Source organism: Lolium perenne, chromosome 2, assembly GCF_019359855.2.
Source record: "Lolium perenne isolate Kyuss_39 chromosome 2, Kyuss_2.0, whole genome shotgun sequence".
Taxonomy (NCBI): Eukaryota; Viridiplantae; Streptophyta; class Magnoliopsida; order Poales; family Poaceae; genus Lolium; species Lolium perenne.
This window is the reverse complement of record NC_067245.2, coordinates 286,564,511-286,636,388: the sequence shown is the minus strand read 5'-3', so window position 1 is coordinate 286,636,388 and position 71,878 is coordinate 286,564,511. Positions and strand designations below refer to the sequence as shown.

The 71,878-nt window shown below is 46.4% G+C and overlaps 3 protein-coding genes across 3 annotated transcripts; all 3 read left to right on the top strand.

Annotated features, from left to right (window-relative positions):
* Positions 1-32,432: 32,432 nt before the first annotated feature.
* On the top strand, positions 32,433-36,664 carry LOC127336349 (uncharacterized). Its single transcript, XM_051363157.1, has 13 exons — positions 32,433-32,478; positions 32,625-32,711; positions 32,808-33,847; positions 34,016-34,243; positions 34,973-35,080; positions 35,176-35,220; positions 35,305-35,400; positions 35,475-35,567; positions 35,692-35,805; positions 35,892-35,924; positions 36,006-36,056; positions 36,153-36,230; positions 36,341-36,664. Exons 3-13 carry the CDS (start codon positions 32,819-32,821, stop codon positions 36,347-36,349), a joined length of 1,884 nt encoding a protein of 627 aa, XP_051219117.1. The 5' UTR covers positions 32,433-32,478; positions 32,625-32,711; positions 32,808-32,818; the 3' UTR covers positions 36,350-36,664.
* A 3,977-nt stretch (positions 36,665-40,641) lies between these two features.
* LOC127336351 (ubiquinol oxidase 1a, mitochondrial) lies at positions 40,642-43,052 on the top strand. Its single transcript, XM_051363160.2, has 4 exons — positions 40,642-41,062; positions 41,221-41,349; positions 42,122-42,610; positions 42,729-43,052. Exons 1-4 carry the CDS (start codon positions 40,745-40,747, stop codon positions 42,786-42,788), a joined length of 996 nt encoding a protein of 331 aa, XP_051219120.1. The 5' UTR covers positions 40,642-40,744; the 3' UTR covers positions 42,789-43,052.
* A 684-nt stretch (positions 43,053-43,736) lies between these two features.
* Positions 43,737-46,114, top strand: LOC127336350 (glucan endo-1,3-beta-glucosidase). The gene is made up of 2 exons (XM_051363159.2): positions 43,737-45,218; positions 45,319-46,114. The coding sequence occupies exons 1-2, from the start codon at positions 43,847-43,849 to the stop codon at positions 45,342-45,344; spliced, it is 1,398 nt and encodes a 465-aa protein (XP_051219119.1). The 5' UTR covers positions 43,737-43,846; the 3' UTR covers positions 45,345-46,114.
* Positions 46,115-71,878: the final 25,764 nt, after the last annotated feature.

Here is a 71,878-nt window from a genome sequence, read left to right as displayed (position 1 = left end):
GTCTCTTGTGTCCCCAACACACCTAATAGGTGTACTAGTTCGGCGAAGAGATAGTGAAATACAGGTGGTATAAATAAGTAGTAGCAACAGCACCAGAAAAGTGCTTTGCCCAGGACAGTAAACAAGCAGTAGTAACATAGGAGTAGTAACGCAGTAAAACAATAAACAAGCAGCGATAGCAGTATTTAGGAACAAGGCCTAGGGATTAGACTTTCACTAGTGGACACTCTCAACATTGATCACATAACAGAATAGATAAATGCATACTCTACACTCTTGTTGGATGATGAACACATTGCGTAGGATTACACGAACCCTCGGTCTTAGGAGTTAACAAGCTCCACAATTCAATGTTCATATTTAAATAACCTTAGAGTGCATGAAAGATCAATTCGACTAAACCAAGTACTAACATAGTATGCACACTGTCACCTTCACACTATGTAGGAGGAATAGATCTCATCAATACCATCATAGCAATAGTTAACTTCATAATCTACAAGAGATCATAATCATAGCCTACGCCAAGTACTAACACGGATGCACACACTGTCACCATTACACCGTGCAGGAGGAATAAAACTACTTTAATAACATTGCTAGAGTAGCACATAGATAAATTGTGATACAAAACATATTGCAATCATAAAGAGATATAAATAAGCACTTCACTATGCCATTCATAACAGTGAATAAGTATTCTGTGAAATATAGCCTAAGAGACCCACACGGTGCACACACTGTCACCTTTACACACGTGGGACAAGGAGTCTCCGGAGATCACATAAGTAAAATTCACTTGACTAGCATAACGACATCTAGATTACAAGCATCATCATATGAATCTCAATCATGTAAGGCAGCTCATGAGATTATTGTATTGAAGTACATAGGAGAGAGATGAACCACATAGCTACCGGTACAGCCCCGAGCCTCGATGGAGAACTACTCCCTCCTCATGGGAGACAGCAGCGGTGATGAAGATGGCGGTGGTGTCGATGGAGGAGCCTTCCGGGGGCACTTCCCCGTCCCGGCGGCGTGCCAGAACAGAGACTCCTATCCCCCAGATCTTGGCTTCGCGATGGCGGCGGCTCTGGATGGTTTCTCGTACCGTGGCTTTTTTCGTCTCGAGGTTTTAGGTCTGGGACCTTTATATAGGCGAAGAGGCGGCGTCAGAAGGTCGAAGGGGCGACGACACCATAGGGCCGCGCGGCCAGGGGGTGGGCCGCGCCACCCTATCATCTGGGGGCCCTGTGGCCCCCCTCTGGCCTCTCTCGTGTGTTCTGGATGCTTCCGGGGATTCTAAGATCTTCGGCGTTGATTTCGTCCGATTCCGAGAATATTTCTTTACTAGGATTTCTGAAACCAAAAACAGCAGAAAACAGCAACTGGCCCTTCGGCATCTTGTTAATAGGTTAGTTCCAGAAAATGCACGAATATGACATAAAGTGTGCATAAAACATGTAGATATCATCAATAATGTGGCATGGAACATAAGAAATTATCAATACGTCGGAGACGTATCAACCCTCCTGCAGAAACTGAAACCGATGAAGTAAAGAATGTTTACGTGACTCGGAAAACTCGGTACTCTCAAGTTCAGTGTGCCATCCTATGCAGTCTGGAAGCCGATCTTCAAAAACGTTTTGAGCACCATGATGCGTGCAGTTGACACGTCCGTTGGGAACCCAAGAGGAAGGTGTGATGCGCACAGCGGCAAGTTTCCCTCAGTAAGAAACCAAGGTTTAATCGAACCAGTAGGAGTCAAGAAGCATGTTGAAGGTTGATGGCGGCGGGATGTAGTGCGGCGCAACACCAGAGATTCCGGCGCCAACGTGGAACCTGCACAACACAACCAAAGTACTTTGCCCCAACGAAACAGTGAGGTTGTCAATCTCACCGGCTTGCTGTAACAAAGGATTAACCGTATTGTGTGGAAGATGATTGTTTGCAGAAAAACAGTAGAACAGTATTGTAGTAGATTGTATTTCAGTATAGAGAATTGGACCGGGGTCCACAGTTCACTAGAGGTGTCTCTCCCATAAGATAAACAACATGTTGGGTGAACAAATTACAGTTGGGAAATTGACAAATAAAGAGGGCATGACCATGCACATACATATTATGATAAGTATAGTGAGATTTAATTGGGCATTACGACAAAGTACAATAGACCGCCATCCAGCATGCATCTATGCCTAAAAAGTCCACCTTCAGGTTATCATCCGAACCCCCTCCAGTATTAAGTTGCTAACAACAGACAATTGCATTAAGTATTGCGCGTAATGTAATCAGTAACTACATCCTCGAACATAGCACCAATGTTTTATCCCTAGTGGCAACAACACATCCATAATCTTAGAGGTTTCTGTCACTCCCCCAGATTCACGGAGACATGAAGCCACTATCGAGCATAAATACTCCCTCTTGGAGTTACAAGCATCTACTTGGCCAGAGCATCTACTAGTAACGGAGAGCATGCAAGATCATAAACAACACATAGACATGAATTGATAATCAACATAACATAGTATTCTCTATTCATCGGATCCCAACAAACGCAACATATAGAATTACAGATAGATGATCTTGATCATGTTAGGCAGCTCACAAGACCCGACAATTAAGCACAATGAGGAGAAGACAACCATCTAGCTACTGCTATGGACCCATAGTCCAGGGGTGAACTACTCACTCATCACTCCGGAGGCGACCATGGCGGCGTAGAGTCCTCCGGGAGATGATTCCCCTCTCCGGCAGGGTACCGGAGGCGATCTCCTGAATCCCCCGAGATGGGATTGGCGGCGGCGGCGTCTCTGGAAGGTTTTCCGTCTCGTGGCTCTCGGTACTGGGGGTTTCGCGATGGAGGCTTTAAGTAGGCGGAAGGGCAGGTCAAGGGGCGTCACGAGGGGCCCACACTACAGGCCGGCGCGGCCAGGGCTTGGGCCGCGCCGCCCTGTAGTCTGGCCACCTCGTGGCCCCACTTCGTCTCCTCTTCGGTCTTCTGGAAGCTTCGTGGCAAAATAGGACCCTGGGTGTTGATTTCGTCCAATTCCGAGAATATTTCGTTACTAGGATTTCTGAAACCAAAAACAGCAGAAAACAGCAACTGGCTCTTCGGCATCTTGTTAATAGGTTAGTTCCAGAAAATGCACGAATATGACATAAAGTGTGCATAAAACATGTAGATATCATCAATAATGTGGCATGGAACACAAGAAATTATCGATACGTCGGAGACGTATCACACCACGATCCTCATGAGTTGGTCAATGAGCTGAAATCTATCTTTGAAGCTCATGCGGCCGTGGAATGCTATGAAGCATCGAAACACTTCTTCAGCTGCATGATGGAAGAATGCAGCTCCGTTAGTGAGCACATGCTCGCCATGACCGGGCATGTGAAGAAACTCAGTGACTTGGGAATAGTGATTCCTAACAGACTGGGGATTAATTGTGTCCTTCAATCACTGCCACCTAGTTACAAGAACTTTGTGATGAACTACAATATGCAGAACATGAACAAAGAGTTACCTGAACTCTTCGCCATGCTAAAATCTGCTGAGATTGAGATCAAGAAAGAGCACCAAGTGTTGATGGTCAACAAGACCACCAGTTTCAAAAAACAGGGCAAGTCCAAAGGCAAATTCAAGAAGGGTGGCAAGAAAGCTGCCACACCTCCTGTGAAACCTAAGACTGGCCCTAAGCCTGATGTTGATTGCTATTACTGCAAGGAGAAGGGACACTGGAAGCGTAATTGCTCCAAGTATTTGGCTGATCTGAAGAGCGGCCTTGTCAAGAAGAAGAAAGAAGGTATATTTGATATACATGTTAGAGATGTTTATCTTACTGGTTATCGTACTAGTACCTGGGTATTTGATACTGGTTCGGTTGCTCATATTTGTAACTCGAAACAGGAACTAAAGAATAAACGAAGACTATTAAAGGATGAAGTGACGATGCGCGTTGGAAATGGATCCAAAGTCGATGTGATCGCTGTCGGCACACTTCCTCTACATCTACCTTAGGGATTAGTTTTAAACCTCAATAATTGTTATTTTGTACCCGCGTTGAGCATGAACATTATATCTGGATCTTGTTTAATGCAAGACGGTTATTCATTCAAGTCTGAGAATAATGGTTGTTCTATTTTTATGAATAATATCTTTTATGGTCGAGCACCTGATAAGAATGGTTTATTTCTATTAGATCTCGATAGTAGTGATACACATATACATAACATTGATGCTAAACGAATTAAATTGAATGATAATTCTACTTATATGTGGCACTGTCGTCTTGGTCATATTGGAGTGAAACGCATGAAGAAACTCCATACCGATGGATTACTTGAATCACTTGACTTTGAGTCACTTGATAAATGCGAAGCATGTCTGATGGAAAAAATGACTAAGACTCCATTCTCTGGTATTATGGAGCGAGCTACTGACTTATTGGAAATTATACATACCGATGTGTGCGGACCAATGAGTGTAGCATCGCACGGTGGTTATCGTTATGTTCTAACCTTCACAGATGATCTGAGTAGATATGGGTATATCTATTTCATGAAACATAAATCCGAAACTTTCGAGAAGTTTAAGGAATTCCAAAGTGAAGTAGAAAATCAACGTAACACGAAGATTACATTTTTACGATCTGATCGTGGAGGTGAATATCTGAGTTATGAGTTTGGCATGCATTTGAAGAAATGCGGACTACTTTCACAATTGACACCACCGGGAACACCACAACGAAACGGTGTGCCCGAACGTCGTAATCGAACTCTCTTAGATATGGTTTGTTCTATGATGTCTCTTACTGATTTGCCGTTATCATTTTGGAGTTATGCATTAGAGACAGCCACATTCACTTTAAATAGAGCACCATCAAAATCCGTTGAAACGGCACCGTATGAATTATTGTTTAATAAGAAACCTAAGCTATCGTTCCTTAAAGTTTGGGGTTGCGAAGCCTATGTAAAAAAGTTACAACCGGACAAGCTAGAATCCAAAGCGGAGAAATGCGTATTCATAGGATACCCTAAGGAAACTATAGGGTACACTTTCTATCACAGATCCGAAGGCAAAATCTTTGTTGCTGAAAACGGATCCTTTCTTGAGAAAGAATTTCTCACTAAAGAAGTGACTGGAAGAAAAGTAGAACTCGACGAGATTACTGAATCTTCACTCGTTGATCAGAGTAGCGCAGTAGCAGAAGTTGTTCCTGTGCCGCCTGCACCGACAACAGAGGAAGCTAATGATAATGATCATGAAACTTCGAACGAGATAGCTACTGAACCTCGCAGATCGACAAGGGAACGTGCCACTCCTGATTGGTATGATCCTTGTCTAAATGGTTTGATTGTGGACAACAATGATGAAGACCCTGCGATGTATGAAGAAGCGATGATGAGCCCAGATTCCAACAAATGGCAAGAAGCCATGAAATCCGAAATGGGATCCATGTATGATAACAAAGTATGGACTTTGGTAGACTTACCTGATAGCCGCAAGGCAGTCGAGAATAAATGGATCTTCAGGAGAAAAACAGATGCTGATGGTAATATTACTGTCTATAAAGCTCGACTTGTCGCAAAGGGTTTCCGACAAATTCAAGGTGTTGACTACGATGAGACTTTCTCACCTGTAGCGAAGCTAAAATCTGTGAGGATTTTGTTAGCAATAGCTGCATTTTTCGATTATGAGATTTGGCAGATGGATGTCAAAACGGCGTTCCTTAATGGAGACATTGAGGAAGAGTTGTATATGGTACAACCCAAAGGTTTTGTCGATCCTAAAAATGCTGACAAAGTATGCAAACTTCAGCGTTCAATCTATGGACTGAAGCAAGCATCAAGAAGTTGGAACCGACGCTTTGATAAGGTGATCAAAGACTTCGGGTTTATACAGTGTCATGGAGAGGCCTGTATTTACAAGAAAGTGAGTGGGAGCTCTGTAGCATTCCTGATATTATATGTAGATGACATATTATTGATCGGGAATGATATAGAACTATTAAGCTTGATGTTAAGGGTTATTTGAATAATAGTTTTTCAATGAAAGACCTTGGTGAAGCATCGTATATATTAGGCATCAAGATTTATAGAGATAGATCAAGACGCCTAATAGGGCTATCACAGAGTACATATCTGGACAAGATTCTAAAGAAGTTTAGAATGGACGAAAGTAAGAAAGGGTTCTTACCTATGTTACCAGGCAAGGTATTGAGTAAGACTCAAGGACCGGCTACGGCAGAAGAAAGAGAAAGGATGAGTAATATCCCCTATGCCTCGGCAGTAGGATCTATCATGTATGCCATGCTATGTACTATACCGGATATAGCACATGTTGTTAGTTTGACTAGCGGATATCAAAGTGATCCGGGAATGGAACACTGGACAGCGATCAAGAATATCACGAAGTACTTGAAAAGAACTAAGGATATGTTTCTTTGTTATGGAGGTGACCAAGAGCTCGTTGTAAACGGTTACACTGATGCAAGTTGGAACACTGATCCTGATGACTCTAAGTCACAATCTGGGTACGTGTTTATATTGAATGGTGCTGCGATGGCTGGGCAAGCTCGAAGCGGTGCACGGTGGCAAAGTCTTCAACAGAATCGAGTACATAAGCGGCGTCAGAGGCTTCATCAGAAGCGGTATGTATGAAGAGGTTCATTGTAGAGCTCGGTGTGGTTCCTAGTGCATTGGACCCATTAATCATTTACTGTGATAACATGGGTGCCATCGCCAATGCACAAGAGCCAAGGTCACACAAGAGGCTGAAGCATATCAAGCTGCGTTACCACTCGATTCGCGAGTACATCGAAGATGGAGAAGTAAAGATTTGCAAAGTACACACTGATCTGAATGTAGCAGATCCGTTGACTAAAGCTCTCCCTAGGGCAAAGCATGACAAACACCGTAATGCCATGGGTGTTAGGTATATTACAATGTAATCTAGATTATTGACTCTAGTGCAAGTGGGAGATCAAGGAGATATGCCCTAGAGGCAATAATAAAGTGGTTATTATTTATATCTTTATGTTTATGATAAATGTTTATATATCATGCTAGAATTGTATTAACCGAAACATTAGTACATGTGTGATATGTAGACAAACAAGAAGTCCCTAGTATGCCTCTTAAACTAGCTTGTTGATTAATGGATGATTAGTTTCATAATCATGAACATTGGATGTTATTAATAACAAGGTTATGTCATTGTGTGAATGATGTAATGGACACACCCAATTAAGCGTAGCATAAGATCTCGTCATTAAGTTATTTGCTATAAGCTTTCGATACATAGTTACCTAGTCCTTATGACCATGAGATCATGTAAATCACTTATACCGGAAAGGTACTTTGATTACACCAAACACCACTGCGTAAATGGGTGGCTATAAAGGTGGGATTAAGTATCCAGGAAAGTATGAGTTGAGGCATATGGATCAACAGTGGGATTTGTCCATCCCGATGACGGATAGATATACTCTGGGCCCTCTCGGTGGAATGTCGTCTGATGTCTTGCAAGCATATGAATGAGTTCATAAGAGACCACATACCACGGTACGAGTAAAGAGTACTTGTCAGGAGACGAGGTTGAACAAGGTATAGAGTGATACCGAAGATCAAACCTCGGACAAGTAAAATATCGCGAGACAAAGGGAATTGGTAATGTATGTGAATGGTTCATTCGATCACTAAAGTCATCGTTGAATATGTGGGAGCCATTATGGATCTCCAGATCCCGCTATTGGTTATTGGTCGGAGTGAGTACTCAACCATGTCCGCATAGTTCTCGAACCGTAGGGTGACACACTTAAAGTTGGATGTTGAAATGGTAGTACTTGAATATGGAATGGAGTTCGAATATTTGTTCGGAGTCCCGGATGAGATCCCGGACATCACGAGGAGTTCCGGAATGGTCCGGAGAATAAGATTCATATATAGGATGTCATTTTATGTGAAATAAAATGTCGCGGAAGGTTCTATGGAAGGTTCTAGAAAAGTCCGGAAGAAACCACCAAGGAAGGTGGAGTCCACATGGGACTCCACCTCCATGGCCGGCCAGCCCTAGGTGGGGAGGAGTCCCAAGTGGACTCCCCCATAGGGGGCCGGCCACCCCACATGGGAGGTGGAAATCCCACCTTTGGGTGGGAGTCCTAGTTGGGCTAGGTTTCCCCCTCTTATGGAAGGTTTTTTGTTCGGGTCTTATTCGAAGACTTGGACACCAACACTTGGGGATCCACCTATATAATGAGGGGCCAAGGGAGGGGGCCGGCCACCCCAAGACCACAAGCTGGCCGCCCCCCTTGAGTGGCCGGCCACCCCCTCCCAAACCCTAGCCGCCCCCCTCTCCTCCATATAGCCCGCGTAGCTTAGCGAAGCTCTGCCGGACTTCTTCACCGCCACCGACACCACGCCGTCGTGCTATCGGATTCAAGAGGAGCTACTACTTCCGCTGCCCGCTGGAACGGGGAGGTGGACGTCGTCTTCATCAACAACCGAACGTGTGACCGAGTACGGAGGTGCTGCCCGTTCGTGGCGCCGGAACCGATCGTGATCAAGATCTTCTACGCGCTTTTGCAAGCGGCAAGTGATCGTCTACCGCAGCAACAAGAGCCTCATCTTGTAGGCTTTGGAATCTCTTCAAGGGTGAGACTCGATACCCCCTCGTTGCTACCGTCTTCTAGATTGCATCTTGGCTTGGATTGCGTGTTCGCCGTAGGAAATTTTTTGTTTTCTATGCAACGTTATCCTGCAGTGGTATCAGAGCCGTGTCTATGCATAGATGGTTGCACGAGTAGAACACAATGGTTTGTGGGCGTTGATGCTCTTGTTATCTTTAGTTTGAGTACTTTGCATCTTTATGGCATAGTGGGATGAAGCGGCTCGGACTAAGTTTACATGACCGCGTTCATGAGACTTGTTCCTCGTTCGACATGCAACTTGTATTGCATAAGAGGCTTTGCGGGTGTCTGTCTCTCCTACTATAGTAAAGATTCAATTTACTCTTCTATTGAAAACATTAGTATCAACATTGTGGTTCATGTTCGTAGGTAGATTAGATCTCTCTCGAAAACCCTAAACCACGTAAAATATGCAAACCAAATTAGAGACGTCTAACTTGTTTTTGCAGGGTTTGGTGATGTGATATGGCCATAATGTGATGATGAATATGTATGAGATGATCATTATTGTATTGTGGCAACCGGCAGGAGCCTTATGGTTGTCTTTAAATTTCATGTTGAGTAGTATTTCAAAGTAGTTGTAATAGTTGCTACATGGAAGGCAATCATGAAGACTGCGCCATTGACCTTGACGCTACGCCGACGATGATGGAGATCATGCCCGAAGATGATGGAGATCATGTCCGTGCTTTGAAGATGAAGATCAAAGGCGCAAAGACAAAAGGGCCATATCATATCACATATGAACTGCATGTGATGTTAATCCTTTTTATGCATCTTATTTTGCTTAGATCGCGACGGTAGCATTATAAGATGATCCCTCACTAAAATCTCAAGATAATAAAGTGTTCATCCTTAGTAGCACCGTTGCCAAGACTTGTCGTTTCGAAGCATCTCGTGATGATCGGGTGTGATAGAATCAACAAGTGCATACAACGGGTGCAAGACAGTTTTGCACATGCGGATACTAAGGTGGCCTTGACGAGCCTAGCATGTACATACATGGTCTCGGAACACGTGATACCGAAAGGTAGAGCATGAATCATATGGTTGATATGATGAACACTTTGAGTGTTCGCCATTGAAGTCACACCTTTTCTCGTGATGATCGGGCTTAGGTGCGGTGGATTTGGTTCGTGTGATCACTAAGACAATGCGAGGGATATTGTTTTGAGTGGGAGTTCACCTAGATTTTTAATTATGTTGAATTAAAATTTGAACTCAATTTGTCATAAACTTAGTCTAAACTATTGCAAATATATGTTGTAGAGATGGCGTCCCCAATCAATTTTAATCAGTTCCTAGAGAAAGAGAAACTTAAGAGCAACGGTAGCAACTTCACCGACTGGTTCCGTCATGTGAGGATTTTCCTCTCTGGCGGAAATCTGCAATTTGTGCTTGATGCACCGCTAGGTGACCCTCCTGCAGAAGATGAAACCGATGAAGTAAAAGCTGTTTACGCGACTCGGAAAACTCGGTATTCTCAAGTTCAGTGTGCCATCCTGTGCAGTCTGGAATCCGATCTTCAAAAACGTTTTGAGCACCATGATCCTCATGAGTTGATGAATGAGCTGAAAGCTATATTCGAGACTCATGCGGCCGTGGAATGCTATGAAGCATCGAAACATTTCTTCAGCTGTATGATGGAAGAAGGCAGCTCCGTTAGTGAGCACATGCTCGCCATGACCGGGCATGCGAAGAAACTCAGTGACTTGGGAATAGTGATTCCTAATAGACTGGGGATTAATCGTGTCCTTTAATCACTGCCACCAAGTTACAAGAACTTTGTGATGAACTACAATATGCAGAACATGAACAAGGAGTTACCTGAACTCTTTGGCATGCTAAAAGCTGCTGAGATTGAGATCAAGAAAGAGCACCAAGTGTTGATGGTCAACAAGACCACCAGTTTCAAGAAACAGGGCAAGTCTAAGGGAAAATTCAAGAAGGGTGGCAAGAAAGCTGCCACGCCTCCTATGAAACCTAAGAACGGCCCTAAGCCCGATCTTGAGTGCTATTACTGCAAGGAGAAGGGACACTGGAAGCGTAATTGCTCCAAGTATCTGGCTGATCTGAAGAGCGGCCTTGTCAAGAAGAAGAAAGAAGGTATATCTGATATACATGTTATAGATGTTTATCTCACTGGTTCTCGCTCTAGTACCTGGGCATTTGATACTGGTTCGGTTGCTCATATCTGTAACTCGAAACAGGAACTAAAGAATAAACGAAGACTACTGAAAGATGAAGTGACGATGCGCGTTGGAAATGGATCCAAAGTCGATGTGATCGATGTCGGCACACTTCCTCTACATCTACCTTCGGGATTAGTTTTAAGCCTAAATAATTGTTATTTTGTACCCGCGTTGAGCATGAACATTATATCTGGATCTTGTTTAATGCAAGACGGTTATTCATTCAAGTCTGAGAATAATGGTTGTTCTATTTTTATGAATAATATCTTTTATGGTCGAGCACCACAAAAGAATGGCTTATTTCTGTTAGATCTCGATAGTAGTGATACGCATATACATAACATTGATGCTAAGCGAATTAAATTAAATGATAATTCTACTTATATGTGGCACTGTCGTCTTGGTCATATTGGAGTGAAACGCATGAAGAAACTCCATACTGATGGATTACTTGAATCACTTGACTTTGAGTCACTTGATAGATGCGAAGCATGTCTAATGGGAAAAATGACAAAGACTCCATTTTCTGGTATGATGGAGCGAGCTACTGACTTATTGAAAATCATACATACCGATGTATGTGGACCAATGAGCGTAGCATCGCGCGGTGGTTATCGTTATGTTCTAACCTTCACAGATGATCTGAGTAGATATGGGTATATCTATTTCATGAAACATAAATCCGAAACTTTCGAGAAGTTTAAGGAATTTCAAAGTGAAGTAGAAAATCAACGTAACAAGAAGATCAAATTTCTACGATCTGATCGTGGAGGTGAGTATCTGAGTTATGAGTTTGGCATGCATTTAAAGAAATGCGGAATACTTTCACAATTGACACCGCCGGGAACACCTCAACGAAACGGTGTGTCCGAACGTCGTAATCGAACTCTCTTAGATATGGTTCGTAGTATGATGTCTCTTACTGATTTGCCGTTATCATTTTGGAGTTATGCATTAGAGACAGCCGCATTCACTTTAAATAGAGCACCATCAAAATCCGTAGAAACGACACCGTATGAATTATGGTTTAACAAGAAACCTAAGCTGTCGTTCCTGAAAGTTTGGGGTTGCGAAGCCTATGTAAAGAAGTTACAACCGGACAAGCTAGAACCCAAATCGGAGAAATGCATCTTCATAGGTTACCCTAAGGAAACTATAGGGTACACTTTCTATCACAGATCCGAAGGCAAAATCTTTGTTGCTAAGAACGGAACCTTTCTTGAGAAAGAATTTCTCACTAAAGAAGTGACTGGAAGAAAAGTAGAACTCGATGAGATTGATGAATCTATACTCGTTGATCAGAGTAGCGCAGCATCGAAGTTGTACCTGTACCGCCTACACCGGCAACAGAGGAAGCTAATGATAATGATCATGAAACTTCGAACGAGGAAACTACTGAACCTCGCAGATCGACAAGGGAACGTGCCACTCCAGATTGGTATGATCCTTGTCTAAATGTCATGATTGTGGATAACAATGATGAGGACCCTGCGACGTATGAAGAAGCGATGATGAGCCCAGATTCCAACAAATGGCAAGAAGCCATGAAATCCGAAATGGGATCCATGTATGATAACAAAGTGTGGACTTTGGTAGACTTACCTGATAGCCGCAAGGCAGTCGAGAATAAATGGATCTTCAGGAGAAAAACAGATGCTGATGGTAATATTACTGTCTATAAAGCTCGACTTGTCGCAAAGGGTTTCCGACAAATTCAAGGTGTTGACTACGATGAGACTTTCTCACCTGTAGCGAAGCTAAAATCTGTGAGGATTTTGTTAGCAATAGCTGCATTTTTCGATTATGAGATTTGGCAGATGGATGTCAAAACGGCGTTCCTTAATGGAGACATTGAGGAAGAGTTGTATATGGTACAACCCAAAGGTTTTGTTGATCCTAAAAATGCTGACAAAGTGTGCAAACTTCAGCGTTCAATTTATGGACTGAAGGAAGCATCGAGAAGTTGGAACCGACGCTTTGATAAGGTGATCAAAGACTTCGGGTTTGTACAGTGTCATGGAGAGGCCTGTATTTACAAGAAAGTGAGTGTGAGCTCTGTAGCGTTCCTGATATTATATGTAGATGACATATTATTGATTGTGAATGATATAGAACTATTAAGCAGTGTAAAAGGTTATTTGAATAATAGTTTTTCAATGAAAGACCTTAAGTGAAGCATCGTACATATTAGGCATCAAGATTTATAGAGATAGATCAAGACGTCTAATAGGGCTATCACAGAGTACATACCTGGACAAGATTCTAAAGAAGTTTAGAATGGACGAAAGTAAGAAAGGATTCTTACCTATGTTACCAGGCACGGTCTTGAGTAAGACTCAAGGTCCGACTACGGCAGAAGAAAGAGAAAGGATGAGTCAGATCCCCGATGCCTGGCAGTAGGTTCTATCATGTATGTCATGCTATGTACTAGACCGGATATAGCACATGATGTTAGTTTGACTAGCAGATATCAAAGTGATGCAGGAATGGAACACTGGACATCGGTCAAGAATATCCTGAAGTACTTGAAAAGAACTAAGGATATGTTTCTTTGTTATGGAGGTGACAAAGAGCTCGTTGTAACCAGTTACACCGATGCAAGTTGGAACACTGATCCTGATGACTCTAAGTCTCAGTCTGGGTACGTGTTTATATTGAATGATGCTGCAGTAAGCTGGGCAAGCTCGAAGCAGTGCACGGTGGCGAAGTCTTCAACAGAATCAGAGTACATAGCGGCCGGAGGCTTCATCGTGCGGTATGGATGAAGAGGTTCATTGTAGAGCTCGGTGTGGTTCCTAGTGCATTGGACCCACTATTCATCTACTGTGACAACGTGGGTGCCATCGCCAATGCACAAGAACCAAGGTCACACAAGAGGCTGAAGCATATCAAGCTGCGTTATCACTCGATTCGCAAGTACATCGAAGATGGAGAAGTAAAGATTTGCAAAGTACACACTGATCTGAATGTAGCAGATCCATTGACTAAAGCTCTCCCTAGGGCAAAGCATGACCAACACCAGAATGCCATGGGTGTTAGGTACCTTACAATGTAATCTAGATTATTGACTCTAGTGCAAGTGGGAGACTGTTGGAGATATGCCCAAGAGGCAATAATAAAAGTGGTTATTATATATCTTTATGTTTATGATAAATGTTTATATACCATGCTATAATTGTATTAACCGAAACATTGATACATGTGTGTTATGTAAACAACAAAGAGTCCCTAGTAAGCCTCTTAACTAGCTTGTTGATTAATAGATGATTAGTTTCATAATCATGAACATTGGATGTTATTAATAACAAGGTTATATCATTATATGAATGATGTAATGGACACACCCAATTAAGCGTAGCATAAGATGACAAGGTATCAACTTGTCAATGCCTATGGATTGTAGGCTAGGGTTTAGTTGGAAGTAGAGGGTAAGTAGATCTCGAAGGTTTCAGCCGAAAAGTACTCGACGATTATGAAAACTAAGGTTTGCAGACAATGATTCGATTGATTCGTCGTCCCTCGACTCCCCCTTTATATAGGAGGTGGAGCCGAGGGATTCGTGCTATACAAGTTTATAGAGTCCGGGACGGTTTCTAACTCATCCCGCCATATTACAAATAACACTTCCTATTACAACTCTTAACTTTCCTTGATATATCTTGGGCTCCCGAATCTTCTTATTCTTCGGGTAGTGGGCCTTCAGTAAACCCCGGGTACTATCTTCGGCAGGCCCATTTGGGATGCCTATGTCAGTAGCCCCCGAGATTTTGCTTGAATCGTAGAATCAGGGAAAATCTCCACTGTTTATTTTTATTCGAAAGCTTTAACTTTTTTATATTTCTTCACATAAGATTCTATATTGTACAGGGATAATGGTAGTTGGGGCTAGTTCATCTGACGGATCAGGTACTAGTTAACTGCTCTAGTGGCAATCCGCAAAAACCTACTTCAAAATCACGTCCCTGGACATGATCTCGGGATACTGGTGTAAACTTCGACAGGTGCCGCTTAAGGTCTTACCATTCTGTCGAGTCCCAGTCAAATTTATCGGGTACCTAACGCGTCCGTTAGGATTTTTCTTCGTATCTGTTGATACGGATAAAGGTAGCAGAGCGCAGTCTTTGGCGATGCCATGCCCAGCAGAACGGATCTGGGGTCTTACCTTCGCAAATTTGCGGCATTCAGAAATTGATCGCAACTTCGGCGTTCTGAGAATATATTGTCGAGTGCTTTTCCGGCTGTTGGAATGGCACATTTTATCGAGTCAAATATGACTTATATTGCTCTCCCGATGGGAGTATATGTAGAGTTAACTATAACTCGAAATATACTCTCTTGCTTTTCTATTTTTCCTTTGTTAATTCCATCGGGCACGCGAACAGCGTTCCCGATGGGAGTAGCCCCCGAGGCTACAACCAAGAACTTGTGCTTGGTTGTAGGCTCAACATTTTAGTCCACCTTGTCGCTATATTGTCATTATTTTCCCAATATGATCTCTTTCTTCTTCTCTTTTTTTTATCTCTCGGGTGCGCGAACAGCGCTCCCGATGGGAGTAGCCCCCAAGGCTACAGCCAAGGACTTGTGCTTGGTTGTAGGCTCCCGCAATTTCTATATTGCCATACTCGAAATTTTACTTTTTGTCGAAGTAGCCCCCGAGCATTTGGGCAAAAACTTGTATTTGATCAAAGGCTCCCGAAGTTTTTAATAATTCCTCCTGTCGCCAATCTTCTTTTATTTTTCTTGTCGACATGCTTCCCTTAATCAAATTTTCTTCATCCCTGGTGAATAGTCGTGATTTTTCTGCCCTGTGGGTCCATTGCTTCCACCACGTTGACACGTCGTGCAAGTGGGGGACACACGTCCTCCGCTTTTTCTGGCGCACGTACGGTAACGCCTATCTCTGTAAAAATACCTTTTTTACCCTTGTTTCTAGAAGATCTATTCTCACCACACGATTTCTTCATCCAACGGCACACTGCTTCACCTGATTCTTATATAAACCTTTCTTCAACCTCCGTTCATCCCCTCGCTTGCGCCGCTCACCTGTTCCTCTTCGCAAAACTTCCCCTGCGCCCAACTCTCTCTGATCTTCCGCACTCACATACATTGCTCTGTCCATTGCCGTTGATGCCACCGCGCGCGCGTCTGACTCGCCACAGCACTCCGGAATCCAAGATGGCCGCCGAGGATCTTGAGTGGGAGAGATCCAAAATCTCCAACCAAGACACCAACATGCTGAAGAGGCTTGGCCTCATGAAGAAGGAGGACGCCATCCGCTTTCCCAATAAGAAAGCTACCCCAAGCCTCCAATGGAGTATCGGGTTAGTTTTGTTGATCACCTAATCCGCGGCCTTTCGGCCCCAATTCACGATTTCCTCCGCGGCCTTCTTTTCGTTTATGGGATTCAACTGCACCAGTTGACCCCCAATTCCATCCTTCACATTTCTATTTTCATCACACTTTGCGAATGCTTCCTCGGAATCCCTCCCAATTGGGCTCTGTGGAAACGCATTTTCTGCCTCCGCCGCAATGGCTCCCACAACGTCACTTATAACATAGGTGGCGTTGTTATCTCGTGTTCGGACGGATGTCGACTATTTCGACGTCAAATTTCCTGATTCTGTCCAAGGATGGCGCAAAAAGTGGCTCTACATTCACGAAGAAAGCGCCAACTCCGTTGAGCACAACATAGTTCCTTTCGACGGAAGTGCCAGAATTCAGCGCCGCCGCTCCTGGGATGCCGAAGCTTCCGAGGAAGAGAAAAAGGCGACAGAGGCACTCATGTCTCGTATTCGTCAGCTTCAAAACACTCGAGGCAAAGAGCTGTCTCGGTGTTCAAATCATCGCCTACTTCCTTAGGATTAGAGTGCAGCCTCTTCAGGCTCGCAAAAATCCCCTTTGGACGTATTCTGGTAAAAATGACGCCAACAGAATCTCCGGTGATCTTTCCACCAAGGACTTGGAGAAGTTGATTCGAAGACTTTCTCGCCTGGGTAAAGACCCAATTCCTTCCTCTTGTCGCGTGGAACCGTACAGCGCCGCCAATCCACTCCCCGAGGTATTTTGTCTTCCCGAGTTTTTATCTTGTTTCGCACTTTCTCTGCATCTCATTATATTGTCATCTCTTTAATTTTCCTTTGGTCACTATTTTTTACAGAACCATCCTACTATGACTTCCCTTCCTCCTCTTCCGGAGGGTGGAGAAGTCGAAGAACAGGCCATTGTTGCCGAAGATACTCAAGGTTCTTCTATTCCTGAAAGTGAAGTCGCGGGTTCTCACAAATCTGCGGCTTCTCATGAAAAAGAAGTTGAGTCTGAAGCCAGTGAATCGACGCAATCCCTTCCTCCTGCTGTTTCTCCAAGGAACAAAAGGAAAAGAACTGATGCCGAGGATTCTGGCACCTCTAAGGCTGAAGAAGTTGTTCCTTCTCATCCGAAGGCAGCTTACGATCCTTATGTTGAATCCCTCGTCAGCTCGTAAGTCGTCTTTATTTCTCCCTATTTTTGTACTCGAAATATTTATCTTGTCTTGCTTTTTATGCTGCCGATTTTTTGATCAATAGTGATGACGAGGAAGAAGTTCCAACTACTGACGTGGCTCCTCGGACAAGCACGTCACGTACTGTACTTGCCTCAGACACGCTAGTTGAAGGAGAAGAAACCTCGCCTCCTCAACAAAATGTCGTCACCACTACTCCACCATCAAGCCCCCTTGCTCCTTCACCAAAAAGGACAAGGGTTGAAAAGATTGTTGAACCTGCCCCTCAGTTGGGCAGTTCGTCGACTCTGCTCTTAGATGATGTAAGCTTGTCAACATCTATATTTTCCTTATTTTGTTTTTTTTTTTTTTTTTTTACACCTTTTTTTTTTCATGCCAATGTTTCTCTTGCTGTGTTCACCTTGAACAGCCTATGATCAAGGATCTTCTCCGCATCGGTTCCCAATTTATTGGGTACCGTGAATATGCTAATAGAGCCGAAGGTAACGACTTTTATACTTACTGTTTTTCCTTGATTTTTTACTCTTGTTGCTTGTCGCGATTTTTGATCTTTCTTCTCTCTCTTTTCCATATCTCGACAGAGAAACTTGCAGAGGCCAACGAACGCGCCGACGCACTTGCTCGAAAACTTGAGCAAAGTGAAGCGGCTCGCAAGAAAACCGAACTCGCTGCTAGCAAAGCCAAGGCCGAAGCTGATGAAGCCAAGGCGAAAGCTGCTGGTGTCGAGGAACTGCAGAAAAAACTTGAGGATGCGACAGCTGCCTTGGATGAGCACAAAGCTGCGCAAGCTTCTCGTGAAGAAGGAATCCTCAAGCGTCTGAAAACTCAAAGCCGCCGCACTTTCGTAATTTTCTTGATCCCTTCTATTTTTATGAGAATCGTTGTTTCTTGTCTTTTCACTAATGCTTTGTTTCCTTGACAGCCCAAACAAACCAGGATTTTGATCTGACGAATCCTATCGATGATCCTGTCCTTGACGCACTTTCCTATCTGGAGCTTCATGGGTCCGAGATTCGTGAAGGTGTGTCGAATGCTAGCGCAGTATTGTCGGCATTGTTCCCCTACTTCTTCCCGAAGAAAGAGGAGCCTGCGACTTTCCTCAACCTTGCCAAGATGTTCAATACACCGGAAGACCTTGGACTGAAGATGCGCCAAGAAAATATGAAGGTCGCCGTTGAGAATACTGTCGCGTTGGTTGCTGACAGTCGACAGACTATTGACTGGATGAAAGTTGGCGACACCGAGCAGATAGAGCAATCAAGGTGGAAGTCGCTGATTAAGGCAGCCAAGCCCAACACAAAGAAGATTTTGGCCTATCTCGGGATTAAGCCATCGTCGACTCCTAGCTCGTCAAGGCCGGAGGTCTAGTTGCATGCCTCTGTTTTTCTTTCTGTTTCTTTTGCTCTTGTCGCCAAAGTAGTCATTTGGCGACATGTACTTCCTTAGCTCCACTGTAATGCCCTTGTAATTATTCCAAGAGATTAATGAAAACTCTATCTTTGCTTGTTGTTTGATGTTGTCTTGTTTAAATTTCAGTTGATATTTGATAACTATACTCCATCTTCCGCTCCTTCCAATGTTTCGCCTTCTTCTTCTCGCGCGAGGAGAGCTTTTGCTGATGCCGCACTGTCGACGATACCTTGTCGCAAGAACTGGATGAACTTCGACAAAGAACTTCAGTATGCGAAGAAGCAAACACTTGTGATGATGGAGCAATCTCGTAAGTCATCTGAAGCCAAAAAGGTTGCTCTTCAGCAAGCTCGCGAGGCCGTGGCTGCTAAGGAAATTGCTGCTTCCGAGGCTGAAAAGGCGACTACTCGAGAAAATTTCATGCTCGAATTAATGAATGAAGCCAGTGCAGATATGTCGGGTATGCTTGTTTCATCCTTTGATATCTTTCATCTTCATGCTATTGTCTCTTAAAGGTTTCCACTTCGTTGTTTTGATAGGTGCCTTTACTGATGCTGCTGCCGAGGAAGAAAGGGTAAATGCCAGGACGAACCTCCTTGTTAATCTTTCCCTGGACCATGGTTCTTTGTTTTGGGCTACCCCAGAGAGGACTCGCCAAATTGTCAGATTTCAAGATCGCACCTCTCAAACTCGCGATTTCCTTGACTTCTGTACCAAGACCTTGTCCATGGTTTACAACTCCATGTTTCCTCGGAACGTCCAACCAAAAACTCTTCCTGAATTGATGGAAAGGTTCAAGGATGCTCGCAGTATCCATGATTTTGTCAAAGCTCAACTGTAGCTGGCGCCAGATTTGCTCTTATCATGCTCCAGATCTGCCACTCGAATCTTGACCTTACCCAAGTTGTCGCGAAAGTTCATCAAAAGGTAAAACGTCGAAGAGTTGGTGTTGACAGGATTAACACGAAGGTTACGCCTATAGCCGAAGAAATGATTGAGGGCCTTCTTCGGATGGATGCTGACTTTTTTGCCGATGGCCATTATGCCGATTTTCTTGGTGCTGCCCCTGAAGAAAACAGAGTTACTCTTGATGACATATTGAATCAAGACTAGTTATTTTCCTCTTGTAGATATTTCTTCTTTGTAATCCATGACTATATTGTAAAGCAATCATTATATTTCTCTGTTTGTCTAGCCCCCGAGTGTTTCGGTGACTCTTTACTGTATTTGTATATTTGCGAGGTTTTGAACCAAGGCATTTATATATTTATGGCGAATATGAGCCCCCGAGCTTTTTATTGAGTACTATTTTGTATTTTTATTGACTCACGAGGTATTTGAATACCAAGGCAAGGCTTTTCTTTTGTCGATGAACTATATTGAAATTCGTCGGAGCAAATACTTTGATTATGTCGATAAAGAAGAAAAGTTATATTGCCACTATCTTTATTATATTGCAGCATCGCGAGCCCGCCTCATTAAAAACCTTCTCCGGCCCCACTCGGTGCCCCGAAAAAGGAAAAGAGTGCGTCTGAAAACTCGCGGGCGTTTCAGTACATTGAAGTTTTACAAGGACTATATTTCGACTCTAGGCGTAGAACCGCCTAAGTTGCGCCACGTTCCAGGGGTTTGGCTCCTCCACCCCTGTCTTCTTGTCCTTTATCCTGTATGCTCCTCCTCCGATTACTTCCGTGACAATGTAAGGGCCAAGCCATGGTGACTCGAGTTTTTCATGACTTTTTTGCGTGAGTCGAAGAACTAGGTCTCCCACCTGAAAAGATCTTGGCCGCAAACGTCGACTGTGGTAATTCTTCAAGTCCTGTTGATATTTGGTTACCCGAGATAGTACTTCATCTCGAGCTTCATCAAGTGCGTCGACGTCGTCTTCTAGCGCTCTTCTCGACGTTTCTTCATCATATTCAGCGACACGTGGAGAGTTGTGCTCTATCTCGATTGGTAGTACTGCCTCTGCTCCATGAACCAGGAAAAACGGAGTTTCCTGCGTTGCTGTGTTTGGTGTTGTTCGGATGCTCCACAACACGCTTGGTAGTTCTTCTGGCCAAGTATGTCGAGCTTTTTCCAGTGGTCCTAACAAGCGCTTCTTGATGCCATTGCAGATGATGCCATTGGCTTTCTCGACTTGCCCATTGGTTTGAGGATGTGCAACTGACGCAAAGTTCAGCTTGATACCCACCTCTTCGCAATAATCTTTGAATTCATGGGATGTGAAGTTACTGCCGTTGTCTGTGACGATGCTGTGGGGCACTCCAAATCTGAAGACGAGGCCTTTTACGAATTTTACTGCGGATGCTCCGTCTGGTGAATTTATCGGCTTCGCTTCTATCCACTTTGTAAACTTATCGACAGCTACCAGCATGTACTCCTTTCCTCCTGGCCAGGATTTGTGTAACTTGCCCACCATATCAAGTCCCCATTGAGCAAAGGGCCATGACAATGGTATTGGTGCTAGCTCTGCTGCTGGAGAGTGAGGTTTTGCGGCAAACCTTTGACACGCGTCGCAAGTTCTTACTATATCCTTGGCGTCCTCGATTGCTGTCAACCAGTAGAATCCTGCCCGAAAGACCTTGGCTGCGATAGCTCGACTACTTGCGTGGTGGCCACATATTCCTTCGTGTACATCCTTCGTAATTATTCTTCCTTCTTCGGGTGTGAAGCACCTTTGAAAGACGCCTTAAATACTTCGCGTATACAATTCTACCTTGACCACCTTTAAAGCTTTGGAGCGTCGAAGTACTCTCCTTTCCTCGGATGGCTCGTCGGGGCTTTCTTTCCTGAGGATGTATGATATGTACGGCTGCATCCACGGTATCTGTATCACCATGACCAGGTCCTGATCTTCTTCTTCTTCCTCTTGCTTTTCCTTGGTAGCCCCGAGGATTTCTTCTCCTTCTTTTTTGATTTTGTCGACTTAGTGGATCTTTCTGTTATCTCTTCCCAGAATACCTGGCGGGACTGCAAGGCATTGCGACCCGATGTTTGCAAGAACGTCGGCTTCGTCGTTGCTCAATCTACTAATATGATTTACTTCGCATCCATCGAACAACTTCTCGAGCTCGTTGTACACCTCCTTGTATGCCATCATGCTATCATTGACTGCGTCACATTGGTTCATAACTTGCTGTGCCACCAACTGTGAGTCGCCAAAGATTTTCAGTCGAGTTGCACCACAGGCTTTCGCCATCTTCATCCCGTGTATGAGGGCCTCATATTCTGCTTCATTGTTAGATGCGTTAGGGAACGTCATCCGAAGGATGTACTTCAATTTGTCGCCTTCAGGTGATATGAGTACTACTCCTGCGCCAAATTTCCTTCTAGTCTCTTGGACCCATCAAAGTTCATGGTCCAGGTTCTCGATAAATCTGGGGGTCCTGTGTTTTGCAACTCCATCCACTCTGCGATGAAGTCCGGCAGAACTTGCGACTTGATTGCTTTTCTTTTTTCATACGTGATGTCCCGAGGGGAAAGTTCTATTCCCCAAAGGGAGACACGACCCGTAGCTTCTGGGTTGTTCAATATATTTGACAAAGGAGCTTCATTGACCACTATGATCGGGTGTGCCGAAAAATAGTGGCGCAATTTTCGTGCTGTCGTGAACACTCCATATGCTATTTTTTGGTACTGAGGATACCTTTGTTTTGAGGGCGATAAAACTTCGCTGACGAAGTATACTGGCCTCTGCACGCCGTGGAGTTTTCCTTCTTCTTCCCTTTCGACAACTAGCACCGTGCTCACCACTTGGGGCGTGGCTGCGATATACAGCAGGAGAGGTTCCCTTTCTTTTGGCGCCACCAGAATTGGTGGTGTCGAAATTGTGCGCTTCAAATCCTCGAAAGCTCTGTCGGCTTCTTCGTTCCACTGGAATTTATCTCCTTGTTTTATCAAAGCGTAGAACGGCAGCGCTTTTTCTCCCAACCTCGCGACGAATCTGCTCAAAGCTGCGACTCGCTTGATTAGCTGTTGTATTTCTTTCAACTTTGTTGGCTTCCTCATTGTTACGATAGCTTGTATTTTATCGGGATTTGCTTCAATCCCTCTTGCTGAGACTAGGAATCCCAGAAGTTCTCCTGCTGGAACGCCGAAAGAACACTTCGTCGGGTTCAATTTGAGGCAGAACTTATCAAGGTTGTCGAAGGTTTCCTTGAGATCCTCGATCAGCGTTGCCCCCTTTTTTGACGTTATGACGACATCATCAATGTATACTTGCACGTTCTTCCCAATCTGTGTCGCCAAACACTTCTGCATCATCCTCTGATATGTTGCTCCCGCATTTTTTAGACCAAAGGGCATTGTTCTGTAGCAAAACACGCCGTAAGGTGTAATAAACGCGGTCTTTACTTCATCTTCTTCTTTCAATCTGATCTGGTTATAACCAGAATATGCGTCCAGGAAGGAAAGACGTTCACATCCAGCCGTGGAGTCGATAATTTGATCGATCCTCGGGAGGGGAAAGTGATCCTTTGGACAATGTTTATTGAGACACGTAAAGTCGACGCACATGCGAAGGACCTTAGTGTTTTTCTTCTACACCCAGCCACAGGATTTGCTACCCATGTGGCTTCGTGAATATCTCTTTGATAAAACCAGCTTCTTGTAGTCGATTGATTTCGACGGCATGGCTTTGCGGTTTGGTTCAAAACGCCGCAAAGGTTGTTTGATTGGTCTCGCTAGTGGATCCAAGTTTAGGTGGTGCTCGGCAAGTTCCCTGGGTACTCCTGGCATGTCAGCTGGACACCATGCGAAGATTTTCCAGTGCTCACGGAGGAACTCGACGAGCGCGCTTTCCTATGCGATATCCATGTCGTTTGCGATAGATGTCGTCTTTTTCGGGTCTGTCGGGTGAATCTGCACCTCTTTTGAATTTTTCTCGGTACTGAAAGTTGATTCTTTGTTTGGCCTTCCAACGTCTGGCAGTACGTCGTAATCAGTCATGCTTTTTGACGCCAAGTACTCAGCTTGCATCCCGAAGGTTTCTGACAACCGGTGAAAATCCTTGTCGCACTTATCGGCTAAGGCAAAGCTTCCTTTGACTGTGATTGGTCCCTTTGGTCCAGGCATCCTCCACAACAGGTATGTATAGTGTGGCACCGCCATAAATCTAGCATATGCTGGTCGTCCCAACAGAGCGTGGTATTGCGACGGAAAATCCACGACTTCAAATTCGAGCTTCTCGATTCTATAATTTTCTCGGGTCCCAAACTGAACGTCGAGATTGATCTTTCCCAGTGGATAACTTGGTTTCTCCGGTGTGATGCCGTGGAACCTTGTGTCTGTTGGTTTCAAGTTTGCTAAGGATATGTTCATCTTCCTCAATGTATCTGCATACATAAGGTTTAAGCTGCTGCCGCCGTCTATGAACACTCGAGAAACATCAAATCCCGCGATAATCTTTGGCGTAATAAGTGCTTGACTGCCCTGGTCGAGGAACTTGCTGCGGATGATCTGCTATTGTGAAGCCGATATCTTGTCCTGACCAATTAAGGTACTCAACTGTTGGTGGAGGCATTTTCTCTGCCATAAACACCTGTCGTGAGATTACTTTCTGAGCTCTATTGGACGGCCTTCCTTTCTGAATCATCGACACTGCTCCGTTGGAGTTAGGATCAACATAAGGTGGAGGTGGAGGTGCTGCCGCTATTCTGAGCTGATGCCGATTGTCGTCTGTAATCGCGGGAGGAGGCGGCAAGTGAATCTCGCTTCTGGGTTCTCGAGGATTTCTCTGTGCTGCCCGTGCATTAGCGTTTTCTGCATACCGCAACATTGCTTGAAAATTTCGACAATCTTTACGCAAGTGCCACGACTGTCTTTTACCGTTGCTGTCGAGGAAAAAATGCATCTGGCACGGTCCATTCATCATCTCTTCAGGGGACACGAAAGGCCTTGGGAACCTAGGCCCGCTATTTTGCCTGTTGCGTGAATCATCCCTGTTATCACCTCGCTGTTCATTGCTTCTCTGGTAATCATCTCTATTGCTTCCTCCTGTATTTGTCCGAAATCCTGCCGAAATTTGTCCTGGAGCGTCGTAGTTCTGGTACTGCCGAGGAAATCTTCGCCTTGGTTGATAGTTTCGACCACGGTCCTCCTCTGGCGACCTGTGCCGTTTGTTGTGGACAGCGTCTTCTCCATCTGCCCATTTATTTGCTATCTCCATTAACGCGGATACTGTCTTTGGATTGGTCCTTCCCAAATCTTCGACAAAATCTCCACGCCTGACTCCTGCGACAAACGCATCTATTGCTCTCTCGTCAGATATATTTTCTGCCGAGTTTTTGATGATATTCCACCTCTGGATGTACTTTCTCATTGGCTCATCTGGCTTTTGTCGACATGCTCTCAACTCTTCTAACGACGCGGGTTTTTTGCACGTGGATCTGAAGTTCTTGACGAACACATCCTCGAAACTTTCCCGGTGTCGATGGACCACTGGAGCGAGTTTCTTTATCCAAGATCGTGCAGCTCCACTCAAATGCACCTGGATGCTTTGCATGGCTGTTGCCCTAGTTCCTCCTGTGAGCTTCACCGTCTCCAGATAGTCGACTAGCCAATCCTCTGGATCTTGAAGGCCGTCGAACTTCTTGAAATTATCGGGTAACTTGAATCCTGAGGGGACTCGAGTTTTCCGGACTCTCCTCGTAAAGCATGGCAAGCCACACATATCTTCGTCGGTCAGCTCCGGAGATTGCCGATGATCCCTTCTGCTTTGCCGCGCTCTGTCGACTCTTGCTTGTGCTGCTGTGTCTCTTGCTCCACTTGGCCCTTCGGGTGCTACCGCTGTTGCTGCTGCGGGTCGTGGACTATTTTGCCTTGCCGCTCCTTCGGGAGGCGTTGATACAAACGCTGTCCCCATAGCTCCAACTCCTGCTACCGCCATATTGTATAGTGTTTCCCTTGGATCACCTGGAGGTGGTTTAGATGCAAGGATAAAAGCATGTGTCGCCATATACCCAGCCTCTGGTGTCTTAGGGATGATGTTTCCTCTTGTATCTATCGACATAAAGGACATGTCGAGGTTTTGGACCAAGTGCTCTCTTTCTGCTTCGGGTATATGTTGCAGCCTTGATCTTGCTCTGTTCCGCGCCTCCCTGTGGCTATCACCCGTGGTTCTCGATTGTCGACTTAGGTCTGCCCTTCTCCTGCTGGATGCAGAAGCTGCCTCCTTCCTCCTGTTCAACTCAGCTGTCTGTTTTTCCAATTCCCTGGCAGCTCGTGCGAGCCTATATTGATATGCTTGCAATTCTTCTGGTGTGGCTGTGGTAGCCATTGGTTCTGTGCCGTTCATAGCTCTCGCGGCTCGTCCCACGCTGCTTGTGAAAGTTGAACTCTATCTCGCGGCTACGGCCCGACGTATTTGTTGCCCGTGCCTTGTCGCAGATTGGAGGGATCGACGTATGGATTTCCCAGACTGTCGAAAGCCTCAGATGTCTCCTCTTGATCTTCAATGGCGTAAATCTGATGATACTTTGTACTCAGATCTACGTTGGGTTTGGTGACATCATCGTTGAGATTGATGAAGACCTTGCCCACTGTGAGAGATTTGTCGATGAAGTCGTAACTGTCGACATCGCTTGAGCCATCGCTTATATATGAGTCCGCAGATGACTCAAACGACATGTCGTTGAAGATCTTGGCGAGCTTCTCTCTTGCTCTGGTGCTGACGTATCGTGTCGCCGAAGTTTCTTCTTCTCCTGACTCGGTTGACGATGCATAGCTTGAAAAATCAGAATCGACCGCCGACGATCCCGACGAAACCGGAATCTCGACACGATACGATCCTTCCTTCTCGACGCGAAAGTGAAACCTTCCGAACGTCATCTCCATGGGCTCCGCCAGATACGCATATGCATCCAAACGGGAGGGTGGGTGAGGAACAAAATCGACAAGACCAGCAGCGATCTGTTTACCTCGATCCATTGTGTTGCTTGCGGTTGACGATGTCGAAGATCTTGAACGTGCCATCGAGATCAGATCCTTACGCCTCTAGTTCCCACAGACGGCGCCAATTGACAAGGTATCAACTTGTCAATGCCTATGGATTGTAGGCTAGGGTTTAGTTGGAAGTAGAGGGTAAGTAGATCTCGAAGGTTTCAGCCGAAAAGTACTCGACGATTATGAAAACTAAGGTTTGCAGACAATGATTCGATTGATTCGTCGTCCCTCGACTCCCCCTTTATATAGGAGGTGGAGCCGAGGGATTCGTGCTATACAAGTTTATAGAGTCCGGGACGGTTTCTAACTCATCCCGCCATATTGCAAATAACACTTCCTATTACAACTCTTAACTTTCCTTGATATATCTTGGGCTCCCGAATCTTCTTATTCTTCGGGTAGTGGGCCTTCAGTAAACCCCGGGTACTATCTTCGGCAGGCCCATTTGGGATGCCTATGTCATAAGATCACGTCATTAAGTTATTTGCTATAAGCTTTCGATACAGAGTTACCTAGTCCTTTCGACCATGAGATCATGTAAATCACTTATACCGGAAAGGTACTTTGATTACATCAAACGCCACTGCGTAAATGGGTGGTTACAAAGGTGGGATTAAGTATCCGGAAAGTATGAGTTGAGGCATATGGATCAACAGTGGGATTTGTCCATCCCGATGAGGGATAGATATACTCTGGGCCCTCTCGGTGGAATGTCGTCTAAATAGCTTGCAAGCATATGAATAGTTCATAAGAGACCACATACCACGGTACGAGTAAAGAGTACTTGTGAGGAGACGAGGTTGAACAAGGTATAGAGAGATACCGATGATCAAACCTCGAACAAGTAAAATATCGCGTGACAAAGGGAATTGGTATCGTATGTGAATGGTTCATTCGATCACTAAGTCATTGTTGAATATGTGGGAGCCATTATGGATCTCCAGATCCCGCTATTGGTTATTGGTCGGAGAGAGTTCTCAACCATGTCTACATCGTTCGCGAACTGTAGGGTGACACACTTAAGGTTTGATGTCGTATTAGTAGAACTTGTATATGGAATGGAGTTCGAAGTTTTGTTCGGAGTCTCGGATGGGATCCCGGACATCACGAAGAGTTCCGCAATGGTCCGAAGAATAAGATTCATATATAGGAAGTCATTTTATAAGTTTGAAAATGATCCGGTGAATTTATGGAAGGTTCTAGAAGGTTCTAGAAAAGTCCGGAAGAATTCACTTTGGAAGGCGGAGTCCCGGAGGGACTCCACCACCCATGGCCGGCCAACCCTAGAGGGGTGGAGTCCCAAGTGGACTCCACCAAGGGGGCCGGCCACCCCCTCATGGAAGGGTGGGAATCCCACTTGAGGTGGGAGTCCCACCTTGGGTAGGTTTCCCTACAACATGGAAGGTTTTGGGTTGGGGTCTTATTCGAAGACTTGTAGTCCAACACTTGGGGGTTCCACCTATATAATGAGGGGCCAAGGGGAGGGGGCCGGCCACCACAACACCACCACCTTGGCCGCACCCCAAGGAGGCCAGCCACCCCCTCTCCCCAAACCCTAGCCGCCCCACTCCTCCCCCTCTCCCGCAACGCTTAGCGAAGCTCCGCCGGAGATCTCCATCGCCACCGCCACCACGCCGTCGTGCTGCCGGATTCAAGGAGGAGCTACTACTTCCGCTGCCTGCTGGAACGGGGAGAAGGACGTCGTCTTCATCAACACTGAACGTGTGACCGAGTACGGAGGTGCTGCCCGATTGTGGCACCGTCAAGATCTTCTACACGCTTTTGAAAGCGGCAAGTGATCGTCTACCGCAGCAACAAGAGCCTCATCTTGTAGGCTTTGGAAATCTTCAAGGGTGAGTCTCGTTCATCCCCTCGTTGCTCCCGTCTTCTAGATTGCATCTTGGCTTGGATTGCGTTCTCACGGTAGGAATTTTTTTGTTTTCTATGCAACGAATCCCTACAGCCCTCTGTGTTAACGCAGTAGTGCACGCTTCCGAACGTCATCTCCAATCCGTTGCGTAAACCCGAGAAGGTCGAACGTGATGAATCGGTGTGTGGAGTAAACTCGAAGGACCCGAAACGAACCGAGTTCCCCAAGCTTGGTAATGAAGGAGCCGACGATGATTCCGGTGATGCTGATCCGAATGAAGCCGACGAGATCGGAGCTCCGATGAATTCCCTTGTACCAACAGGATTCCCATAGACAGCGCCAGTTGTCGGGGGTGCTCCCCGGCAATGCCCACCATGAGGGGCTTAGGGTTGACGGAATCTTGCAGGCTAGCATGAGACATCGGTGATCGAACAAACGGGGAGAGAGATTTACCCATTCGGGGCCCTCGATGAGGTAAACCCTTACTTCATGCTTGTATGATCTTGATTATCGAAAAGTATATCGGGTTACAATGGGGTAGCTGAATGACTACGGTGGATTCTCCGAGAGGCTAGGGTTCTAAGCTCTAAGCGATGCGATGGTTCTATGCGTGTAAGTTGTGTTCCGGCAGATCCTCTCTTGGCCTTTATATACTAGGCTAGGTCCCGAGAGATCTGTCCGGATTCGACTAGGATACATAGAGTCATAGTCTAAGGTTTCCTTGTTTCGTCGTTGTCTTTCATTGTGCTTCAAGTATTTTCCTTCGTGCGAGTCCTTTCCTTTGACGTCGACGTGTAGGCCTTCTTCCGATATGCGGCAATCTTCATGGGCCCCTGGTTGGGCCGGTGGAGGTAGCCTAATATAGGTTACCCAAAGGGTAATGCCCACATCAGCCGCCCACCCCTGGTCGAGGAATGCGTCATTGCCTTCTCTCCTAGTAGTCATCCTCTCAGGCCAGTGTTGTTACGGACGATGATGTTCGAAGGGATGGGTCCGAACCACTTGATGAAGTTGACATGGATTGGGAGCTGCCCAAAGGTCGGCTTGAAGATGATCCGGAGGAAGTGTTCCGTCCCTACCCCGTCGTGGAAGTGGCCGACGTTAGCCTTCCTTCCTCGACGCTTCTTCGACGGTCCCGCGTCGGAACCTCAACAGGTGCCCCAAGATGGATCTTCTTAGTCTGCACCAAGAACACATGCCATTAGAGGTGGATGCTCACAAGTATAGATGAGCAAGGACATGAAAAACATTAGTGAGGCCTCATCCATTGGCTCATACGACAGCTCAATGGACTCTCCCCAAACTAAGTCTAGTGTGCAAAGAATGTAACACACACGACTAAATTTGAGGGTAGCATCTTACCTTCCATTGTGCCATACTTGAATCATTGGCCATTGAAGAGTTGCAGAACCAGAAAAGGCCTCATACATTGGGTAAGAAGGCATGCAAAGGGAGTGGGCACAAACTAAGTGTAGTGTGCAACGATTGCGGCGCAAACGACTAAGTTTGAGGGCACCACCTTGCCTTTCGTTGTGCCATTGTTAAATCATTGGCCAACGCAGAAGAAAAAACCAAAATAATGCATCATAAATTTGGTCACACGGCAGACAAAGGGACTATCCCCAAACTAAGTCTAGTGTGCAATAAATGTGGCACACATGACTAAGTTTGAGGGCAAGACCTTGCCTTCCATTGTGACATTGTTGAATCATTGGCCAACACCGAAGATAAACCAAAAAGAGGCCTCATACATTGGGTCACACGGAAGGCAGAGGGAGTGTCCACAAACTAAGTCTAGTGTGCAAGGAATATGACACACACGACTAAGTTTGAGGGCAACACCTTGCCTTCCGTTGTGCCATACTTGAATCATTGGCCAATGCAGAATTGAATAAGCAGAAACATGCAAAGCAAGGTAACATATGCCTCATAATATAAGGACATACGGAGGAGATGTTTGATCAGAACCAATGGCATGCTCATGTTCAGTCATGCCATAGGTTCTGATCAATCATCTCCCCATACTATGATCCCTGGTTATAATCATCGGCCTAGTTCAATCACAAACAACACAAGTTGTACTTAGTGTACATTACAAATGCAGGCCAGTGTACATTATAAATGCTACTTAGGATACATTACAAATGCTACCTAGGTCAACCATTAGCAGAATCTTCTGCACTATATCTGCAACACATTCATCACTCATCACAAATAGCCCTGATCCTCTTGAGCTTATCCATGTTTGCAAAATTCACTTAGAGCAGATCGTATATGTCATACTCTAGCTTTCTCTTTTCAGCCACCGACACCTTTCTTTTTGCCTCTCATTCATGTTTCTTAGACCTCATAACTTGTGCTTGAGTTCTCTGCACATTCTTGAGCAGAGCAACCTCGTTCTTCAACTCATCTATCTTGTCTTGCGCTCAGGTCTAAACAAACTAGGGCTACTCAGCTTAATCTTTGGCACAACAATCACAACATGCAAAACCCCATCCCCAAAAAACCCTTCCCCTCTTTACATGTATAGTAAAATCAAACTGTTTGATCGATCTTGGTCCGATCTAGAATGGATCTACCGCGATTGCAGATTACACTCACAAATCTAAGCAAATTGCAACCGTGAACAACAAGCAATCGACACGAACAACAAGCAATCGCGACGAACACCAAGCAATCATCCGTCCGAACCCAATCCTAATGGAAACCCTAGCAGATCTAATATGCATGTCATCGCAAATGGTGAAGCATTGTCTGTTGTCGCACACCAACGGCAAAAAAAGAGAGGAAGAGGAGTTTAGCGCCGTTGTTCAGGTCGAGGACGAGGTCAAGGTCACGCCCGAACTCGAGATTCCGGTGAAGAGAGCAGTGCAATTCCGGCTGAGGTCGCGGTGCTTCTCGTTGTCGTCTCCTCTTCCGGTGCCGCTGCTCCTCCTTGCGGCGGTGTGGTGGATTTGTCGGCGGTAGAGGAACCACCTTGGTGATGTGACAGTTTGGAGGGTTGAGAGTGAAGAGGCGAGTGAGACGAAGGAGAGTGGGCGGTGAGGCTAGTTATGACGCGTGTTCCAGAAAGGACGCATCGTTTCCGTCTCCATTCCCCACGCGTGCAGGCTTCTCAAAAACCGATTTTCGTCCCGGCTCCATAGAAACTGCCATTTTGGCGTTCCTCCCGGGCCTGTCCCGAAGGTGCTTTAAAAACCGATTCGTGCAACAACGCAGACGATTTCATGCAACCAAATGGACTGTTTCGCTTCTCACCCCACGCAAAAAAGGACAGGAAATGACTGTCTTTTACCGAGGGCGGGCCGTTATTTCACTTAGGCTTTGTTTGGCATTAGAGTTTTTTTTTTTTGTGGGGATTACTGGGAATAATACTTTAGAATATCGGGTGAAACTCCTACTTTCACCCATTCCTCACAAAACTCCATTCTCAATCCACTAGGTAGAGATAGAGTATTGAGAATTGAGAAAAATATACTAAACTTTGAGAAAAAAATTCAAGATAAGTAGGGATTAAACTCTCTTGATATTCTAGTACGAAACATGCTTTTGGTGGAGATTTGAAGTTTGGGGGCATTATCTCCACTAATCTCCCTTAAAGCTCTAGTACCAAATAATGTCTTAGAGGTGGCAATTGCTATAAATTCTACAGAAAAACAGGGGCAGGAAAAAAAGGGAGAAGAAAAGATTATGATCTAACATCTCTCGATGACTAGTCATTATCGGATAGAAGAATTTCGGTAGTACTAAAATATTGACTCTTTCCTGCCAAGCATAAAAACCCGATAGAGAACAACGCGACGCACACGCTTCTACTCCTATCTCGCTTCCGGGTCCCGACCCAGGCGGCGTCGGCGGGTACTCCAGGTTAGGGATTCAGATCTTAATCTTCTTCTTCGTTCGATTAATTGCGCCCCCAAACTGCCGCTTCCTCCCGCACGATTCGTGCCTCCGAGTTTTCTTCTATAGCGTTTTGTCTTCCTTTTGTCAGATCGATTCGTTCTCTCTGGCAGCCGCCTCCGCCGTGGTCGCCGTGGTCGCCGTGGCCCTCCTTCTAGCGGGGCGAAGGAAGTTCTCCTTGCCACTCCCGCACGCCGCCGGTACCCCTCTGTGGCCTAATACCCCAATTTTTTGTTCTCCGGATGTCTTTATAACCGTATATTGGTTTCGATGTTGTCTGTTCATCTGTTGGTTAGGGTTTGGAGAGATGCAGTACCACGTAAAGAACAAGGCGGCTACGAGCGCGATGCCCTCACGCGGAAAGGACACGGCGGCTACGAGCACGATGCGGCCAAAGCATGCCTTTGCAGACGAAAACTTATCACAGGCGCTGTTAGCATCTTCCGAACATGGAATCCAACGAATGTCGTTGAATAGAAATTCGTCTTTGACGCCACAGCTTCGTGCAAAGGAGATGGCAAACACAGGCTTAAGTTGTGGGGTTTCACAAAAGCACATTGGAAAGGAGAGATCGCCATCGTTGGGCACGGGCTTGTGTGGAGAGGTGTCACAGAAGCAAAGGGAGAAGGTGGATACAGGCTTGATTCCAAAGAAGCATAATTCGAAGGAGAAGATGTGCCCCCCTGGACCTGTCAACATGACTGCAGCACGTGTTGCCGGAGAGAAGAAGCAGCACACGAGAAGCAATAATGCAAAGGGGAAGATGTGCCGCCCTGACCAGCTCCACCAGCATACACGGGGTATCCAGGGGCCTGTCAGCATGCCTGAAGCACGTGTTGCCGCAGAGAAGCAGCAGCACAAGAGAAGCAATAATGCAAAGGAGAAGATGTGCCATCCTGACCAGCTCCGCCAACATACACAGGGTATCCAGGGGCCTGTCAGCATGACTGAAGCATGTGTCGCCGGAGAGAAGAAGCAGCAAACGAGAAGCAATACATCCTTTCCAACAAAAAGAACCACTCCACAACTCAAATCACGAGCGAGTTCCCGCTGCTCCAACGCCTCTACCAGTCGCCCTGTCGATCCCCACGACCGTGGCAACACTGCTGCAGCCCAGGAGCAGAGACAATCTGCCGTGAACAAGACGGCTAAAGATATGGAGGCCATAATCCAGAAGCTCAACGAGTTGGGATTGGGAGACGATATCAGCTTTGAGGAGAACTATGGATACCTGATGCAGCTGCCCTACACCCATATTCATACTACAATTAATTCGGGTATAAATAGCCATTATATGGAAATCCGACATGCGGTGTATCGCATCAGATCCTTCAAGGTTACATCCATCCATGCTTCTGTTTTTATATCATCAAACGTCATTCATTCTGTAGATCTGTGTTCCATGTGAATTTACGTCATTTGTCGTATCCTATTTACTTATGCTGGTTTGCTAAAGCTCCCATCCATATCTGATTTGTTATTATGCCGATGTCATTGCTTGCAGCTGTCACAAAATGTGTCCAAGTATGAGTTATGCCGTGATGAACTGCTAGACTGCCCTATGGATCTTCTTGAAAAGGAGGAATTTCCTTCAGATTTCCTTGTTGATATGGATTATTTTAAGTTCTTCCAGCAAGAGGGTGTTTTGGACTGGTACTTCCACCCTAAACTCTGCAAGATTGCAGGCCTGGATGACTACCAGCGTCTAGTCCCCCGGAATCACTGGAAGCATGTACGTACATACATTGATCATCTAGTGTTCCTGTGATCATTTAATTGCAATCACTGTTACACTGAGTTAGTAATGGCTAGTTAGGGACTATCTGTCAGAGTTTCGAAATGATAATATAGTTTATGATACATTTGCTGGGTGTTTAACTCATTTCCTTACATGAGCCAAATATGCTGGAAAATGTAGACCATCAAATTACCGGCCTGTGAGAAAACGTCTAGTTGACTATTTAAAGGAAATGCCAATCCAGGATATGTTTCTTTCCACTTTATTGCATTTCTAGACTCTCATTGTTTTTTTAATAAAGCAGTTATATGCATTTTTCCTGCTGGAAACGGTAAATTCAAATTGTGTCTTAATAAGTTTATTTAAGAGGAAGTACTCCCTCTGGCCCGTTATAGTTGTCACGTGCGAAGTGTTGTGTAAAGTACGTCCATCAGCCAGCATCAATTAATTAGGGTCAGAGGTAGTAACAGATTTATTTTCTTGATGAATACTAGTATTCCCTCTGATCCATAATACTTGTTGTAGTTTTTTATTTATTTCAAATTTGGTTTAAAACCACGACAAGTATTATGGATCAGAGGGAGTACATTTTTCTAGTCCTTTATCAAACCTTGTTTATTTGTTGATCCTGTTTTGACATTTTTTTATTTAAGTCATATTTTATTTGTTGTTCTAAAAACATTAGAAATCATGTGCTTCCTCTTTCCTTTCATTTCGATGTAGGATGCTTACGAGTACGCTAATTGGAGTGGGTACATGGAACACTTCCATACCTATGAGACGGAGCATGAATACATCGAGTACTTTGAGACATTATTAAGTGAACTTAAGGTATGCATCCTAAAGGCAAGCAAGACTAGCTTTCCTGCAATGATTAGATGTTTGTTAGGGGACTAATAATCTCTCTTTTTTAAATCTTTATACAGTGGTTGGAAAATTGTCTACCGATTAGGCGTACGGCATCTGCTATTGTAAGTATATGGTAACAAAAAAATCATGGAACGGCAATGTTTCTATACATATTGCAGCACCATGGTAATGTCTCTGTTCTTTAGGCAGACAGAATATGCACCAGAGGAATTTATCAAGCAACGAAGATCGCCACTCGCTTTTCGAAGATGACAAGTCATTTGGCTTTTTTTGGCTTCTACGTATGATACCTAACACACTCGCTAATTTAATGTTGATGTACTTTGTATCTAACAGTTTCATTATTTCGATGAAGGAATGCTTTACTTACATGAGCATTGAGGCTACTTGGTGTGACGGGTCTGATGATCTCTTTTTCGAGATATGGAAGCGGGTTGCCCAAGAAAAGGTTAGACTGAAACCCAGTCTTGTGCACACTTGTCAAGTATCCATGTAATTCTGATTGATCCGTGATGTTAATGAACTCTGTAAATTTATGCTATGTAATGCTTGTTTTCCTCAACAATGCACAGGAGAGTCTCAGAGATGCTGTGAAGGAAGTCTATAAACTGAACAAGTTTTTCTCACGGCAGGATTTCATGAAATATACCGTAGAGGAGGATGACTTAATCATACTGGAAAAGGGGGTAGGCACTTGTACGCAATTATTTTACAAGTCTTAACATTGGTAACATGCATGCTTACCTCTTTGCTTCTTCTTCTTTCTTTTCAGTTTCAGACTTGCATGAGAGGCGTTACCAAGGATGTAAGTGCTGTGGTATCCATGTTCGATCCAGTTAATTATATATTGTCATATTTGATCTGACTTCATGTCTATGTGCCTTAGGTATCAGAGGATGAGGCTCGGGAGTTGATTGCAGAAGCAGTTAAAAAGAAGGTACTGTGCTTGTATGAAGTTGTATCTAAGCTATGTACACATGCTTGTTTTTAAATACACTGTTGTGCTAAACTGAAATTCCTTTATTTCCTTCAGAGGATAAAACCCAAATTCTATCATGAGTATATCAAAAAGAAGATGGACATTGCCCGATCTATAGGATTGATCCCCATGGTATACTATCCTAATCTTGTTGTTTACTGTGCACAATTTGATATTTTCATTTTAGATAACTGAGTTCTGCTTGCGTCCTAGCGATCATATGATTTACCTTTGCATTGCAGGAGGACTGAAAAGATGGCTTCAGGAGCTTCCATTTCTTCAGGATGTCTTTCTTGGGTTTCATGTGCTTTTGCTGCTGCAATGAAGCAGAGGGGGAGTACCAGACTTGTAGCAATGAAGTAGTACTCCTAGTTTACTAGATGGATGGTTTGCCGGGTGTGTTCCTACTTCCCAGCCTACTGGATCATGTGATGTTTTAGGTGTCACTTGTCTGATTGTCTCCAGTGGCGTCGAAGGAGATGTCAATAAATAAATTAATTAAATAATAACTGCTGACCTTTTTTTTAGTGAAAATATTACTGAGCTGCCCTGCTATTTTTCACGGGGTCAAATTGCTACCAGGCCACCCGTGCGTTACATTGGGCCGTAGTCTGCCACTCTCCTGTTAGGATTGCTATTTGCTCCCAATTTCCTTTTTTGTATATAGCAAATAGAATTTGAGTTGTAAAATTGATGATGTGGCAGCCACATCAGCGAGAAAGCAGACAACGGGACAGAAAAGATCTAGCACTAATTTTAGTGTTTTGTATGGTCGTGGATGCAAAATAATTTAGCGTTTAAATCAAGTTGCGCATCTGGTTGTGTGTGCGCGCGCGCCCCCTAGGCTGGCTGTTCATGTGAACCGACAAAAAGTTGATAAACCACCTACAAATCATGCTTATCAAATAAAGCTGACACCGAGGTGTGTATTTTGTGTGCGTGTATCTTACTTGATTAAGGGATTTGTACCCTGTAACTTTGAAATTCAAGGTGTAGAAAGTAAATTTACTGAGTATTTGATCTCTCCAAATAAAAAAGCTCGACCAAACGTTCAAACTTTGAAAAGCTGTGACAAAAACATTATCAAGCCATCATACTAGATTTTAACTGTGCAAATTAAATTTCAAGATCAAAATAGTCAAACTAACAGAAGACGGCGGAGCCAAGAAGATAAAAGAGGGAGATGAACACCAAAGATCAAATTGATTGCTGATACAAGTACAAGCGTGGTGAGAGATGCATTATTTGTTCGTCCTCGGCTTATGATTCTTCGTGTGGCAAGCACAAGGCCACCAAGATTATTACTACTCCTAAGCAAGATCCCGGGATATTCCTAGATTCTAATCCAGGCATGCATCAGTAGTGAACTGGGTCACGTTTCTCTATCGTTGGCTGTTAGATAAAGGTTCAAATTTAGTATGAGGGGAACTGCCTCATTTGACTGATTCTTTCTTGGCCCGCAAGGAACAGGGGATCGGCAATTCGGCATACCAGTAGGGGTGGACACAAAGCTCAAGGCTCGAGGCTCGGCTCGAGCTCGATAGGGCTCGGCTCGGGCTTGACTCGGCTCGAAGGTCGGGCAAGCCAAGCCTGAACCTTCCAATCAAGGCTCGAGGCTCGACAAGCCCGCTCGATCAAGCTCGCAAGCCGGCTCGAAGGCTCGATGGAATAAAAAAATTTACCTTGTCACTTGCTAAAAATGTAATATTTTACAACTATATACAACAATTGAGCATTAATACATCAATAATATTGTATAAGTAGTTTCAGTAATCTTTGGTACTGTTAAGATGTAAGATGCAATGTACGTTTGAAATTTCAGATTTGGTCTTAATGTATATTTTCTGTATGATCTGGAAGTCTAAAAGAACAGGTAAGTTAATGCTCAAATTTTGTAAAGCCCCTAGGTTCGTACTACACTCACATGGAGGAAGAGCTACCATACAGCCCCAGGATCTGAACAATATATTTCAGATATAAGAACTAAGAGTATCATACAGCCCCACGATCTGAATCTAGTTATGGCCTAAGTCTAGTATCAAACACTATTTCCGATAATGTAAAATTGCTAAAGTCAGTATATACATATGATAATGTAAGCACAGACTAATTAACGGATCTGGCACTACAAACTATAACAACCAAAAACCTGGCATGTTCTTCATTCTCGTAGGTAACGGAACAAGCTGCAGCATTAAGCGCTTGCTGCTGGCCTGCCACACGCTGGTCAGAGGAGCAGGTGGTGGATGGCCGGCCGGCCGCGGCCGCCATTGACGCGCGGCGGCGTGTACATCTCAGGGAACGGGCTTGGGAGGAGTAGGGGTAGGGGAAGCCATGGAAGGACGAGATAAGGACGCCGAGCGCTGGCTAGATGGTGCAGGAGGTGGCCAGCAGCCGGCGGTGTGGGTGGCTGCCGGCATCAACGGCGGCGCCGGCACCAGGCCGCTAGCCCTGTGAGGGTGCAGAGTAGTGGATAGAGTTAGGAAATATCATAGGGAACGAGGAGAAAGGTGCTTTGGGCTTTTGGGGCAGCAGGCTCACGAGCCGCTCGAGCCGAGCTGCAAGCTCGACGAGCCGAGCCACAAGCCTGATTTCTTTGGAAAAAGATGTGGCAAGCCGAGCCAGGCTTGGCTCGAAATTTCCCGAGCCTACCCGAGCCGAGCCATGAGCCGGCTCGGCTCGGCTCGATTCCACCCCTACATACCAGAATACATCTCCCATTTCGCTTTGTTTTCTTTGGGCTTGATATTTGGAACCGTACAATGCATGTGCCACTTCCAGTGTGAAAGGGGTGCCAAACAGAATATTCCCCTGCTTCTAAAACTCCAGGTGTACTGCCATTAGTGCATTACACTTGTACCAAATCAAAACAGGTACGTCTGCTACTTGAAAGATTTAACAACCATTCTCCCACTAAAGGAGGACGAATCCGAAGCTGCTGGAGCTCGACGCCCTGGGAGAGTCAAGTGGTTCGTCCCCGACTCTCCTCCAGTAGCCAGGGGCCTGATCTGGACGCCGGAGATGAGCGTTCGAGCACCGGTGGAGATGGTGGTCACTGGTCGGGACGGTGTATCTCCATCTCCCACATGTCTTTTCAACCTTTTAAAAAAATTCTAACAGAAAATAGAACATACTAATTCAAATAAAGAAAAGTTCATGTCCTACAAAACTTAATATTCTTCCAAACATATGTTTAGTATAAAGAAACTTGTTTTCTTCTAAAAATAGAAGACGTAGGATAATATGTATGATAAGTGATATTTTAGCCAGCTGATAGCTAAAACAAAGGTAATTACAGCATCTTCATCGGTGAATCCTAAATAGGCGCTAGCACAATGTCTCCTGTTATAGAGACGACCGTTGCACACCAGTGAACCCAATAAGCCCAGCCTCCAAAAAAAAAAAAAAGATGGGGTGGGAAATGGATGTGTGCGGCTACCATGAGGCTCCATTAGGCGAAATCTTACGTGGACTGAAGTGCTGACTCTCTCAACCTGGACCTTAATTTCTCGTAGGGGACGGCATGGGGTTATTGGCTATTCTTTAGGGCTCCAAAATATGTTAGCTATTTTTCAGGGCGCTAGTGAAAGCCCGTGGAGATGCTCTTAAGTACTCCCTCCGTCACACATTAGACGTCGGACGGTAATTTTTGCGATAACCCCCCCTGAATTTTCCTGAATAAACTATGGTCCTCGCGCAGACAATATTCCTCGCTCTCGGCAGCGGCGGTCTGCAGGTTCCAGCAGCGGCGGTGAGAGGCGTCTCCAGCAGCTTCAGATTCGTCCTCCTTGAGCTCCAGCGGCTGCGAGAGCGGAGCTCCAACAGCGGCGGCGGAGCGTGAGAGGCCGCTGGCCATGCGGCGCGAGGTGCGAGAGGTCGCCGGCGTGGAGGGTGGGAGGTCATACGCCCGCCCGCGCGATGCTGCAAGCTCCATCGGGAGGCCCGTCTGCGCCAAGTTGTGAGGGACACGGGATTCCACCGGTGCCAGGCTGCGAGGGAATCTGTCGGCGGGAGGCTGCGACCACGAGCGTGGGAGCCCGCCGACGCGTGCGAAGCTGCGAAATTAGATTGGGGATGCGATGGTGACTTTTTCAAAATACAAATGATCTAAATACAAAAAAAAATACACTGGCCCTCCCACACCTAATTCATTATTGAGGGAGTAGTATTTTGCTACAGTATTCAATCTGGAAGGAGTATCTCAATTCTCAACCGTGTGACAAAGTGTTTACACGTCTAACACGGAGGGCTAATTCGTGTCCTCGCCAAATATCACACACAGCCTGCAAAGGTGCAAACATGTGAGCCTTTCAATTTAGCCAGAAGGAAAAAAAAAAAGCAAAAGAAAAGATAAAATCTCAACGACCAATTAATGCCCCCGAATCGATCGACTTGGAGAAGAAGAAAAGACCCCCTCAGTTTCTGGGATCCCCCGGAAGCAGGACCGGCTCCCCCGTCACTGACGGCGTGGGCCCACCCCTGCCCACGCCGCCGTCTCCGCCATTGCTCTCCCAATATAAAATCCTCTCCCAAGAAAAGTCCCTTCCTTCCATTCGCAAACCGCAAACCCACCCACCACCAGCAACACAAGCGCGCGTCATCATCACGCAGCTGTTGCCAGATTTTGATTCGCGGGCGTCTCGGAGATGAGCTCCCGGATGGCCGGATCGGTCCTCCTCCGCCACGCCGGCGCCAGCCGCCGACTCTTCTCGGCCACCGCGGCCTCCCCGGCGGCCGCCGCGGCGAGGCCCCTCCTCGCGGGCGGCGAGGGGTCCTGGGCGCGGCTGATGTCCACCTCCGCGGCCAAGGACCAGGCGGCCAAGGCGGCGGATGCTGCGGCGGTGGCGGGCAAGGGGGGCGATGGGGAGAAGAAGGAGGTGGCCGTCAACAGCTACTGGGGGATCGAGCAGTCGCAGAAGCTGGTGCGCGAGGACGGCACCGAGTGGAAGTGGTCCTGCTTCAAGGTACGTACGCTCGCCGCGCGCGCTTTGCTTCCTCTGCTCCGCTCCGCTTCTCTGTTTTCGATTCGCTCGCCGGCGATCGCCGGTGCGCCAGATCGGAGCATCGTGTATGGTTTTGAATTGACTTGCTGCGCGGTGTGTGATTGGCTTTGGTGTTGCAGCCCTGGGAGACGTACACCGCGGACACGTCGATCGATCTCACCAAGCACCACGTGCCCAAGACCATGCTCGACAAGATCGCCTACTACACCGTCAAGTCGCTGCGCTTCCCCACCGACATCTTCTTCCAGGTACGTGCATCCGCCCTTGCCGGTTTAATTCTACGGATGGTTGGTTTCCTGTTGTTAGCTCAAGCTGTTTTTAACCTGTTTCGACGAAGATAGGGCAAACGGCGGTGCCTGTGCATATTGGCATGCCATTAGGGGAGGGGCAAAGTAGCCTGGTCGCTGTCAAGTTTCAATTCCGGTTCCCTGCTTTTTTTAGATTAGATGGGTTCCCCTGCTTTCTGGGAAGACGCCGTTCTTTGAATTTTCTATCTAACGTGGATTCAAGCGAACCGAGTAGTATTTTATCTAAAAAATTAGTTGGATCGAGTTGTTTTTATATGCTGCACCGGATTAAATTTTATAGGCATAGCCGGCCGGGCGGTAAGAAGCCCTGACAATATATTCAGCTAGAAGGTTACAGTGGTGACTCTGAACTATTTAGTCAAATACTGTGAACAGATATTGAATAATTGGGAAAAATAGCAACCTTGACATCACCACAAAGATGTTTGTAATTTGTTATCTACTCCTAATAAATATCTTATGATTTTTTATTGACTTGCAATGCACCAGCGAGGATACCATTTTATTTGTCATGTACTACTTCCTACTAGTACCTTTTCATCATGATTTTTCTTGCACAGCTTCATCTTCTTGACCCCCCCTCTGAATTTCTGTCCTCCAGAAAAAAAACAATTATGTTGTCCATTTCTAATATTAGCCTTAACTAAACAAACTGCCTTAAATATTTAAAGTACTCCCTTGTGCAAATTCTGACCCTGGAAATTGGATGCAGAGGAGGTATGGATGCCGTGCAATGATGCTGGAGACTGTCGCGGCAGTGCCGGGGATGGTGGGCGGCATGCTCCTCCACCTGCGCTCCCTCAGGCGCTTCGAGCAGAGCGGCGGGTGGATCCGTGCGCTGCTGGAGGAGGCCGAGAACGAGCGCATGCACCTGATGACCTTCATGGAGGTGGCACAGCCGAGGTGGTACGAGCGCGCCCTTGTCATCACCGTCCAGGGTGTCTTCTTCAATGCCTACTTCTTGGGCTACCTCATCTCCCCCAAGTTCGCGCACCGTGTCGTCGGGTACCTCGAGGAGGAGGCCGTCCACTCCTACACTGAGTTCCTCAAGGACCTCGAGGATGGCAAGATCGACAATGTGCCTGCCCCAGCCATCGCCATTGACTACTGGCGCCTCCCTGCCAATGCCACCCTCAAGGATGTCGTCACTGTGGTGCGCGCCGACGAGGCACACCACCGCGACGTCAACCACTTCGCATCGGTACGAGCGCTTTCTTCATCCATTTCTTCACTAGGCTATGTGTACTGTTTGTGTGGATTGGTTATGAATTTGTGATCTATCGTGTATGCTAATTTTGTTTGTTGCTTGTGTCGTGCAGGACGTCTACTACCAGGGTATGCAGCTGAAGGCCACCCCTGCGCCGATCGGATATCACTGAGGCTGGCCGTGTTCTGCTGAGTTTTGCATCGCTACTAAGCAAATGAGTGTTCGTTTTGAAGGCAAAGCAAATGAGAGCTCTTTTAGCTGTATAGGAGATGTTGCAATTGTTGCTCGTTTTGGTAACTACTGAGTACTGAGAAATAAGCAGTGTGCTTGCGTGTTACTACAAATCTAGGATATTCTTGAACCATTTCGCTCTGAGATGAACCTTTTTGGCGTACGCCACAATGTTTTCTTTTATTTGAGTACCTTGCTATGTACATATTCCTGTTAATTTTCAATGCTATTGTTGCATTTCTGATTTGCAATGTACAATCTCTACTACTGCATATTAGTCGTTAGCCTGATCGAGGGCAATTTTCAGTTTGTCCCATTGCTGATACAGTCATCTGATTGTTATACAACAATGGAGTTTGTGACGTTACTAGGCGGTTGGGCAAAGTACACCATCACTTGCATTACCACATAACTAGAGGTGATTTTACTTGTAGTTGATTTTGTGATATCTAGTGCAAAATTTGACCTAGGAATAACACAATAACCTAGATGTGGGGATTTGGCAAGATCTCACTTGACACCTTACACACAACCCTGTTGTGCAGTCAACCCAACCGTCGAACTACCATGAGGATGGATTAGGCAGTTCAAGTGATGGCATAGCTGACAACATCAAGGAGGAGGACCATGAATGGCTCTCACAAAACAGGAATGGCAGGTTAATTTTCCTCCATTTTCATGTGCACGGTTGCTGTGTGTGGATCTTCTATTGGAGTTGCCAGTGTACATAAGCAGTGTGTCTCTGAAGAAAGGGACAAAGCTAGCATGCATCGCAAGGTAGAACAAACCAGGGCAAGCAAAGAACAAGTTCATGAATATAGATAGCTCAGAGCAAAGGAAAAGAATCTTCTTTTTTTTTTTTTTTTTTGAATAGAAATCTTCTTCAGTTAGCAGCCATCTCGAATCACACACCAGAAATATTCATATCGCACATCAGTCTACTAGTACCTGCTGGAGTGCTGGAGCAGCAGCACACATACACAGTCTAGTCTGACGACAATGCTCGGGTCAGTCTTCATCATCTTGCTGTCCATCGCCGCGGCGGACGCGGCCGGCATCGGCGTCACCTACGGCAGGCGCGCGTCGAGCCTCCCGCCGCCGGTCGACGTGGCGCGCTTCCTCGCCCGCGGCACCATCGTCGACCGGGTGAGGCTCCTGAACGCCGACCCGCTCGCCCTGCGCGCCTTTGCCGGCACGGGCCTCGCCGTGGACATGACCGTCCCAAACGCCCTCGTGCCACGCCTCGCCGACAGCGTCGCCTTCACGCGGCAGTGGGTGCGCACCCGCGTCGCGCCCCTCGCGGCGGCGGGCACCAACGTGTCGCGGATCCTCGTGGGCAGGGAGGTGATCTCGCAGGCCAACCGGACGCTGCTCCTCGCCCTCGTGCCGGCCATGCAGAACCTGCACGCGGCGCTGGTCGGCGCGTCGCTGGATGGTAAGATCACGGTCTCGACCGCGCACTCCCTGGGCGTCCTGGACGCGCTCACCACGTCGCCGTCCGCCGGGCGGTTCCGCGAGGGGTACGACGCGGCCGTGGTCAAGCCGCTCCTCGGCTTCCTGCGCGCGACGGGCGCGCCGTTCATGGTGAACGCGTACCCGTTCTACGGCCTCACCGACGACACCCCCCTCGACTTCGCGCTGTTCCGGGTGGGCGCCACGGGCGTCATGGACACTGGCTCCGGGCTGCTGTACACCAACGCGCTGGACGCGCAGCTCGACGCCGTGCACTCGGCGATGGATCGGATGGGCTTCGGGGACGTCGACGTCGTGGTGGCCGAGACCGGGTGGCCGTGGGCGGGGGAGGACTGGGAGAAAGGCGTGGGCGCGGACCTCGCCGGGGACTACAACAGAAACGCCATCCGCCACCTCGGGTCCGGTGTCGGCACCCCGCTCAGGCCGAACCGCACCTTCGAAGTCTCCATATTCTCCCTCTTCGACGAGGACCTCAAGCCCGGCCCGCTGTCGCAGCGTCACTTCGGCCTGTTCCACGCCGACATGACGCCAGTCTACGACGCCGGCATCCTCACCGCTCCGGAGTATGTTGGGCCAGTGAGTTCCAAGGTAACACCTGCGGCAGCGGCAGCGGTACCGGCACCCGCGCCTGACGCGACAGCGGCGGACTCGGGCTGGCGGCGGTGGTGCGTGCCGGCGCCGGCAGCGGATGCGGCGGTGCTGCAGGAGAACATCGACTTCGTGTGCGGCCAGGGAGGCATCGACTGCAGCGCGATACGGCTGGGCGGCAGCTGCTACGAGCCGGACACGCTGCAGGCACACGCGGCGTACGCCATGAACCTCTATTTCCGAAGCAACGGAGATCACGAGTTCGACTGCGAGTTCGGTCATACCGGCGTCGTCACCACCGCTGACCCAAGTAAAACTTCTTCCTTTTTTTCTAAGCTGATGATGAGTATTTCAGCTCTACTGATCGTGCCTTTAGTTACACGGAGACATGTTTTGTTTTTTCATGGCAGGTTTTGGAGGCTGCAATTTCACATAAAACAAGGGGGACGACGTACCGATGCATCCGCAGGGGAAGAAGACCTGTGTTTATGTTTGGTGTTCAACATGCTTCTTATTCAACTTTGTGCGTCAACACTTCAAAAAAAAAAAAGTGTGTGTGAACTTTCTTATAAATGATATAGTACCTCTCCGCTTTACTGACTCACATTTATGTAGATACACTACACACAAAAATGCGTCTAGCTAGATAGTCAATTAATATCCAATGGATGAAGGGTGTGTTTGGATGGGAGCCCTAGGCTGCCAAGCCAAATAATTGGCGTTGACCATGTGCTTGGCTATGGTTTGGATTGGAGCCCATTATTTGGCGAGCCAAATGCTAGCTTCAGATCAGCAGTACTAATTTACGCCAACGCATTGGCAAGTCGTGGGCGGCAGAAAGCTGCGCCAATATTTTGGCTGCCCTTGCATTGGCGGGGCTATCCCTGGCAAAAACCAAACAGACCCGAAATATCTGCTAAGATCAATCTCTAGTGAAAAGCTTTAATCAGGGTACATCATTAACAGTTCGTTATTTAGAGAAGAATTGGGATAGAACTAGAGCAAGTGTAATAGTATGCTTATACCTTGCTTAATTGATTTTTTTTTTTGTCTATGTAAAGGAGAGATACATGAAAAAAGTAAAGGGAGTGAGCTCTCGTGTTAAAGCCGGCTTAAACACATGCTCCCAAGCATCCGTGACTGTGTAAGGTGGGTCATATTGAGAATAAGTAAGTGCAAGTATACTTGCCCTATGCCAGGGCGTTCCACGATAGTCACCTGGCTCGCGTGGAGTGGGTGTTGGCCTCGCTTTGTCTCAATCATTATCCCACATGTTAATTGTTGGTTGGTCGAGGAAGGAGCCCGTATGGTGAGAAAACGTGTCACTCTTATTTCTCTCACAAGGTCCACGCTCCCTCACGAACCCTACCCTCTCGTCCCACATTTCTCGCGGCAGCGACGGCTCCCCAAGCAACTTCCGGTCACTATACCCTCTATCACGTCGTCATTGCTCTCCTTTGTATCCACCGTCGGATTGAACTCTCTCCGAGACACGATGACACTCCCAGGATGAAACCCTGGGATGGCGGTGGTCTCATGCGGGAGGTGCTACACCGGCCATGGTTGTTAGCGCAAGGACCTCTAGAGGTAGCGTAGCTCGACATCAACTGCAGCGACGGCCGGACATGTAGGCGCTCTCTCCTCTCCCTCTTCCCCACTCTTCGAACCCTAGTGCCACCCGCTTTTGGCCATCTCCTCCAGCTTCGTTGACCGGGAATCGGCCGACGCCGCACATATATTCCCACCCATGACCATGCCCTGCGACTCCTCTCACAGCTTTTTCCTCAGCATGGAGGAAGGACGCGGCCGAACCTAGATAACGCACGGTGTGGAGAATGTCGCTCGATCCCATGACCCGCATTGTTGCTCCAACCAGTGCTTTGGCGGCTGCTGGTCCATCCTAGGTTGCCCGAGTTTGACATACAGATACAGATATATCGATTTTACAAAAAACACGAATACAAGGAGACGTTCTTATATATATAATAAACATTAATATTTTGTATAAATTGATGATTCTATTATTGAATGATTTATAGGAATATAGGAGTATCGTGACATGGTTATTTTCGTCGGGGGTGTTCTATAATCGAAAGTTCTATACTACTATGTTGTGTTCTATAATCTATACTTCTCAAATTCCTCTCAGCAGTGATTGCTAAGAAGGATTGTAGTTCTGATATATTGCAATCAAATATGCCTACAAACCCAACAGTCTCTGTGAGATTTACGGTTCGGGTTAATGGAGAATTGTTACCATATTTTACTTCGTCCAGAGGGAGAGGGTTACGGCACGGGACCCCATGTCTCCATACTTGTTTCTCTTACGTGGAGAAGGGTTTACCTCCTTATTAACTTATCTGGAGGAGCTCATGTGGTCGGACGTATAAAGGTAAGCCCTCGCTCGCCCTAGATTAACCACTTGCTATTTGTTGATGACAATTTAATCTTTATGAAAGCAAAGGTGGAGAATGCGCAAAGACTCAGTGAGACTTTGCATATTTATGGAGAATGCTCCGGGCAGTGTGTTAATAGAGAATGCGCAAAGACTCAGTGTTAAACACTCTATTTATTTCTGCCAGAATACACATGGGCTGATACACAATTATCTGAAACAACATATGGCCATTACAGTTCAAGCGTCCACGATACTTGAGTCTCCCTACAGTTCTGGGGCGCATTACCAATGGTATGTTTGATCATCTTGGTAAAAGAGTTCATAGTAAGATGCATGGAGGCTTGGAACGGATGGTTTATCCGGCTGGTAAGGAGATTTTCTTAAAAGTTGTCATACAAGCTATTCCAACGTTCAAGATGAGTTATTTCCATTTAACCAAGAAAGTGTGCAAGCACCTTCGATCACACATGGCATGGTGTTGGTGGAGTCGTTCCCCGGATAGCCGATCTCTGCATTGGGTTTAGTGGGACTCACTCGTTGCACATAAATGCATGGGTGGAGCTAGAATCAGAAATGAGAGGGGGCAAGAATATGGTTATTGAATAAAACTTACTTGCTAAGTGTGGGGAAATCACCATTTAAGCTAGCTTTTACAAGGAGATTAGAGATTTGAGTGGGGGCAACTGCCCCCTTGTCAATAGGCTGTATCCGTCCATGCCTAAATGCAAAGACGAGATGGGGTTTAAGGACCTTGAAATTTACTTTGTAAACATGGGTGGAGGTTTATTACTCATCCAGAGTCTTTGTGCAGCCGAGTGTTGAAGAAAAAGAAATTTTCGGAGGTGGAGTTTATGGCAACCATGGTTCTCCGGAGCTCTTCTACGACATGGAGAGCGATAATTGTTGGGAGAGAAGCTCTTACTTGTGGTTTGATTAAGCGCATTGGAAGCAGGACACATGTTGATGTTTGTGCTGATAGATGGATTCCCGGGACAAGGACGACGATTCCATCAGTACGTGAGGGCCAGGAGGTAACAGATAATATTAACACGGTAGCTGATCTCATTGACTTGGTGAATTGGACGTGGGAAGCAAATGTTATTTGGAGGAATTTTATCGCACCAGAGGCAGATACAATTATGAATATACCTCTTTGTCATGGTGGCGGTGAAGATTAAGGTCTGGGTTTTGGAGTAGTCGGTATCTACACTATGAAGTCATTTTATCGGTCCCTCATGATGCAGAATGAGCATTTGGCTCTAATAGAAGGGACTAATACGGGAACTTCAAGCTTTGAAAAACAGTTGTGGACTTGCCTCTGGAAACTACAAGTGGTACCTAAAGTTTGTGTTTTCTGGTGGCGTGTAGTCCGTGGTATCCTACATGTGGAAAGCCACGCTATATCACAAACATATTGCCGAGCTAGCACCCTGCAAAGTTTGCTTGTCGGCGAATGAGGATATGATGCATGCACTTGCGAAGTGCTCTCATGGGGAGTATTTCTGGACTAAAGCAAGGGCTTGGATGAATATCAAACTACCAGCACTTCATCGAGATACATGGACTTGATATATAGCCTGTGACGAGAGGTTTAGCGATGACACTAGTAGGGAAATGCTTATAGGCGGAGCTTAGTTCTGTGGCGCACCAAAATAAATGCGCCACAGAAAGATTTTTTGTGGCGCACTACCGCGCCGTGCGCCACAGAAATTATGTGGGGCCCACATCCTGCCACCACCAATAATTAGTGTAGGTATTTCTGTGGCGCACATGGCTTGCTGCGCCACAGAAATAAGTGTTTCTGTGGCGCACTTGCTCTGGTGCGCCACAGAAGTAGTTGATTCTGTGGCGCACTTGTCCTGGTGCGCCACAGAAATAGCGCCTTCTATAACCACCCGTACCCCCTCCCCCCGCCCGTACTTCTTCCTCCTCCACCCCTCTTCCTCTCCCTCGCGCGCCGCCGCCCGTACTTCTTCCTCCTCCACCCCTCTTCCTCTCCCTCGCGCGCCGCCGCCCGTACTTCTTCCTCGTCCACCCCTCTTCCTCTCCCTCGCGCGCCGCTGCCTTCCATGGTGAGCGTGGCTGTCGTCGTCGCCGCCGCCGCCTCCTTCCTCCGCGAGGGCCGCATGCCGCCACGCTCCACCCATCCCCGCCACCAGCAGCACAAGCCGCTGCGGCGTGGAGGAGGAGGGGCGGCCGCCGCATGGAGGAGGAGGGGCCGGCTCCGCGTCAAGGAGGAGGAGCCGCCGCCCCTGCCATCATCGTCGACCTCCTCCTCCACCCCTACCCGGCCCCTCCCTCTTCCTCTACCCGGCCGCTCCTCCAACAGCATCGTCGGTGAGCTCCACCTCTCCCCTCCCCTCCCCTCCCTCTTCCTCTCCCGTGCGGGCACAAAGTGCTCGACGAAATTACTTTGTCGGATTGAGTGATATGGCTACTGCTTGTTTGCTCTCCCGTGCGGGCACAATGTTTTGCATGCTCTGTTAGGCCCTGATGATCATATGATCTTCAGTGCTTGGTGAATTTCTGCTGTCCTATGACTTGTGTTCCACTGATGCTCTTTCTTGGCCTGTGTGGTATTCAAGTCTGTGCTGGTGCATGCTCTTGCTTACCCCAGCAACTATTGTTGCTTGCAGTGATCCTCTGGATCATTTGCAATAGTCTGGTGCACTGTTAATTATGCATTTCATTTATCTGGTTAGTTTAACTTGATTGATTAGATAAATGAGATGAACTGCTGAGCAGTAATGATCTCATGGATGGACTGGATGTAGCTAGAGGGTTGCCAATCATTGATTGGGTACCCTAGCTCATACTGAGCCCTATTGGGTTATGATGCAGTGGCTTAGTGAATGTTCCTATGGGTTTGAGGTAGCCCTGACAGCCTTTATGTTGTCCAAGGGTGGCTCCCCTTTACTGTGGCTGTTGTTGTGACTCTCTCATGCTATCTGGTTGATCCATGACTAGATTACCAGTAGCTTTTGCTGTTGAAAACAAAATAGACATTTAAATGTCTATATTCTGATGGTATAACTAGCTGTGTGGTGCTAGGTGAGTTTGGATGGCTAGTTAGGGATTAATCCATGTTGGATTTCTCTGGTAGTGTCACCATACTGACATACCAATATTCCCTTGGTGATTTCCTTCTGGCTGATCTTCAGTTTGCTTCCACCAAATGGCTTAGTAGCCAGATGATGATACAAACTGGGTATTCTACCCATTTTGGCCTGGCAAGCATGTGGTGACTCACTGGCCTGTGTGTGCTGTTGGGCATGCACACTGCCTGGTGAGCTGTTTGGCTGTGTGTGTGTGTAGCCTGGCTTGGGACTTGTTGGGTTGACTCCAATATTAAAAATGTCTCCCAAATATGGAGACAAACATTTTAACATTACCCCAATGATCTTCAAATGTTTTGCATGCTCTGTTAGGCCTTAATTGATGCCTTATGATCCAAATTACTATATTATTGGATTGAGTGATATGGCTACTGCTTGTTTGCTCTCCAAATTACCAAGTGATGAATATATAATCCCTTTGGAGCATCTGCCCCATGCTATATATGTGTATTTGACCATGCTTATGATGGATTTCTTTTAAGGACTCTAGCTAGATTAGAGGGGAAAAAGTTGCTGCTTTGTTGCCTATGATAATGGATCATAAAATGTTTCCCTTTGTCCCCTGGTTGCCTCCTTAATTGATGCCTTATGATCCAAATTACTATATTATTGGATTGAGTGATATGGCTACTGCTTGTTTGCTCTCCAAATTACCAAGTGATGAATATATAATCCCTTTGGAGCATCTGCCCCATGCTATATATGTGTATTTGACCATGCTTATGATGGATTTCTTTTAAGGACTCTAGCTAGATTAGAGGGGAAAAAGTTGCTGCTTTGTTGCCTATGATAATGGATCATCAAATGTTTCCCTTTGTCCCTGGTTGCCTCCTTAATTGATGCCTTATGATCCAAATGACCCAAGTCCCTTGCATGATCCCATTTGTCCCTAATGTTGCTTAAGATGAATAAATTCCCTCTAATCACCATTTGGAGATCAAGACTAGTTCTTGATTTCCATTAGCTAGACTCCAATATTAAAAATGTCTCCCAAATATGGAGACAAACATTTTAATATTACCCCAAGTGATTTACTTGTCGATGATTAGATGGTTGGTCGATCACTCGTACACTCGGGGGTGGAGCAAGTGAGGCTTGGTGTGATGGCACAAATATCAATATCTTGTGCATCCTACCTGGCCTCACTTACTCCATCCCTGGATGTTAATATTTGTTTCGACCAACAAAGTATGAGGCATTCCATTTAGTTGATACCACTTGGCTCTTTCTTCCATTTTAGTGCCGATGATTAGAATGTTCGGTCAATCAGTACACTCCGGTGTCGCTAGTGAGCCTGGTGTGATGGCACAAATATCAATCTCTTGTGCATCCTACCTGGCCTCACTAACGCCATCCCGGGATGTTCATATTTGTTTCGACCAACAAAGTATGAGGCATTCCATTTAGTTCATACTAGCTACTTCTTAATTGCATTGGCCTTTCTTCCATTCTAGTGCCGATGATTAAATTGTTTGGTCACTTGTACACTCTGGGGTGGGGCCAGTGAGCCTGGTGCGATGGCACAAATATCAATCTCTTGTGCATCCTACCTGGCCTCACTGACCCCATCCCGGAATGTTAATATTTCTTTCGACCAACAAAGTATGAGGCATATGATATCTAGTTGAGATACCACTTGGCTCTTTCTTCCATTTTAGTGCCGATGATTAGAATGTTTGGTCACCTATACGCCGCAATATACTTTGTAGACGAGCTCCCCTTTCCCTAGCCGCCGTTCCGTGAACGAGTCCTTGACGAGACAACAACGCCGACATGCCTCTCCGGCGCAGCACCACTTTTCTTCTCTCGCCGTCCAGTACGGTAACCAGTCCGTCATGCGAAGACGGTGCCGGCCTCCCTAGCATCATGCCGATCCTTCGTTGTCGCGCTTCGTGCCGTGTCGATCACCGGACACACGGTTTGACGCGCGCCAACACGGCCCGGCATAATGCTGGGCAGGCCGGCACGGTCTTTGCATCAAGGACTCGTTCACCGGACAGCGAGGGACTGCGTGGTTACTGCGCCGGAGATGCAGATCGGCGTTGTTGTGTCGTCAAGCACCCGTTGACGGAACGCCGACCGGGGAAAGGGGGCCCTTCTGCAAAGTATACGGCGGTGTATACTGCAACTATGGTTTCTGACCATAGTATTTGTGTTGACCAACAATGTATGAGGCACATATTCTATTTTGTCATTCCATTTGCTTTGAGATTTTCAAAATGCCGATGATTAAAATGTTTGGTCACCGTACACTTGGGGGTGGCGTAAGTGAGCCTGGTAAGATAGCACAAATATCAATCTCTTGTGCATCCTACATGGCCTCGCTTACACCATCCCTAAATGTTAATATTTGTGTTGACCAACAATGTATGAGGCACTTATTCCATTTTGCCATTCCATTTGCTTTGAGATTTTCAAAATGCCGATGATTAAAATGTTTGGTCACCGTACACTTGGGGGTGGCGTAAGTGAGCCTGGTAAGATAGCACAAATATCAATCTCTTGTGCATCGGACTTGGTCTCGCTTACACCATCCCTAAATGTTAATATTTGTGTTGACCAACAATGTATGAGGCACTTATTCCATTTTGCCATTCCATTTGCTTTGAGATTTTCAAAATGCCGATGATTAAAATGTTTGGTCACCGTACACTTGGGGGTGGCGTAAGTGAGCCTGGTAAGATAGCACAAATATCAATCTCTTGTGCATCGGACTTGGTCTCACTTACGCCATCCCTAAATGTTAATATTTGTGTTGACCAACAATGTATGAGGCACTTATTCCATTTTGTCATTCCATTTGCTTTGAGATTTTCAAAATGCCTATGATTAAAATGTTTGGTCACCGTACACTCGGGGGTGGCGTAAGTGAGCCTGGTAAGATAGCACAAATATCAATCTCTTGTGCATCGGACTTGGTCTCACTTACACCGTCCCTGAATGTTAATATTTGTGTTGACCAACAATGTATGAGGCATTTATTCCATTTCTCTTGTGCATCGGACTTGTTGGTCTCACTTTCTTCCATTTTCATCATAGTAGGAACTGGATGAAGGACCCCGATGCAAGCGAGCCTGGTGGGTAGAGATGACGGAGCAAAGGAGGAACCGGATGAAGACTACTTTGTATCTTGAAATTGTGAATTTTGTATGAATTAAGAGTTGTATGCAAAACATTTGACACTTGCCACTATATATGTATCTCGATCGGGTTCTAAGTAATGTGATGATGATGTCTATGTTATATCTGTGCAATGTACATGATATTTATATTATATCTGAATGTTGTTGTATATAACCTGTGTATCTGTATTGCTGTCTATAAACTGCATGTGTATAGCAGGCAGAACAAAATCGTGTATAATACAAGCAAATTCTGTGGCGCACTAAAAACCAATTCTGTGGCGCACGCTTTTCTGTGGCGCACCTAAGAACAAGTGCGCCACATAAACTTTAATTCTGTGGCGCACGGGCAGGTGCGCCACAGAAACCTTATTTTTGTGGCGACGTTTCTGTGGCGCAGCTCCCATGCGCCACAGAATCCATTTTTGGTGCGCCACTGATGAGGCTTTTCCTACTAGTGTGATGATCGGTCCAAGACAATCACAGTCATGTGGGAAATACATATGTCGTGTAACCATATCACTCATGATAAGGGCGGCCTCGATCTGGTTCAAACCATGAAGAGGACGAGGGAGGCCCTAGTAGTCCCAGAGATTCCTAGGCATCATGCCAAGTGTTATCACCAGATTTTGGACAAATCCAGAGGTGGGCCGTAAGAGAGATGGGCTTGGGAGACTACACGTGGAAGATCTCTGAAGCGGCCTTGCACGGAGAATTTGGGCTAGTTTGCCCGTGTATCTGTAATTTATTAGATCGTATCTTAAGTTAGAAGTTAGAGTTTTACTCGTGCACGGTTAGGTGCACGTCCGGATTAGAAAGTCCGTTGGACTATAAATATGTATCTAGGGTTTATGAAATAAACAACAACTCACGTTCAACCCAAAACAAACCAATCTCGGCGCATCGCCAACTCCTTCGTCTCGAGGGTTTCTATCAGGTAAGCGACATGCTGCCTAGATCGCATCTTGCGATCTAGGCAGCACAAGCCCCACGTTGTTCATGCGTTGCTCGTACTGAAGCGTCTTTGATGGCGAGCAACGTAGTTATCATAGATGTGTTAGGGTTAGCATAGTTCTTCGTATAACATGCTTACGTAGTGCAACCCTTGCATGTCTAGCCGCCCTCACACCTATCTCAGGTGTGGGGGCGGCACCCCGCTTGATCTTTATTTAGTAGATCTGATCCGTTACGATTGCTCCTTGTTCTGCAAGGATTAGTTTAATATCTGCAATAGTTAGGCATTACAAAGGGGTGGAGGATCCAGCGGCACGTAGGGTGGCGTTCGCAAGTCCTAAACAGGATGTTCCGAGGATCAACTTCATGTTGGTTTTTAGGCCTTGTTTAGGATCGGCTTACGATCACCGTGCGTGGCCGCGAGGCCCAACCTGGAGTAGGATGATCCGATTATGCGGTGAAAACCCTAAATCGTCGTAGATCTAATTAGCTTTATCTTGATCAAGTAGGATCACCATATATTCGTGCACCCGGTACGAATCATGGGTGGATCGGCTCTTTGAGCCGATTCACAGGATAACCTGAGAGCCGATCGAGGCTCGTATTTAATGTTTACGTGTATGCCATGCAGGAAACTAAGCGAGGCATCCCCATCACCTTCCTGACCAGGTATAGGTCAGGTGGCACGCCCTTGCACTTCGCATCGCCGCGTGTGACCGAGAAGAGCATTGCGGGCCGTCGCTCGGAGGGGTCTCGGCCAGCCGCAGCTCTAGGCTCTTCCCGGCTCTACGGTGTTGACAAGTCGCTGCCCGCCGGTGGGTTTTGGCAGTCAACACATTCAGCACGCCGGTGGGACAATCGTCTACATCAACCACATCGCCATCTACATCTGAGATGGCGGACTGCACGCCGATCACCTACGAGGAGCTGCCGACGAGCTCAAGAAGAGATACGACGAGATCAAGGTCACCCTCGAAGCCGACCTCATCGGCTCTTTTCGGAGAACCCGTTCCCATGGCATCGAGATGGAAGGGATTCTCACCGCAAGGTGCACTCGATGGGATAGACCTCTCTCGCCCCGTCGGAGGAACGCACCGGGGCTGCGGCAGGAGATCAACTACTTGGTGGCTCACTCGCTACACCGCCACTCTGAAAACTTGGTCAACGTGTTGGAGCGTCTCGCTCTGCGCGTGATCCAGGAGATCATGAGCCACCAGCACTCGCCGTCAGGACCAGCTCTCGGGACGCATCAAGGAGAGTTGCCACTCCAGTCCCGTCCACCGCTGCCATATGCGTTGGCAGCACCAGCTGAAGTGCCGGCTACACCGGCATTCGTCGTCTACAAGATCGGTGGTGACCCTAGTGACTACCGGTTCTTGGCTGAGGCGCCTAAGGAGATCCCTCCAGATACGCGTGCACGTATGTGCGATTGTGGCAACCGGGCACTCTCAAACCAGGCCACAACATCGGGGACTCCGGCGAAGACGGGAGGAACGTCGGCGACGAGCTTGAGAAGCGACGTGGCTAACTAAGTATGCCACCCCGACGAAACTCCAGAGCCCGGCTCCTGCGGTTGGCTCGAGCTGGAAAAGCAAACATGGCTGGCTAAGTACGCCACCCCGGCGAATCTTCGTAGTGCAACTCCTACAGCCGACACAATGGATCAGATCGCACCATCTTGAGAGACCGGTTCGGCATGGTGCCGAAAAGAAGGGCAATCGGCTATTCCAAGCCGTACCCCGACGAGTACGAGATGATCCCGCTGCCACCTAAATATCGGCTCACGACTTCTCCAAATTCGGTGGATCGGATGGCTCCAGCTCCATCGAGCACGTCGGCCGATATTTGGCGCAACTAGGACCGGCTTCGATGTCGGATCAGCTACGCGTGAGGCTCTTTTCACGAGTCCCTCACGGGATCGGCTTTTGGATGGTACACCTCTTTGCCGACAAACTCCATCCGAGTCTTGGAAGCAATTGGAAGAACAATTCCATACGCAATACCATTCGTAAGCTTCCGAGTCTAGCATTGCCGATCTAGCACAACTACGTCGAAGCGCGGAGAAACGGTGACGAATACATCCAGCGCTTCAGGAATCTTAGGAACCGATGTTATTCGGTTCGTATAACCGAAAAGGAAGCGATCGAGTTGGCGATGCTGGCCTTGCAACACAGCTCAAGGACATGGCCTCCCAAGCAGATTATCCCTCGCCGGCGCACATGGTTCGTAAACTATCAAGATATGAACAGCGCCACCGGACCTGTACCAAGACAAGTTCAAGCGTGCGTAGTCCTGGTCGATGCGGAGGAAGACGAAGTTCCGGCGGGAGACCAAGAAGTAGCGATGGCTGAGTGGACTCGGGGAGGAACCCCGTGTCCCGCAAATGGGTAAAGCCACCAGGGCCGCCTGTGGGATTTGATTTTGACGTGACCAAGACTGAACAAATCTTCGACCTCCTGCTCAAGGAGAAACAGTTGACGATTCCCGAAGGTCTCAAGTTCCCCACGGCGCAAGAGCTAAACGGAAAGCCGTCTTGCAAATTCCACAACTCGCTCTCCCATGCCACCAACGACCGCAGGGTGTGGCGTCGGCACATCCAAGCGGCGATAGAGAAGGGGCGTTTAATTTTCAACCAGTACGCCATGAAGGTCGACACCCAACCCTTCCCCGCCGTTAACATGGTGGAAGCCACCTACCCTGAGGGTTGCCAGCCAGGTCCCTCGTTCAGTATCAACATGGTAGGACCTGGAAACCACTCTGGCAAGGATAGAGATGAGGGCAGCTGCTCTCATAGCAAGGACACAAAGGAGGCCGCTCCACGCGATCGGCTCCATCATGATGGCAAGCGCTACATCACAGAGGGAGAGGTGAAGAATATAAGATATCAACGACCTCTCTCTGATCACCTCCTCAACAAATATGTGAGTCAGTATGACCAACGCCGACGGTCCAACTATGATGGTGAAGGAGATCGTCTGGCTAGAGAAGCCAGAAGACATCGTCGGCAGGATCGCGATGAGGAGGAGTGCGACCGCCGTGCCACGGACAGGTCAAGGGAGCAAAATGACAACGCCGGTTCTTGGGACTGCCCTTTCTTCAGACACTGATGGGATTCAGGAATGAGCCGATTGCCCACAATCGGCAATTGCCCAGAATGCAACAAGAAGAAGAAGGAGGCAGCCAACGTGTCTGTGTTCGAGCGATTAGGGCCTCTCCCGCCACAGAGCAAACGTGCTGAGTCACCTCGTTGGGCAGATCTTGAGGATTCCGAAGACGAGGGACTAGAAGAAGAAGAAGACAGGTACCACCGTCCAAGGTGGTGCCCGGACGGACTCAGCCGTTCACAAAAACGCAGGGTTCAGCGGTTGCGCGGCCTGGAGGAAGCCGAAAGGTTATACCTGCATACGCTAAGGAGGGCACGGCCTGATCTGGCTGCAAAGGTTCAGCGAGCCCTGGATGAAGAGGGTCGTCCACGGAGAATGGAGTGGCGTCCCAAGCAAAAGAAAGCCGATGATGAAACATCGGCTGGCACAAACATGGTGTTCGTCTTGCCGACAGAGCTTAGCGCTCCACGAGTCTACGATGCACTCAAGGTGGACGACAACAGGCGCATCAAGTCAGAGGTTGGGTTGGTTTTATCCAGCCTGACCGAGTAGCAAGATTAAACCAATGAGCAAACTGTGCGAGGCTGATCCTTGTGATCGGCCCCAAAAAAATTTATGGAGGAACATTACAAAACCTTCATCGAACAAGCAATGTGGAGGCCGATTCCAGCAATCGGCCAAAATTATCCTCTGCACATATTCTGCTTGTGTTCAGCAACGATCCACTGGGCGGCGGCCACGTCAGCAGATGAAAGTCAGCATGAATCTTTGCGAAGCCGACATACAAGAGCAGTGCCCTGACTAACCATGAAAGCCGATATCTGCAGTCATTTGGCAGATTCGGCTCGGGGGGCATATAGTCAGATGAACATGTGCAGATAAACATGTGCAAACTTGCGTGCAGTGGAACATTGGGGGCCGATTAAGGAAAAATCGGCCAAATAAAAAAAAAATTCGCACGAAGCGAAGCCGATGCGCAGCCATCGACTAGTACAGTCACACAAGACCAAGACCGGCTGGTTATATGCTCAAAGTTCACATCGACATCAACGGTCAGTGCAGGGAAGGAGCCGACCTGGCCTGCAAGGCGCGAAAAGTTGACTGAAGAAGCTCGGGGGGCAGCTCACCCTGAAGGTTCTCTGCTTTGGGGAGCCGATTTTGTTGAAATCGGCTAACTCTGCATAGGCGGCACATTCGGCTGATCCATTACCGTTCTTGCCTCGATTGAGACTCGGGGGGCAGCTGGCTTGGTGGCTGCTTTGTTTTGGAGAGCCGATTGAAGTCGCATCGACTGGCCCTGCATTATGATCTCCTCTGGATCGGGTTAGGAGGCCATCGGCTTTTTGCAAGTTGGACCGTCCTGTCGCTGCAAAAGGAAGAAAGGAACTAGATTCTCAAAATAGCCGATGAGTAGTCATCGGCTAAGGGATTGCGAAAAATTGTGGTCGTATACCAAATCGTAGCCTGAAATTGAGAAGTTCTTGGCCTACGAGCTAACTGACATGGGGTCCGGCTTCATGGGCGTCCAAAAGAAGAGAAATCCGATACGCTACTATCGGTCTTGGCATGACAGGCGGGAGGAATGAAATTGGAATAATTGAAGGCTGAATCAAAAGACCGATTTCATTAATTCAGAGGAGCGGCTTTACAAGAAAGAGCCGATGGCTCTCAAAAGAGGGATCTAGTGCCTAGTACACTGCTACTACTAGTCCTATTCTACTAGTCGTCGCTGTCCTCGTCATCACCGCTGTCGATGTCGTCGGCGCTGCTCCCAGGGAGCTCCTCGTCGCTGCTGCCCCAGCCCGTGGCCGGAGCCCCTTCCTCCTCGTCATCATCATCATCCTCGCTGTCCGCCCAGGAGCGGAAGCGCTTGGTTGGCGGGTACCCGGCGGAAGAGGAAGATTCATCTTCCTCCTCTTCTTCTCCTTCTTCCTCGTCATCTTCGTCCTCGCTGTCCGCCCACATACGCGAGCGCTTCTTCGGCGGGAGCTTGGTGGAGGGGGAGGTCTTTGCCTTCGCTACTTCTCCTTTTTTCTTCTCATTATCGGAGGAGAGGGGGTTCACCTCGGAATGAGGCTTGTCCTCGTTCTTCTTCTTCGGCGAGAATTGGGGGAAGAGGTTTGAGAAGGAGGAGGAAGAGGAAGACATGGCTGAGGGAGAAGAGGGTTTTTTGGGTGCCGATGGCTGGAACAAAGGAAGGGGATGAAGAAAGCTAATCGGTCGGCACAGTTAAATAATGAGGAGCCTGGTGGAAATTTAATGTCATTACAGTTTCCAAGGAGATGACGCGTAGCTATCGAATTTTGCGAGAGAAGCCGAGAAGACAGGGCGTAATGATAACGGATCGTATGTACTCTGCTCTGCCACGACATGACCCGACGAAGGAAGGCATAATGATTTTGGAAAAATTATTTCCAAAACCAGGGGGGCATGTGTTATCACCAGATTTTGGACAAATCCAGAGGTGGGCCGTAAGAGAGATGGGCTTGGGAGACTACACGTGGAAGATCTCTGAAGCGGCCTTGCACGGAGAATTTGGGCTAGTTTGCCCGTGTATCTGTAATTTATTAGATCGTATCTTAAGTTAGAAGTTAGAGTTTTACTCGTGCACGGTTAGGTGCACGTCCGGATTAGAAAGTCCGCTGGACTATAAATATGTATCTAGGGTTTATGGAATAAACAACAACTCACGTTCAACCCAAAATAAACCAATCTCGGCGCATCGCCAACTCCTTCGTCTCGAGGGTTTCTATCAGGTAAGCGACATGCTGCCTAGATCGCATCTTGCGATCTAGGCAGCACAAGCCCCACGTTGTTCATGCGTTGCTCGTACTGAAGCGTCTTTGATGGCGAGCAACGTAGTTATCATAGATGTGTTAGGGTTAGCATAGTTCTTCGTATAACATGCTTACGTAGTGCAACCCTTGCATGTCTAGCCGCCCTCACACCTATCTCAGGTGTGGGGGCGGCACCCCGCTTGATCTTTATTTAGTAGATCTGATCCGTTACGATTGCTCCTTGTTCTGCAAGGATTAGTTTAATATCTGCAATAGTTAGGCCTTACAAAGGGGTGGAGGATCCAGCGGCACGTAGGGTGGCGTTCGCAAGTCCTAAACAGGATGTTCCGAGGATCAACTTCATGTTGGTTTTTAGGCCTTGTTTAGGATCGGCTTACGATCACCGTGCGTGGCCGCGAGGCCCAACCTGGAGTAGGATGATCCGATTATGCGGTGAAAACCCTAAATCGTCGTAGATCTAATTAGCTTTATCTTGATCAAGCAGGATCACCATATATTCGTGCACCCCGTACGAATCATGGGTGGATCGGCTCTTTGAGCCGATTCACAGGATAACCTGAGAGCCGATCGAGGCTCGTATTTAATGTTTACGTGTATGCCATGCAGGAAACTAAGCGAGGCATCCCCATCACCTTCCTGACCAGGTATAGGTCAGGTGGCACGCCCTTGCACTTCGCATCGCCGCGTGTGACCAGAAGAGCATTGCGGGCCGTCGCTCGGAGGGGTCTCAGCCAGCCGCAGCTCTAGGCTCTTCCCGGCTCTACAGTGTTGACAAGTCGCTGCCCGCCGGTGGGTTTTGGCAGTCAACACCAAGATACTAGGGCACCAGATGAGGGGTGGATAAAGATCAACATAGACATATGCATGCCTCTGGAGGATCGAAAGTCTAGAGCATGAGGGGTGGCTAGAGACCCTTCTAGCTTCATTGGAGCATGGAGCAAACCCTACTCGGGTGTTACTAAACCCATGGTGGCGCTCTAGGATGGGGTGATCTTTGCAAAACTCTGAGGTTTTACGCGAGTGTTTTGATGGAGATGGACTGCAAGGAGTTCATCGACTTCTGGGGATCGCGCACGGGTGCTCGCGCTGTCATAGCGCCTATCATACAATAGATCAGGTGCTTCCACTTCATTTGGTGTAGAAATGGCAAGCAAATGGACATCAAATCGTTGCAATGTGAGAGAAAATGGAAGTGGAGCTGAGGAAAAACGAGAGAGAGAGTGAGTGAGAGAGAGAGAGAGGAAGAGAGAGGAAGAAGAGGAGACCGGTAGGGCGTCGAACTGATTTAACGAATGTGGGAAATACTCGGGATAGGCTTCCCCGAGAGGCCACCTTGGGATTCGGTGGCCCGACCGACCGGCCACTTGACATGCCGACAATGCGCACGCGCCTTTTCGACAAAGCGTTGCCCAAGGGGAGAAACCATCTTGGCAGATCGTGCATGCAGCAATCCGCCTCGCTTTCCCGATGGAGTATTATTTGTGAAAAGTTTCAAAATCAAGTATTATTCATGACATTAAAGAAAAGAATGCACGTGGTACTATTGATAAGTTATTTGCAAATTATTGACAAGTTTAAAACAAGAATCAATTTGCAGGTGCACATATTTTCAGGTATCACACATGCACCGAGGAAAGAGATCCTGTAAAACCGAACATCCTTTTACAGTAAGTGTCCGTGGGTTCAACCCACGCGACATTTTAGGATAATTTTTCAGCTCCTCATATACGCGTTTTAAGGGGCTGCTGTACATGGGATCCGCTACACTTGCTCTTCACGCTACTGTGATAAAAAACATTCCATTTTCTCGGAATGACAAGAAATTGATCGTGAAAAGGCGACTTGTCACATCATCATCATAGACAAACGATTGTCCTTGGGTACATCGGAGCTGTGAACATGATCATGATAAGAGCATCCCCACTCGTTGGCGCTCCCTACACCCAAATCTGGCGAAATTTTCGTCCGGATTGGATCAATTTTTGGCATGGGGGGCAGTATATTTCCAGTCGTGTGCTCCCCAAGCGGCGTTTCTCGGGAAAAAAGAGGATGGTCCGGGGAGTCCGGACGAAAGAGGAGACACGTGGGCGTGGGCGGTTGGTTTTGCTCCATCCGGAGTCCCCGAGCGCTCCCCGGGGGGCCGAGGATGGCGTGGGATCGCCGGATGAATTTAGGCCCAAATCCGGAGGAAATCGGGGAACCGGGAGCGCGACTGGGCCGGATTTCGCCGTCCGGATGTAAAAAACGGCTCGTGGGGGGCTTCTCGGGGAGACGAGTGGAGATGCTCTAAGTCTCACAACTACTACTTCCGTCCCAGGAATAAGGCGCACACGTATTCCAATGCCAACTTTGACCATAAAAAATGAGCAACTAAATCTTGGTTATATTATATGTAATTAGTATCGTTGGATTCGTATTGAAAAACACTTTCTAATGATATAAATTTCGTATAAACAATCTTTATATATTTGAAGTAATTCTTAATCAAACGAAAAGCACGTAAAACAAGGGTGCCTTATTCCTTGAATCGGAGGTAGTATCACAACTAGGACAAGAAAGTAGCTGTGCTGCGGGTACGTCATGTTTGAACACCTCGCAGATGTTACTACTCCGTACTACTACAAGGTGAATGTAAAAAATTGGGGTCAAACAACGGCCCACACGTAGAACGGCGTTAGGAAGCTCAGAAAGCCTATCTGGAAAAAAAAGCTTGGAAGCCTCTAGTTCTCGGGCGATTTACACAAAAATAACCCAAAAGTGAAAGAAAGGCACAAACTAACCCTCCGGCCAAACTATTTTACCCATCTAACCCTTTTGTGTGGCGTCCCTCACATGGGCGCCACACTTGGCAGTGTGGCGCCCGTTCCTCCGGCACCACTCTCCCAACCGACGTGGCACCCTCGACGCTGAGCTGGTGCGTCGATCCGACGTGGCAGGATGTGTGGCGCCGCTCCCATCGGCGCCACACTGTGAAACTGTGGCGCCGCTCGGAAGGGCGCCACACATCCACTTAAGTGTGGCGCCCGAGCCGCCCCCAACCCGACCCTCTTCTTCTTCTCTCTTCTATGTTTCTTCAAGACTCCAAGGCGGCTGGCGGTTCCTCCTCCTCCCCCTCTCCCCCACCAAATCCACTACCAAATCATCAGATCTGTCCGGCCAATCTCTTCCCCATCCATTCCTCAAGGTAATCCCCTTCGAATCCTTCACATTCATCCACTAATTTCATAGATCTTGCTAGATTTGTACATGAACCCTAGACATGGAAACTAGATTTGAAATGGCTATGTATGTGTTGAATGTGTATGTGTAGGAACCCTAGATATGTATGTATCCTAGATTTGTGGAGGAACCCTAAACATCAAATTTCATGAATGTGTATGTGTAGGAAACATAGATATGTATGTATCCATATTTGTGTTACATATGACCATTATTTGTGATGGAATAACTCATATTTGTGATGGAATAATTCATATTTGTTAGGAATGGCTCATAATATGGTGTTTTATCCCTAGATATGAATGTATATGTATGTATATGATGTATGTGTGATGGCTTATTTGGATATATTCTCATGTATGTGTTGCTCATATTTGTTAGGAATGGCTCATAATATGGTGTATTTTTGTAAACATGTAGGATGGTGTGGCTCCTAGATCAAGAGTATGACAGGGAACACCGGGCTTTTCATATGACGGAGAGGACAACGGATCTTCACCCTTTGAAGATTCGTTACCATTGAAGGAGATATGCCCTAGAGGCAATAATAAAGTGGTTATTATTTATATCTTTATGTTTATGATAAATGTTTATATATCATGCTAGAATTGTATTAACCGAAACATTAGTACATGTGTGATATGTAGACAAACAAGAAGTCCCTAGTATGCCTCTTAAACTAGCTTGTTGATTAATGGATGATTAGTTTCATAATCATGAACATTGGATGTTATTAATAACAAGGTTATATCATTGTGTGAATGATGTAATGGACACACCCAATTAAGCGTAGCATAAGATCTCGTCATTAAGTTATTTGCTATAAGCTTTCCATACATAGTTACCTAGTCCTTATGACCATGAGATCATGTAAATCACTTATACCGGAAAGGTACTTTGATTACACCAAACACCACTGCGTAAATGGGTGGCTATAAAGGTGGGATTAAGTATCCGGAAAGTATGAGTTGAGGCATATGGATCAACAGTGGGATTTGTCCATCCCGATGACGGATAGATATACTCTGGGCCCTCTCGGTGGAATGTCGTCTGATGTCTTGCAAGCATATGAATGAGTTCATAAGAGACCACATACCACGGTACGAGTAAAGAGTACTTGTCAGGAGACGAGGTTGAACAAGGTATAGATTGATACCGAAGATCAAACCTCGGACAAGTAAAATATCGCGAGACAAAGGGAATTGGTAATGTATGTGTATGGTTCATTCGATCACTAAAGTCATCGTTGAATATGTGGGAGCCATTATGGATCTCCAGATCCCGCTATTGGTTATTGGTCGGAGTGAGTACTCAACCATGTCCGCATAGTTCTCGAACCGTAGGGTGACACACTTAAAGTTGGATGTTGAAATGGTAGTACTTGAATATGGAATGGAGTTCGAATATTTGTTCGGAGTCCCGGATGAGATCCCGGACATCACGAGGAGTTCCGGAATGGTCCGGAGAATAAGATTCATATATAGGATGTCATTTTATGTGAAATAAAATGTCACGGAAGGTTCTATGGAAGGTTCTAGAAGGTTCTAGAAAAGTCCGGAAGAAACCACCAAGGAAGGTGGAGTCCACATGGGACTCCACCTCCATGGCCGGCCAGCCCTAGGTGGGGAGGAGTCCCAAGTGGACTCCCCCATAGGGGGCCGGCCACCCCCCACATGGGAGGTGGAAATCCCACCTTTGGGTGGGAGTCCTAGTTGGGCTAGGTTTCCCCCTCTTATGGAAGGTTTTTTGTTCGGGTCTTATTCGAAGACTTGGACACCAACACTTGGGGATCCACCTATATAATGAGGGGCCAAGGGAGGGGGCCGGCCACCCTAAGACCACAAGCTGGCCGCCCCCCTTGAGTGGCCGGCCACCCCCTCCCAAACCCTAGCCGCCCCCCTCTCCTCCATATAGCCCGCATAGCTTAGCGAAGCTCCGCCGGACTTCTTCATCGCCACCGACACCACGCCGTCGTGCTGTCGGATTCAAGAGGAGCTACTACTTCCGCTGCCCGCTGGAACGGGGAGGTGGACGTTGTCTTCATCAACAACCGAACGTGTGACCGAGTACGGAGGTGCTGCCCGTTCGTGGCGCCGGAACCGATCGTGATCAAGATCTTCTACGCGCTTTTGCAAGCGGCAAGTGATCATCTACCGCAGCAACAAGAGCCTCATCTTGTAGGCTTTGGAATCTCTTCAAGGGTGAGACTCGATACCCCCTCGTTGCTACCGTCTTCTAGATTGCATCTTGGCTTGGATTGCGTGTTCGCCGTAGGAAAATTTTTGTTTTCTATGCAACGTTATCCTACAGTGGTATCAGAGCCAAGTTTATGCATAGATGGTTGCACGAGTAGAACACAATGGTTTGTGGGCGTTGATGCTCTTGTTATCTTTAGTTTGAGTACTTTGCATCTTTGTGGCATAGTGGGATGAAGCGGCTCGGACTAACTTTACATGACCGCGTTCATGAGACTTGTTCCTCGTTCGACATGCAACTTGTATTGCATAAGAGGCTTTGCGGGTGTCTGTCTCTCCTACTATAGTAAAGATTCAATTTACTCTTCTATTGAAAACATTAGTATCAACGTTGTGGTTCATGTTCGTAGGTAGATTAGATCTCTCTCGAAAACCCTAAACCACGTAAAATATGCAAACCAAATTAGAGACGTCTAACTTGTTTTTGCAGGGTTTGGTGATGTGATATGGCCATAATGTGATGATGAATATGTATGAGATGATCATTATTGTATTGTGGCAACCGGCAGGAGCCTTATGGTTGTCTTTAAATTTCATGTTGAGTAGTATTTCAAAGTAGTTGTAATAGTTGCTACATGGAGGGCAATCATGAAGACGGCGCCATTGACCTTGACGCTACGCCGACGATGATGGAGATCATGCCCGAAGATGATGGAGATCATGTCCGTGCTTTGGAGATAAAGATCAAAGGCGCAAAGACAAAAGGGCCATATCATATCACATATGAACTGCATGTGATGTTAATCCTTTTTTATGCATCTTATTTTGCTTAGATCGCGACGGTAGCATTATAAGATGATCCCTCACTAAAATCTCAAGATAATAAAGTGTTCATCCTTAGTAGCACCGTTGCCAAGACTTGTCGTTTCGAAGCATCTCGTGATGATCGGGTGTGATAGAATCAACAAGTGCATACAACGGGTGCAAGACAGTTTTGCACATGCGGATACTAAGGTGGCCTTGACGAGCCTAGCATGTACAGACATGGTCTCGGAACACGTGATACCGAAAGGTAGAGCATGAATCATATGGTTGATATGATGAACACTTTGAGTGTTCGCCATTGAAGTCACACCTTTTCTCGTGATGATCGGGCTTAGGTGCGGTGGATTTGGTTCGTGTGATCACTAAGACAATGCGAGGGATATTGTTTTGAGTGGGAGTTCACCTAGATTTTTAATTATGTTGAATTAAAATTTGAACTCAATTTGTCATAAACTTAGTCTAAACTATTGCAAATATATGTTGTTGAGATGGCGTCCCCAATCAATTTTAATCAGTTCCTAGAGAAAGAGAAACTTAAGAGCAACGGTAGCGACTTCACCGACTGGTTCCGTCATGTGAGGATTTTCCTCTCTGGCGGAAATCTGCAATTTGTGCTTGATGCACCGCTAGGTGACCCTCCTGCAGAAGATGAAACCGATGAAGTAAAAGCTGTTTACGCGACTCGGAAAACTCGGTACTCTCAAGTTCAGTGTGCCATCCCGTGCGATCCGGAATCCGATCTTCAAAAACGTTTTGAGCACCATGATCCTCATGAGTTGATGAATGAGCTAAAAGCTATATTCAAGACTCATGCGGCCGTGGAATGCTATGAAGCATCGAAACATTTCTTCAGCTGTATGATGGAAGAAGGCAGCTCCGTTAGTGAGCACATGCTCGCCATGACCGGGCATGCGAAGAAACTTCGGTGACTTGGGAATAGTGATTCCTAATAGACTGGGATTAATCGTGTCCTTCAATCACCGCCACCAAGTTACAAGAACTTTGTGATGAACTACAATATGCGAGAACATGAACAAGGAGTTACTGAACTTTTTGGCATGCTAAAAGCTGCTGAGATTGAGATCAAGAAAGAGCACCAAGTGTTGATGGTCAACAAGACCACCGATTTCAAGAAACAGGGCAAGTCTAAGGAAAATTCAAGAAGGGTGGCAAGAAAGCTGCCACGCCTCCTATGAAACCTAAGAACGGCCCTAAGCCCGATGCTGAGTGCTATTCTTTGCAAGGAGAAGGGACACTGGAAGCGTAATTGCTCCAAGTATCTGGCTGATACGAAGAGCGGCCTTGTCAAGAAGAAGAAAGAAGGTATATCTGATATACATGTTATAGATGTTTATCTCACGGTTCTCGTTCTAGTACACAGGTATTTGATCTTGGTTCGGTTGCTCATATCTCGTAACTCGAAACAGAACTAAAGAATAAACGAAGACTACTGAAAGATGAAGTGACGATGCGCGTTGGAAATGGATCCAAAGTCGATGTGATCGCTGTCGGCACACTTCCTCTACATCTACCTTCGGGATTAGTTTTAAGCCTAAATAATTGTTATTTTGTACCCGCGTTGAGCATGAACATTATATCTGGATCTTGTTTAATGCAAGACGGTTATTCATTCAAGTCTGAGAATAATGGTTGTTCTATTTTTATGAATAATATCTTTTATGGTCGAGCACCACAAAAGAATGGCTTATTTCTATTAGATCTCGATAGTAGTGATACGCATATACATAACATTGATGCTAAGCGAATTAAATTAAATGATAATTCTACTTATATGTGGCACTGTCGTCTTGGTCATATTGGAGTGAAACGCATGAAGAAACTCCATACTGATGGATTACTTGAATCACTTGACTTTGAGTCACTTGATAGATGCGAAGCATGTCTAATGGGAAAAATGACAAAGACTCCATTTTCTGGTATGATGGAGCGAGCCTACCGACTTATTGGAAATCATACATACCGATGTATGTGGACCAATGAGCGTAACATCGCGCGGTGGTTATCGTTATGTTCTAACCTTCACAGATGATCTGAGTAGATATGGGTATATCTATTTCATGAAACATAAATCCGAAACTTTCGAGAAGTTTAAGGAATTTCAAAGTGAAGTAGAAAATCAACGTAACAAGAAGATCAAATTTCTACGATCTGATCGTGGAGGTGAGTATCTGAGTTATGAGTTTGGCATGCATTTAAAGAAATGCGGAATACTTTCACAATTGACACCGCCGGGAACACCTCAACGAAACGGTGTGTCCGAACATCGTAATCGAACTCTCTTAGATATGGTTCGTAGTATGATGTCTCTTACTGATTTGCCGTTATCATTTTGGAGTTATGCATTAGAGACAGCCGCATTCACTTTAAATAGAGCACCATCAAAATCCGTAGAAACGACACCGTATGAATTATGGTTTAACAAGAAACCTAAGTCATCGTTCTGAAAGTTTGGGGTTGCGAAGCCTATGTAAAGAAGTTACAACCGGACAAGCTAGAACCCAAATCGGAGAAATGCGTCTTCATAGGTTACCCTAAGGAAACTATAGGGTACACTTTCTATCACAGATCCGAAGGCAAAATCTTTGTTGCTAAGAACGGAACCTTTCTTGAGAAAGAATTTCTCACTAAAGAAGTGACTGGAAGAAAAGTAGAACTCGATGAGATTGATGAATCTATACTCGTTGATCAGAGTAGCGCGATCTGGAAGTTGTACCTGTACCGCCTACACCGCAACGAGAGGAAGCTAATGATAATGATCATGAAACTTCGAACGAGGAAACTATCGAACCTCGCAGATCGACAAGGGAACGTGCCACTCCTGATTGGTATGATCCTTGTCTAAATGTCATGATTGTGGATAACAATGATGAGGACCCTGCAACGTATGAAGAAGCGATGATGAGCCCAGATTCCAACAAATGGCAAGAAGCCATGAAATCCGAAATGGGATCCATGTATGATAACAAAGTATGGACTTTGGTAGACTTACCTGATAGCCGAAAGGCTGTCGAGAATAAATGGATCTTCAAGAGAAAAAACAGATGCTGATGGTAATATTATCGTCTATAAAGCTCGACTTGTCGCAAAGGGTTTCCGACAAATTCAAGGAGTTGACTACGATGAGACTTTCTCACTGTAGCGAAGCTAAAATCTGTGAGGATTTTGTTAGCAATAGCTGCATTTTTTGATTATGAGATTTGGCGAGATGGATGTCAAAACGGCGTTCCTTAATGGAGACATTGAGGAAGAGTTGTATATGGTACAACCCAAAGGTTTTGTCGATCCTAAAAATGCCGACAAAGTATGCAAACTTCAGCGTTCAATCTATGGACCGAAGCAAGCATCAAGAAGTTGGAACCGACGCTTTGATAAGGTGATCAAAGACTTCGGGTTTATACAGTGTCATGGAGAGGCCTGTATTTACAAGAAAGTGAGTGGGAGCTCTGTAGCATTCCTGATATTATATGTAGATGACATATTATTGATCGGAAATGATATAGAACTATTAAGCAGTGTTAAAGGTTATTTGAATAATAGTTTTTCAATGAAAGACCTTGGTGAAGCATCGTATATATTAGGCATCAAGATTTATAGAGATAGATCAAGACGCCTAATTGGGCTATCACAGAGTACATATCTGGACAAGATTCTAAAGAAGTTTAGAATGGACGAAAGTAAGAAAGGGTTCTTACCTATGTTACCAGGCAAGGTATTGAGTAAGACTCAAGGACCGACTACGGCAGAAGAAAGAGAAAGGATGAGTAATATCCCCTATGCCTCGGCAGTAGGATCTATCATGTATGCCATGCTATGTACTAGACCGGATATAGCACATGCTTTGTTAGTTTGACTAGCAGATATCAAAGTGATCCAGGAATGGAACACTGGACAGCGGTCAAGAATATCCTGAAGTACTTGAAAAGAACTAAGGATATGTTTCTTTGTTATGGAGGTGACCAAGAGCTCGTTGTAAACGGTTACACCGATGCAAGTTGGAACACCGATCCCGATGACTCTAAGTCACAATGCAGGTACGTGTTTATATTGAATGGTGCTTTGCGATGGCTGGGCAAGCTCGAAGCAGTGCACGGTGGCGAAGTCTTCAACGGAATCGAGTACATAGCGGCTTCGGAGGCTTCATCGAAGCGGTATGGATGAAGAGGTTCATTGTAGAGCTCGGTGTGGTTCCTAGTGCATTGGACCCATTAATCATTTATCTTGTGATAACATGGGTGCCATCGCCAATGCACAAGAGCCAAGGTCACACAAGAGGCTGAAGCATATCAAGCTGCGTTACCACTCGATTCGCGAGTACATCGAAGATGGAGAAGTAAAGATTTGCAAAGTACACACTGATCTGAATGTAGCAGATCCGTTGACTAAAGCTCTCCCTAGGGCAAAGCATGACCAACACCAGAATGCCATGGGTGTTAGGTATATTACAATGTAATCTAGATTATTGACTCTAGTGCAAGTGGGAGACTGAAGGAGATATGCCCTAGAGGCAATAATAAAGTGGTTATTATTTATATCTTTATGTTTATGATAAATGTTTATATATCATGCTAGAATTGTATTAACCGAAACATTAGTACATGTGTGATATGTAGACAAACAAGAAGTCCCTAGTATGCCTCTTAAACTAGCTTGTTGATTAATGGATGATTAGTTTCATAATCATGAACATTGGATGTTATTAATAACAAGGTTATATCATTGTGTGAATGATGTAATGGACACACCCAATTAAGCGTAGCATAAGATCTCGTCATTAAGTTATTTGCTATAAGCTTTCCGTACATAGTTACCTAGTCCTTATGACCATGAGATCATGTAAATCACTTATACCGGAAAGGTACTTTGATTACACCAAACACCACTGCGTAAATGGGTGGCTATAAAGGTGGGATTAAGTATCCGGAAAGTATGAGTTGAGGCATATGGATCAACAGTGGGATTTGTCCATCCCGATGACGGATAGATATACTCTGGGCCCTCTCGGTGGAATGTCGTCTGATGTCTTGCAAGCATATGAATGAGTTCATAAGAGACCACATACCACGGTACGAGTAAAGAGTACTTGTCAGGAGACGAGGTTGAACAAGGTATAGATTGATACCGAAGATCAAACCTCGGACAAGTAAAATATCGCGAGACAAAGGGAATTGGTAATGTATGTGTATGGTTCATTCGATCACTAAAGTCATCGTTGAATATG

Coding starts and splice junctions, on each gene's coding strand:
- LOC127336349 (XM_051363157.1), top strand. CDS start 32,819: ATGCAGTACCACGTAAAGAACAAGGCGGCTACGAGCGCGATGCCCTCA. Junction 35,401..35,474: donor TGGCTTTTTTTGGCTTCTAC/GTATGATACCTA, acceptor ATTTCGATGAAG/GAATGCTTTACTTACATGAG. Junction 35,925..36,005: donor TGAGAGGCGTTACCAAGGAT/GTAAGTGCTGTG, acceptor TATGTGCCTTAG/GTATCAGAGGATGAGGCTCG.
- LOC127336350 (XM_051363159.2), top strand. CDS start 43,847: ATGCTCGGGTCAGTCTTCATCATCTTGCTGTCCATCGCCGCGGCGGAC. Junction 45,219..45,318: donor CGTCACCACCGCTGACCCAA/GTAAAACTTCTT, acceptor TTTTCATGGCAG/GTTTTGGAGGCTGCAATTTC.
- LOC127336351 (XM_051363160.2), top strand. CDS start 40,745: ATGAGCTCCCGGATGGCCGGATCGGTCCTCCTCCGCCACGCCGGCGCC. Junction 41,063..41,220: donor GGAAGTGGTCCTGCTTCAAG/GTACGTACGCTC, acceptor TTGGTGTTGCAG/CCCTGGGAGACGTACACCGC. Junction 42,611..42,728: donor ACGTCAACCACTTCGCATCG/GTACGAGCGCTT, acceptor TGTGTCGTGCAG/GACGTCTACTACCAGGGTAT.